The sequence below is a fragment of the Rosa chinensis genome, chromosome 2 (genome assembly GCF_002994745.2).
Source record: "Rosa chinensis cultivar Old Blush chromosome 2, RchiOBHm-V2, whole genome shotgun sequence".
NCBI classification, from domain to species: domain Eukaryota; kingdom Viridiplantae; phylum Streptophyta; class Magnoliopsida; order Rosales; family Rosaceae; genus Rosa; species Rosa chinensis.
In genome coordinates this window covers 36,998,181-37,070,269 of record NC_037089.1, presented here as the reverse complement: position 1 = coordinate 37,070,269, position 72,089 = coordinate 36,998,181, and the positions used below count along the sequence as shown (strand labels likewise).

Here is a 72,089-nt window from a genome sequence, read left to right as displayed (position 1 = left end):
CCGGGCTAGGGCCGGCCCTACCCTAAATTTTAGGACTTAGGGTCGGGTCGGGCGCGGCCAGTCAAAGTCAACAAAATTTAGGGCCGGGTAGGGTCGGGTCAGGGCTTAAATATGCTAACCCTTACCCGCCCGAAAAGCCCGATCCGTTAGGGCCGGGTCGGGCCGGCCCTCAAATAGGGCCGAAATGGGCCAAAAAAGGGCCTTATTTTGTTTAACAAAAAAAAAACATTATTTTTTTCTTCTCAAAATATTGCTTAATGGTATATATTGGTAATAAAAGACTCAGTGTTTTTTATTGAACATATTTAATACACACACACACACTTGTAACTTATAACATTTATTAATATTAGTTAAGGTGGTTATATTCAATTAACTATCTATATAAATCTCTCAATATTAATTGTTGTGTAACAAAGAAAATAGAAATTAAAGAAAACAAAACTTATGAAATCAATTACAAAGAAATAGATAAATTGCATACTATAGAAAAAAGAGAAACATAATTAAAAAATAAAAAAAATTTAGGGCTTATTCGGGCGGGCCAAAAATTTCGAAATGGAAATTGATCAATCTGACAATGGTCATATGCATATACAACAGTAGTAGGTATTGTGTAAAAAAATTATGTCAATCTGCATTAAATAAGGCACCAAACGAAGCGGTCAACACTTTGTATAAGCAAACTTCCGTAAGGGGAGCGGCACCTTTTGCGGACAAACATCCCCGTATTTTGACAGCAGGTGATAGACCCCCTCCCCATGAGAGTGTGGGAGCTGATAGATCAAAAAAAAAATATTGCAAATTCTTGGTTATGAGCATATTTGTGTTAGGTTTTATTTAGGGTATGGAGTTGACCGCGTCGATAGAGACCCAACCGAAGGTGGAAGTCACTGAAATTTTTACCACTACCATATATTCATATACGGACGACATCCAACGGTGCATTTTAAAAAATTCCATTTCGTCCCCCATTTTGCTCATGGAGGATAACAAGCCTAATAAACGAGTTATACTACATTAATAGGCATATAAGGATTATATGTGATCCAAACATTCTGAAATGGAAATCGACCAATCTGAAAATTCTCATATGTTTATACAACATTGATAGGTATTGTGTAAAAAAATTAGGCCGATCTGCCATGAATAAGGCGCCCAATGTAGCGGTCAACGCTTTACACAAGCAAACTTCCCTAAGGGGAGCGGCACCATACGAGGAAAAACGTTGCGGAATTTTGACATCCATAAGTAGACCCCCTGCCCATGAGAGTGTGGGAGCTGAAAGATCGAAAAAAGTGAATTGCCAAGGACCGGTTAAGAGCATATTTGTTTTATGTTCTATTTAGGGTATTGAGTTGACCGGGTAGATCGAGGTCCAACCGAATGCGGAAATTGTTGAAATTTCTACCACTAACATATATTCATATGCAAACAACATCCAGCGGTTCATTTTAAAAAATTCCATTTCGTCCCCTATTTTGCTCATGGAGGGTAACAAGCCTAATAAACTAGTTATACTACATTACAAGACATATAAGGATTATGTGCGATCCAAAAATTTTGAAATGAAAATCGATCAATCAGAAAATTCTTATATGTTTATACAATAGTGATAGGTATTGTGTAAAGAAATTAGGCTGATCCGCCGTGAATAAGGCACCTAACGGAGCGGTCAACGCTTTGCACAAGCAAACTTCCCTAAGGGGAGTGGTACCATGCGCGGAAAAACGTTGCGGAATTTTGACATCCATAAGTAGACCCCCTACCCATGAGAGTGTGGGAGCTGAAAGATCGAAAAAAGTGAATTGTCAAGGACCGGTTAAGAGCATATTTGTTTTATGTTCTATTTAGGGTATTGAGTTGACCGGGTAGATCGAGGTCCAACCGAATGCGGAAATTGTTGAAATTTCTACCACTAACATATATTCATATGCAAACAACATCCAGCGGTTCATTTTAAAAAATTCCATTTCGTCCCCTATTTTGCTCATGGAGGGTAACAAGCCTAATAAACTAGTTATACTACATTACAAGACATATAAGGATTATGTGTGATCCAAAAATTTTGAAATGAAAATCGATCAATCGGAAAATTCTTATATGTTTATACAATAGTGATAGGTATTGTGCAAAGAAATTAGGCTGATCCGCCGTGAATAAGGCACCTAACGGAGCGGTCAACGCTTTGCACAAGCAAACTTCCGTAAGGGGAGCGGCACCGTGCGCGGACAAACGTTGCAGAATTTTGACATCCATAAGTAGACCCCCTACCCATGAGAGTGTGGGAGCTGAAAGATCGAAAAAAGTGAATTGCCAAGGACCGGTTAAGAGCATATTTGTTTTATGTTCTATTTAGGGTATTGAGTTGAACGGGTAGATCGAGGTCCAAACGAAGGCGGAAATTGTTGAAATTTCTACCACTAACATATACTCATATGCAAATAACATCCAGCGGTGCATTTTAAAAAATTCCATTTCGTCCCCCATTTTGCTCATTAAGAAGTTAACATTACATTGGTAAACTGGTTTCAACTCGACCAATTGATTATTTTTAGTTATGTTGATTACTTGATTTATTTCAAAATTAGTATTACATGAATATATTGTCCAATTTGAAATAATAGCTTTGTAATTATTACAGTTAATTAGTTAACAGTAATTATTGGTAAATATTAAAATACCCATAAGATTATATTAAAACGGCGGCGTTTTTGCCGAATTAACCGTTATTTAAAAAAAATTATTTTTTTCTTCTCAAAATATGGCTCAATTTAAAAGACTCATTTCCTAATATGGCATATTGAAATAATTTTCTACACTTCCATAGTTTTATACATATAACACATGTAATAGAAAATAACAAAAATAAAATATAAATTTTAGGGCTGGGTTAGGGCCGGGCTTTTAGGGCCGGGCCGGGCCTAGCCCTTACGGGCTCAATCGGGCCGGGCTTTATTTGTGTGACCCATACCCTACCCTAAATAAAAAAGGGTCGGGCCGGCCCGACCTAATGGAAGGGCCGGGCCGGGCGGGCTTAGGGCCCAAGGGCCATATGATGAGGCCTAGTTGTTAGTAGTCTTTAATTATATATATATATATATATATATATATATATATATATATATATCCTATCCAGCGCGAGGTTGGAGTTGAGGGTCATTTTTCTGTCTCATATCCACATCTCGACCATTCAGTTTTTATGAACTAATATATAGACCATCTCTGCAAAATTTCAGCCAAATTAATGATCTTTAAGGTATCTAACTCGCTTAAACAAATGGACGAACTGAATCTGTCCAACCTGAACCGTATTAGCTTTAAGGCAGTTGTTATCAATGTCTTAACGTCCATCAATTTGGTTGAAATTTTACAGAGATGATCTATACATTAGTACCTAAAAGCTGAACGGTCGAGATGTGGACATGAGACCGAAAAGTGATCCTAAACTCCAACCTCGCACTTTAATTTCAGAGCGAGGTCTCGCTCTGGATAGGATCTGATATATACATCCTATCCAGAGTGAAGCCTGCTTCTGTCCAATTTCATGTATTATCCCTGGCTGCTTTGACCAGGCAAAGAATATATACAATGACAACGTGTAACTAGTTAAGTACACAATGTTTCATGTATATGTTGAAACTTCTGGTCAATTGCAATAACCAGTTGACTATATCAACTTGGTTACTTAATACATCTACATCATCTACGCAGAGTTATATACTACTAGCCTGCCTAATTAACCATGCTATGCAGATGTTACTGAAATGAAAGAGTTTTTTTTTATGGCGGAGAAATATAGTAAAATAATACAGGTGTACGTAAATCGATTTGCCGAATGAGGGAAATCTATGGGGTCATTTTGGGTACCTTGGTGTTTGCCATACTTTTTTTATTTTATTTTTTTTACTTTTAGTAAATTAATATAGTGGAAACCTACTGAACTGGTCAACAGGTTACCCAATTAAATATCAACATGTGTCATTTTAAAAAATAAAATTTAGCATATTAACAACACACTCTTTCTTGATATGTAACATTATTAAAAATCATGTAACAAGTATTGTCAAAATAATAAATGACACATAGTTGAACTACAATTACGACTTATAACAACAATTGTTGTGGTTATTGTAATTGAGTGGTCAAGATGTAAATATCATATTTGGACAACTTTTATCAAATTTAGAACCTTGATTATCAAGTGGAGAAGCTCTTACAATACTGAGTTGTTACATGTCTTTTGGTCTAATTTTAATTTTACCATGTTCACAACACAAATGTTGTCGGAATTGTAAAATGGTTGGTAATCTTGTAAATGGTATAGTTTTTGAAGTAATTACTACAATCAGAACAAAAGTTACCGCTTTTACACCAATAGTTGCTAGTTATGGTAAAATATGTAGTCATTGAGTAATTATTCCATTAATGATAAAAATATAAAGATTTACCACTTTGACAACAAATTTGTTGTTGCACTTGTTAAATTGTCTATAAATTAGTACATTAGTTTAGGTTGGGTAATTACTATAAATAGGACAAAAGTTACTGCTATTACATCAATTGTTGTGATTGTGGTAAAATGTGTAGTCATTGTAGTAATCATTTCATTAATGATAAAAACATAAAAATTTATCGCTCTGACAACAAATTTGTTGTCATACTTGTTAAATTGTCTATAAATTAGTACATTAGTTTAGGTGGAGTAATTACTACAAATAGAACAAAAGTTACCGTTTTTACATCAAGTGTTGTGGGTTGTGATAAAATGTGTAGTCATTGTAGTAATAATTTCACTAATGATAAAAACATAAAGATTCATACATGTTCTATTTTATATAATATTTACCACTTTGAGGACTCATGTAACCACTTTGAGGACACATGTGGTAATTAGAAAAAAATCCGCATTAAAGTAAATAAGGTCTTCGTTAGAGAAAAATAGGTTCTCATTTGACTAATTAAATCCTAAAAGTGGTCATTGTAATAGGTTCTCATTAGAGTAAAGTAGATTCTCATTTGAGTAAATAAGTCCTAAAGTAGGTTCTCATTTGACTACATTTAAAACAAATATTATTTATTTTTACACTAATTGTTGTCGTTGTCGTAAAATGCATGTAAAAAGAATTATATTTGGTTAAGAAAACTACTAATGATATAATTAATTGGTAATAAAGATTACTTAACTAATACTAAACTTGCGAACTTAGGTTAGAAAGTTTTTGTTTTTAATAATGAAAAAACGTAATTTTCAATTGTGTAATTGTCCATTAATAACAAGCATTAATCAAGCATTAATCCACTAATAATAAAATTAATTAATAATATAGACTATTTAACTAAAAGTAATTCGGTGAACTTAGGATAGAAGGTTCTTTTAATTTTTTTTTTGAAAAAGGAAAAATCATAATTGTCAATTGTTAATTGATAATCAAACATTAATTGGCTTTATTGTTTTCACTTTATTGTTTTCAATTCAATTAGTAGTTTGTGTTACCAAAAAAATTAGAAAGGCTAACGGCTAAACAAGTTACTAATTTGTTAAATCTTTTGAACCATTGGATATATTACTAATCCATGGTCCAAAATATTTAAGAAAATGAGGGTATGGCAAACACCAAGGTACCTAAGAATTCTCCCGTATCTACACACACACACACACGGATATATATATATATATGTTCTAGAGAGGTTCTCCTTACTTTAAGAATTTGAGAAATTTTACCATCTTCCACTAATATATAACTTAATTTAATGACTAATGTTTTTATTTTATATCTTTCGTTACAATTAACTTTGTAATACATGGCTATGTAAAGCTAATAAGCAAAGAAAGGGAAAAGAAAGAACAAAAGACACTAATTGAAAAAAGTTCATATATACTGACACATACCGAAGCTTGCAAATCTACTTTAAATGACACATATCACACATAATGCCGGTGTAAATTGATCCAGTAATCTCTACGGCATTAGTTATTCAGTTCTTTCTATAGCATCAATCACAGGCGAGAGATGCATGAGTTATGGGGGAAATGAGAAACTACTATGGGAGCTCTCGATGAGGACGATTTCAAAGATTTAATTTTTCTGGAATCCTTTGAGGAAGCAGCTTTCGCAATACTAGCATTTCCAGCACCATCGGAAACCCGTGAGGATGATGAAGGGATGAAGCAACTGAGAAGAGCTGAAAAAATGGCCATTAGTTGGTAATTTGCAGTACGTGGTTTTAGCTGATCGAGCAACTGAGCAACTAGCTAGTTTTGAATGAGCAGAAGATCGATATAACGGAAGACAATATATTTCTGAGAGGTTGATATTGATTTGATTGATGATGATCAGGCTGAAATATTTAGTTGGTAGCTAGCTAGCGATGTGGTTCATTTATCTATAGAGATGGATCCAGGGATTACCTGCTTGTTGATTACCTTGCAGGGCAAGTAAATCGAATTGAGCGCCATGTGTTGTCGATCATTAGCCTTTGATTATATATCTGATGCTTCTTTCCACTTTCATATAGCTATCCATGTCTACTTTGACCAGGCAAAGAATTTATATTTTGACAACGTGTAACTACACAATGTTTCGTATATCTGTTGAAGTTTCTTGTCAATTAATTGGGATAATCAGTTTGACCATATTAACTTAGTTAGTGAATACATCATCTACGCAGAGTTATGTACCACTAGCCTGCAAAATTAACCATGCTAGCTATGCACCTGCTACTGAAATGAAAGAGTTTGTTAAATGGCGGAGAAATAGAGTAAGATTATATATACTAGTGTAAATCGATTTGGATTGAATAAGGGAATCTGTTTCAGTTTTTATTTTACCAAATATTATATGTTTCTGCTGGTTTCTCCAGTGTAGCCTGATAGAATACGGTACCCTCTGGCGGATAAGAAGATAACCCCGGGACCCTGTCAAAGGAAATACACAGTGTCAAAGCTATAGGCCGAACTGGTCGGTCTATGCCTCTCCGATGCTTAAGTAAGGCTATGTATGTAATTTGACAGAGTAACGATAAAGATGAGAATTATTACTCTGAGTAAGGGGGAGGAGTTTCCCATTCCTTCGATGTGGGATGCAATTCCATAATTTGCAACCAAATCTGCAATAAACATTTCGCCATAGGAAATTTTTGACTTTCTCTGTTGTGATAGCCAACAGGGGTTTTGCTTCTACCCATTTGGCCTAGTAGTCAACTGCCATGATAGCATACTTGAACTGCCCAATTGCCTTAGGAGATTACCGATGAGGTCCAGTCCCCATTGGCAGAAGGCCAAGGTGCAAGCAGAATGGAAAGGGCTATGGGTGGTACTAGGGGAATATTGGCATACATCTGACATTTGTGGCAAGAGCTGGAGATCGCTTTAGCCAATGCCAACATTGTTGGCCAGAAATATCCAGCCTGGAGGGCCTTGTGTGCTAGGGACTGAGCACTATCGTGATTACCCCCACCGTGAATGTCCTTCAGGATCTGGTGGCCTTCTGCCTCCATGACACACTATAGATGGGGGAAAGAGTGACCTCTTTTATACAGCTTCTCGATCAAGAGAGTGTACCAGCCAGATCTTAGTTGTAACCTTCGTGCTTCCACCTTGTCCTCAGGGATGAGACCATCGACCATGTACTTGAGTATTGGATCCATCCATGATGGGTCGGTTACTGTGGCAAATATCTCAGATATTGTCTTGGAAGTGCTTGGCTTGTCCAGTATTTCCACTTTTGTGGCACTGTAGGATGTACTCGTTGGAGTTGCTGCTAGCTTGGCTAAAGCATCAGCCATGTTATTCTTGGGCCTTAGTATTTGAGTGATTGTCACGTTGGAAAAGCGTTGCACTATTGGCTTCGCGAGGGCCTGATAAGATGACATTTGTGGCTCCTTAGCCTTAAAATCCCTGTTGACCTAATTCATAACTAGATGAGAATCACTGAAGATGTGAAGGTGCTTAACACCTACCTCTAGAAAAATTTGTAGCCCGGCGATGAGGGCCTCGTACTCAGCGACATTGTTAGATGCCTTGAATGCAAATTTCAGAGCATACTGATAAATTTAATCATCAGGACTAACAAGCAAAATACCTGCCCCGCTAGTCTTTCTGTTGGATGCCCTATCAATATAGAGTTGCCAAGTGCTCGGTCTGTGTGGGCTTGGGGCCGGTGGTTCTATGTCATGAGCGGGTGTGTCTTGTTGAGGAATGATCTCATAAATAAAATTTACCGCTGCCTAGCCCTTGATGGTCGTCCGGGGCTTGTAATGAATATCAAACTCTCCCAGTTTGATGGCCCATTTCACAAGTCTACCTGAAGTTTCCGGTTTTCGCAGTACCTTTCTCAATGGATGATTGGTGAAAACCATGATAATGTGCTTGGAAATAGTGCCAGAGCTTCCTGGCAGAAACCAGGAGGGCCAAAGTTACCTTTCAATGTCCGGGTACCTTGACTCTGCACCTGTATAGCCCTCACCTACGTAGTACACCGGGTACTCTCAGTCAGTGTCCCGTCTGATGAGTGTTGAGCTAACGGTCATCCCCGATGTGGCTAAAGAGACGTACAACATCTCCCTCGGGACAAGCTTTAACAGCAGTGGTATTGCTGCCAAGTATGCTTTTATGCCTAGAAATGTTGTTTCATGCTTAGCAATCCAGGCAATGTATTCAATGTGTTGTGTCTTCAGTAATTTAAAGAAACATACACACTTATCGGTGAGTCGCGATGCAAATCATGAAAAGGCAGCGATCCTACCCGTAAGGGACTTGACCTCGTTGGTGGAGGATGGGTGAGGTTAGATTCAGGATTGTCTGTACCTTCTCCGGGTTTGCCTCTATACCCACGTGGCTGATGATGTATCCAAGGAATTTCCCAACCTCGACTCCAAAGATGTATTTCTGCGAGTTCAAGCACATACCATTCGACAGTATAATAGTGAACACGATTTCTAGGTTCTTGACATGGTCATCTGCTATGAGACTTTTGACAAACATATCATCTACGTATACCTCTATAATCACACCAATGACATTGGCAAACATGGAATTCACGAGCCTTTGATAAGTGGCTTCGGCGTTCTTCAATCCAAAAGTATGACTTGATAGTAATAGTCCTTTACCTATTGTGAAAGCAGTGTGCTCTTCATCTGCAGCATTTATTATTATCTAGTTGTACCCACTGAAAGCTTCCATGAAACTCAATAGTCTGTACTCGGCCGTGAAGTCAATCAGTTGATCAATCATTGGGAGAGGGAAGCTATCCTTAGGACAAGCTCGGTTGAGGTTTGTGTAATTAACACACGTACGCCAAGCCCCCATTGACTTCTTGGGTACTATGACCACATTGACCAGCCAACATGCGTATGTTACCTCCCATATGAATTTAATGGCCTTTAGCTTCTTCACTTCCGCCTGTATAGCTTTGTATTTGTCTTAATTGAAAGCTCTGCTTTTTTGTCTGACCGGGTCCGAGAAAGGGACGATGCTGAGATTGTGCAAGGCCACATCAGTGAGGATCCCAGGCATATCCTCATACAACCAAGCGATATATTGTAAATGAGTTAGACTATCCTGGACAGTCATAGTTAACTTGGTATCGATTCGAGCCGTCCTGTCCAGGTACTCTTCTGATAGTAGGACCTCCTTAATATCTTCTACGGCACCGGGCAGTTCTTCGTCAAAATCAGTGTCATCTCTGGGGTTCTCTTATCTATCAGATAGCAAGAGGTCTGTTGCTACTGATAGTATCTCGATCTTTGCCATGCCAAGGAAATTGTTAGTACGCAGCAATGCCTGGCGATAGCATAGTCCCCTCATATCATTACTACTCCCACCGAGGTTGGAAATTTCATCATAAGCATGTGCCCGAAGACAAAAATTTTTAGGTGCCATAGCACTAGGCAACTAAGTATGGCGTTGTATAATGAAACACAGTCGACCACGATGAACTCTGTTTTGATTGACAAGAAGTTTGAGCTTTCTCCCACAATAATTGACAGATTTTCGGAACTGAGTGGCTAGACTATGTCACCGGAAAACTGATACAAGGCTCGTTGTTCTGAGACAGGTTTGATCGTCTGCGCTTCAATGCCTTATACACATCTCGAAATCACACGCTGATAGAAGCACTGAGGTCTATCAACACTCGTGATGTAATGTAATGATCAACTAGAACGTGATGAGGAAGGGATTGTTGTGAGGCATCCGAAGGTTTCCCTCTTCCTCCTCGAGGAACGTGATTAACTTCTATCAGGTAAAGTAAGCCTGATGAGCTGGTTTGTGGAAGTCTTCGCTTCTTCTTGTAAGGTTGTTGGTCCTTTGGTCCTCCACCATGAATTGTTAGGATTCAGACCATATACGTCGATGGCGCTCACTTGTTTGGCCGGTAGATACCTTGTAAGCTTGTCATTCTGAATCAGCGACTCGATGGTGTTCTTCAAAGCCATTCAGAGATTGGTATTGTTCCGTTGTCCTTGTGATAGGTTCAATATTTGCCTGTGTAGCTGGGTAAGCTGTCTTTAGTAATTTCCAGGGTGGAGGTTTGGGTATTTCATCCCTGTTCTTGATCTAGATTATTTTTACAGGCATCCAGATTATTTCCAGTGAAGACCTCGTACCTTGGCGGGGGTGTGGTTTTCGGATACTGCCGTTGTGACTTCTCCTCTCGGTGATAACTTTTGTTGGAGTACTTGCTGGCCTTACTAGATGATTCTTTACTACACTTGCTTGCGGGATAAGGAGATCTGTTACCGTCCGGGTTCTATTCTCATTTCTTGGGCTCCTTCCTGTCCTGACTTACTCAAACTCTACCTTGATTGTGGTGGCCATCAACTCGTCATAACTGGCCGGGGGTGGTGTGGTTGATCTCACAAAGAAAGTTGCATGGTCTGCAGTCCTGCCTAAATGCCATTTCAGCCAATTCTTTGTTGAGGTTCTGACAATAGGTTGTGGCCAATTGCCACCTATTGACAAATGACTTCAGTGTTTCACTTTGTTCTTGCTGTATTTTAAATAACCCCGTGGGTGTGTGGAATCGATGGATATGCAGAATAAACCAAGCTACGAACCTATCCGCCACCTCTTTGAAAGATCCTATTGAGCCAACCGGTAGTTCGTAGAACCAACTCAGAGCCTCCCGATAGAATGTTTCTTGAAACATGTGGTAGTATACTTCATCCGTATATCTCTTATTGCTCGTTTGCGTGCGAAAAGCCTGCAAGTGTTGATAAAGGTCACTGGTTTCAGTATAGTCAATTTTCAGCATTTGGTGGCATTCGAACGGACTGCATTATGAATTGATGGCGTGAAAGGTCCCGGTCTATCCTCAAAAGTGGTTAGAGGACACCAGGCCTCTCAATTCTCGTTGGCTTAAGCTCTTGCTTAGAGGGCCGACCATGACTGGCTCATTTGTATGAGAAGGGCAATGTTGGGATTAGTTACCGGTGACTCGACTTCCGCCAATCTGGGTAGGGGTGGGGGTGGCAACTCTCTTAGGCTCTCCGGGCAGAGATCAATATGCACATGTATCATCCACCGGCCGGTTGAGTTTATGTGTGGCAGCCTTGCTCCGAGGGTCTTGGTGACTGCAGTTGTTGTCGGCACCTCTGCCTCTGATACAATTGGCTATAATGCCTTGTGAGGGTTTGGGTAAGGGCCTCATTATGTTGGTGTCGCCTGTCTAGTGTGCGAGCTAGGGCCATATTTTCGTCTACTAATTCTTGCAATCTTTGCTGCGAGATGAGGTTTGCCTCTCGGTTGATCTGCTGTTACTCTCGGTCAAGCCGACTCAGTTCTTGAAAAGCTGCTATCTCAGCTCGCATAGCCTCCATTTCTGAGACTAGACCGAGCAGGTGACGAGTTGTTACCTTCCTCCTGGTTTAGAACTCCCCACCTGTGGGTCTCGATGGTAGCATTGAGAACCTCTACACTGGAAGCTCCCGGTGTGACGATAAGTTCCCAAGCGACACCTCTGGTGACGTTCGTTGCCTCATCCTGCTCAGCCATGGTACAGAGCATGTGGAGTTACACGAGTTTCCATAGACAACGCCAATATTTCTGCTGGTTTCTCCGGTGTAGCCTAGCTGAATGCGGTACCTGCTGGCCGATAAGAAGATAACATTGGGACCCTGTCAAAAGAAATACACAGCATCAGAGGTATAGACCGAACTGGTCGGTCTATGCCTCTCTGATGCTTAAGTAAGGCTATGTATGTAATTTAACAGAGTAACAATAAAGATGAGAAGTAAATTTAGTGAAACATTCTTCTTTTCTTTTTTTCAAAGAAATAGCAAGTTCTTTGTCTGCTGACTACCACACCATCATCACTTGCCAGTAATGATCCTTCTACAAAAAACTTCTATCGGTCTGATCTGGGAAGCCCTAAACTTCATTGAGAATCATGGTCGAGCAACCCATCTCGAGCCCCACCACTACACCATCTTAAAGGTGATCCCGCTGTAGCCTCGCCGGACCACCCCACACATTGCGGCCATCGAGAATAGAAAAGTAATCCTTCCCAGCACTGACCGAAACGGTAAGCCACAAAATTTCAACCTGTTGTGCAGACTTGCGATGCGCCCCCATCGACCATCTTCCCCTTCAAACACACATGTTTGGGTATGATCCCACCTCGATCACTTGACAACTTTGAAAAATGATTTTGATCCTAAAGATGGTTTCAGAAAGGTAACCCATCGAAGATGGACGAAAATACTGGAGCTGCCAAGGCAAAGCCGATGGACTCCCAACCCTAGCTAAGCTTTATTAGGTTTCAACATAATTTAGTGAAGCCTATATATAATATCAAATTTATGCCATTGGTTTATCTATACTAGCATTATACCCGTGCAATACCCGAAGTAATAACAAAAACTTTGATATGTTTTGGTCTCAAATTTCAGCCAGTAAAGAGAATAAAAGTTAAGAAACTACCTGCAACAATTTGTGGATTGAAATTGTGTTTCTAACCCACTCTTTTCTTCTATTTTGATATTCTTTTATTTGATTTTGATATTTTACCTAATCAAGGATGGTATTTTAAGTCTATTTCTCACTATCAAAGGCAAAATTACATTACTTATCCCTCTAAAAAATTTATATTCCCCCACCAATATTCTTTATAATTAAGTTGATGTCATATCTGTGCTTTAATTAGTAAAAGGGCGTTATTGAAAATTATAATTTTATATTGCATTCTTATGACTTACCAAACACTACAATAGGAATGGAAAATTAATTTCAGAATTTAATTTCCAGTAATGTTTCAAACACCCACATGAAAATATCAAAACATATTCCATTTGATATCGATCTGGAAAGGAAATAAATCATTTTTCTATTTTGACATTCCTACCAACCAAATGGAGCCTTATAGTAGTAGAGATATATATATTGGAGAATACAATTCAAACTTCACATTTTACAATCCACACTCTTTTTTATTTTTTTATTTTTTTTAGTTAGTTAAATTTTTGTTTAAGGAAAACTGAATTGGGAGAGAATTGAGTCGTACTTTCATTGATAATAAGGGGCCTCTTTATATAGAGGATTACAAGCATAGAGATAGAGTTGTACACGGAAACATAATCGTACATTGATTGGATATCTCCTAAGATTCTCCGAGAATATCTCTAATATAAACCCTATTTCAACTAGAGCAAGTAACCTCGAGTTTGGGTCAGACACATATTCTGGATTTACTTGAACACTCCCCCTTGTGTCGCCCAAACGTGGTGCTCCTCTCGTTGCCTCATTAAAAACCTTGCCGAGTAACAAAAACCATGTGGGACAAAAATAACATCGGTCGAAGGGGAAAAAGAGCACAACACACCCTTCACGTTTCGAGACCATACATGTAGGCATCTCCCCCTAATGACAACGGTCATGGGAGTTCGGATAACTTCAGCAAAAGGTGCTACCAACATATTTCTCGAAAGTGGAATTTAGGCAATGACTTAGTGAGCAAGTCTGCCACACTGTCCTCAGATCGAACCTAGTTCACTTTGATCTTGAGGAGAGTCTGTTGTTGCTGATTATGCTTGGTGTTGTCGCTTTTGATGTAGCCTTTGCTTCTTTATTCAAAACAAGCAGCATTATTTTAAATGCTCGTAGGCTCATATGTGGTAGACTTCAAACCACAATTGTTCGAACATGCGTAATTATGGATCCAATCCATATACATTCACAAACCACTTTGTGAAGAGCAATAATCTCTGCATTGTTCAAAGATATAACCACTAGGGTCTATTTCTGTAGACCTCCAAGATATCACAGTCTTTACCCATGGTGAACACTTAACCATTTTGGGAATGACCTTTGTGTGGGTAAGAGAGATACCCAACATCAGCAAAACCTTCAAAAATAAATGTCGTTTTAGGATAGGGATAGTGGACGCAGGCCAGTGTTGGCGGCGTTCTTGGTGTGTGATGGGTCTGAATCCATCATCTCTCTATAGGGATAGAATGAGCCCATATTAATCGTACATCTCATGTACCGAAAGATATTTTTTATACCAATTAAATGGTGTCGCGTTGACTCAGAGTTATACCTTAGTTAACAAGTTCACTGCAAATGAGATGTCCAGTTTTGTGCATTGAGCTAAGTACAATAATGCGCCTATTATACTCAAGTAAGTCGCTTCTGCCTCTAGCACATCTTCGTCATCATCCTTCAGACGAAGAGGATCCTTTTCAGGATCAAGACTACGGACGATCATGGGGGTGCTTGAAGGTTTGACCTTGTCAAAATGCCTCTAAGCATCTATCGACATGATGCTCAAGTTCCAAACCGAGACATAATCGTGTTCTCCTATAATCCTTCATCTGAAAATCGGATTTCAAGTGTTCAGTGGTTTCCCTTAACTCTTTAAGGGCTTCTAATGAAGATCATGTCCAACATGAACCGCGATGGAATCCCAAACTTGTTATGGAAACGTGTGGGCATATCCCTTCCCAATCAAGTAGTCATTTTAGCGAGCGTTTCAACTACTTTGTAAACGCACACCGTGGTTTAGAGCCACTTGACTTGAGTAAATGAAGTTCATCATGAACCTTCATGTATATTCTGTATCTAGATCCCTATAGAGATACATAGTTACCACATTTGTAAGCTGCAAGTTCAGTTATTCAGAAACTACCAAACTAACAGGGTAGTGGAGTGCAATGACATCTATTACGAGAGAATATGTCTCATCGTAGTCAATTCCAGGGCATTTTATGAGAAGCCTTGCGCCATAAGGCGAGATTACCATATCTTTTTCTCACTACATTTTCTAACGAAGACCCATTAGTCAACAAGTTTTATATTAGGAGGTGTTGGCATCACTAGCTCGAAAACCTTCCTCTTCGTTAGAGGATCCATCTTAACCTGGATCGCATCTTTCCATTTCGGCCAAATCTCTCTACGTTGGCATTCATTCATCAATGGAGTGTGGTTCGATATCATCGGACTCAACAAACTCATGTGCAACGAAGTGCGTAACTACATCATCAATTATGATAGAGTTTCTATCCCACGTCTCATGTACACTGTTGTAATTTTCATAGAGCTCTATATTCTCAGGAATAGGTTCTGACGTTGAGGCATCCCCCAATGATAACCATAACCCGGAAGATTCTCATGAGACTGATTTTGAGTGTCGATGATCAAAGGATTGGAGTGTGCCAAAGCATCCTTCGAACCTACGGGCCTCCCACGCATCCTAGCTGGGGCCATGGCCTGTAACGCCAGAGTGCCACTCTCTTTGGCGTTGGCACCATGCCTACCTCCGTGTAGGGTAGTGCTACGTCTTCTCGTAGGGACGTCCTTCCTTACAGGCATATTTGCAGCATATTTGTGTGATCTCATCACTTTAGTAGGGATTGAGATGAGACATAGTGGGGACAGGCCACGACAATTCCTGTCGTTCCTGCTGAACATCCGTGTTCTTATCTCCCCCTAACGACGGGAAGACTGTCTCATCAAAGTGACAACCCTCAAATCTAGCGGTAAGGAGATCGCCTTGCAAGGGCATTAAGTGCCGGACGATTGTTGGAGTCTCAAATCCAACGTAGTTGCCCATTCGTCTGAACGAACCCATCTTAGACCACTGTGGTGGCGTAATTGGCACATTAATGGCACACTCAAAGATGCGTAAGTACGATACTTGTGCCCAGTCACTAGCTGTAATGCAGAGGTAGATTGAGTGGGGGTAGGTCTTAGACGAATTAGCATAGCTGCATGCGATATTGCATCACCCCAAGCGGATATAAGGAGATTGGTGCGCATTACCAATGTCTGGACTACCATCGTAGACATTTCCGCTAGACCATTTAGGTTTGTTCATGGGAATGTGATGTCCAACATCAGTCCCAATGCAATAACCATCGAAAGTCTTCGATGTAAACTCGCTAGCATCGTCAAGTCCAATTGACAGAATACAATGATCCGGGGAGTGAGCCCGTTGTCATATGATATATATTTGCTAGAAGTGTAGCATAAGCAGTATTACAAGTGGACAATGGCAAAACACGTGACCAGCGTGTTTGCGTATCAACCAATATCATGAGATATTTAAACGTCCGCGAGTTGGTTGAACTAATCCACATAATCCCCACGGATTCTATGTAAGAACATAATGATTATTTTTATATCCTTTCCATAGGACGGTCTCAGTCCTAATTTCCCTAAGGAAAGGGGTTTGTAAAACGAGCGAGAGGCTTTAGAAGCAGCCAATGAGAATTTTGGTTGGGCCTGAGCGTCTGAAACGCTATTTGAAGCAAGTTGGTGATTGCAGCATCACCGAGGGCGCCATCTATGGCATCATGGATAGAGACTGCGCTAGCCCTAGCCTGGTGGTGGATACAGGCGGTGCCCTAGGCAGCTGCGTCGGTCACACTTAGTCCAGAAATCAACTTTTGATTCATGCTTCATTTCGCTCGAAAGAAATGAGGTCCATGTGAAGTCTTTAGTAAACGGATCATCATATCATGACTAGGATGATCTATCCTGTCGTGACAAAGACAATATGTGTCTAAATCCAAGAGATCTTCTCTCATAACTTTATTGGATTAATAGCTCGAATAGTGACATAGAATCCACTAGAGAGACACATAAACTTCTCTAAGATGCGCCTTTGTTCGCAATCATTAGAGGTAATGCAAAGGAACTCATTTCCGTTATCTACATGCATTTTTCACATGGAATACGTTGGCTATTCATAGGTGCGATTGGCCCTTAGAGCGTAGAGAGTTTCTGTGACAGTAATTAAGGTGTCATTTAGCAAGTGGAACTTGGGCTATTCTATGTCCTTGAACTAATACTGATGGCCCAGCCATCATAGTCACAAAAGTCATATGATCAGAATCAAAATAGAGTCATAATGAAAAGAACTCAAAATTTTGTTCATAAGCCAACAAAGTTACATCATTGTCTCTTTGACCAAAGAAAATCTAATCCAAAATGATAGCTAATGCAAAACAATGGTAGTCGTCTAACTTCTTTAGGTAATTCCAAAATTAATGTGACCAGATGAGTAGAGAGATGTCGGTGGAGCAAGGCTCGCTTAAGTACCACTAATCTCAGAACCTTCCTAGACATCACACTTACTTTGAGTGAGCCGACTTTGAAGAAAAACTAAACCATTGGCATTTACTACAAAAATATATGGCAATTGCTTATTACATCTCTTGGAAAAATAAAGACTTAAACAGAATTGGCGATCTATTGATTTCAGCCAGATTTGTAGTCTTCAACCCTTCACTCTAGATCATCTTCTTGATCTTCTTGTTCCACATAGTGAGCTTCTCTTGCTTCACAATATGCTTTGTAGGCGGTGACAATTTCTTCACGAGCTCTACAAATGTGTGCCCAATGATCAAACACTCCACAACGAGAACATACATCTCTTTGCTCAAACTCCATTGATTGAAGCACTTTGAAAGCGTCATTTAGATGGCTCTTAGTGTTGGTGGCGCCACCAACATGGCCAGAGGCGTTGCCTCCCTCTCTCTTTCTACATTGACCTCTTCGGTTTCGTATTCGCCTATTCTGACTATTACCTTCCCAAGTAGAGCGATTATATGGACCAGAACACCCAAATGTATTCCTAAGATTAGGGTTTCGCTCTTGGCGCCCTCTCTTTGGAGCGCGACTATAATTGGATTCCTGAATATGCTATGTTCCCATGGATCTCGAATTATAGTTCTTCACAAGGATGTTGTCATGCTTTTCAGCGACATTCATAGCTCTAATGAGCTCATTAAACCTTGTGATTCGTCTTGCTCTAACATCGATTCGATAGTTCTTAGCAACCATCAATGTAGAGACGAGGAAGGTAGAGAGAGTCTTCTCAATCAGTATCGCATTTGTGATCTCTTTACCACCGAATTCTATTAAGGATTTAATGCGAAGTGCTTCCGAGTTGTAGTCAAGAACTGACTTGAAATCACAGAAGCGGAGGCTATGCCATCTTACTTCTAGGTCAGGAAGCAGGGAGTCGCGAATGTTGCCAAATCTTTCATCGAGTAAGATCCATAGCCTTCTGGGGTCTTCTTCATTCATACACTCGTATTGGAGCGGATCATCCATATGACTAGTCATTAGGATGATGGCTTTCGCCTTATTGCCTCTAAGGTTGCTCTATTGCCTTCCAAAGCTTGAGCTTGCTCAACAGTTAGCACGTCCTAGCTAGGCTCGAGAATCGTATCTTGGATTTCATCTGCCTTGAGATGCTGGCGGACATCACGAACCCACCTGTGATATCCAGAGCCAGTTGTTCCCAATGGAGCAAAGTTCAATTTGTTCAGGTTACTCATCCTGAAAGATAACAAGAAATTAGGGTTAGTTTCGAAGCCTAAACGGCTACCACGAAAACATATAAAATTTCTGAGCGTAGTCGCTTCCAAGAAATTAGGAATTTCTGAGCGTAATTGCTTCCAAGAAATTCAATTCCAAGAGGTATTGGATTAGATCGAAACAATGACGTAAGTGGTCGATCATAAATTCTCCGCAAACTCTAAGTTTGGAGATCTCAACAAGCTCTAAGCTTGGAGTGAGCATGAACCCCTATAGTTCGGGTTAATTAGGTCCCCCGTATGATGAACAAAGGGGGGTAGAAGCAGGGATGTTGCAAGTCCCTGAAAAAGAAGAGAAATTGAATTTAAAAACTAAAAAAAAACGGGAACGTTTAGTAAAAACACCTCGAAATAGGCAGTCGGAAAATTTGACCTAAAAAGTGGTCTGAAAAAGTCGCCGGAAAGTGGCCGGAAAAATCTTTGACCGGGGGGCTGACGTGGCAGTAGGTCAGGTGTGTCAGTGGACCGAGTCAGGTCAGTGGGCTTCTGGGCTTTTCTTCTTTAGGTTGGGCTCCTTCTTCTTTCTTTCTAGGCCAAGCTTCTTCTCCCCTTTTTTTTTTTTCCCTTCTTTTCTTTCTCTTTTGCTGGGTTTTCTGAAAGCCGGTTCAGCAACATTTAGACCGGTTTTTTTTGTTCTGCTTCAGGTTCCTGAATTCTAAGGTCAAGATGCTACTATGGGCAAAATTTGGTAGTAATCAGAGGTTCAAAAGGTGGTAAACCGGTAGAATATATGCTGCGAGTTGTATGGAGCTTCCGGTGGCCGATTAGGTAGGTTTTTGGCCTGTTCTTGGGGTGGGGCCGCCGGTTCTGGGCTCCTGAGATCATGTTCTTCAAGGTGTAAGGTGGAGGCAGATAAGGCTTCAAGATTTTCTATTCTGATTTAAGGTTTTTAGCTTCTTGAATCAGGGTTTGGCTATTTGTTTCAGGATTAGGGCTTCGTGCTGATAACATGTTTAAGGAAAATTGAATTGGGAGAGAATTGAGTCGTACTTTCATTGATAATAGGGGCCCTCTTTATATAGAGGATTACAAGCATAGAGATAGAGTTGTACATAGAAACATAATCGTACATTGATTAGATATCTCCTAAGATTCTCTAAGAATATCTCTAATATAAATCCTATTTCATCTAGAGCAAGTAACCTAGAGTTTGGGCTAGACACATATTCTCACTATGCCAATAAAGCCTTCAGACGACAGATGAGATCTGTCGTCTGATATGTAAATTATTTGTTGTCTATCCAGCTGTCGTCTCTTACGGCATCAGACGACAGATATCCTCTGTCGTCTCTTCTCACTCAGACAACAGAAGTTTCACAAGGCTCTGTCGTCTGAACAACCCAACACTAAAGGATTTGGGACTTTCTGTCGTTAATAATCATATACAACGACAGATTAATGTTGTTCAAATGAACTATAAACAACAGTTTTAATAAAACTGCTGTTGTCTGACATGTAATAAGAACACATTTATATGTCGTCTAAAGTTACCAAAATAAAGGCTTGTTTAACAATCTGTTGTCTGAATGCATTTTCAAAGACATTTAATTGTTGTTTGAAAATCACTTATAACTGGGTAAATTATGCTCATCTGTCGTCTAAATAGTTTTAAGACTTTATTTTTATGTCTTTTATCTTGTATTCCAACCACAGCTTTAAGTATTTATGTTGTCTGATAGACAATATAACTATATGTAATCTTGTAGTTCTGTAGTTTGATTGAGGTCGAAAACACACTCTTCTGTTGTGTGATAATTAAATGAACTACGCGTTTCTGTTGTTTGATAATGAATTGAACTTCAGTTTTATGTTGTATGTTAGAAGTATTTCTATTGTTTGCTAGTGAATTGAACTTCATTTTTCTGTTGTCTGGTAAAAGTATTCTGTTGTTTGATAATGAATTAAACTTCAGTTTTCTGTTATTTGATAGTGAAATAAACTTTAGTTTTCTGTTGTTACAAGTATGAAGGAACAACAGAGAGATATTCTTTTATGTTGTTACTGTATTTGTGATACAACATATCAAAAACCTGCATTTTGTTGGATTTGAAGCATATAGCAAACATCATTCTGTACACTAGTCATCAAAAAAGCATATTATAAGATCTGAAATCTGCAAATTCCTCATTCCATCAATTAACACACCAAAATACATTCCCATTAGTAGCTTAATACTAATTAAACTAGCTAGCATGCCAGCCTTTAATTACATTAACCCCTGCCATTGTTGCATGGATCCTAATCTAACTAAGACAAAAACCTAGTAGCATCCATATAGTAGTTACAGCAACTGCATGCATTATATTGTTCAACACTTTCCATTAGTTCTGTCAAAATGCACAAAAGTAGTTCCTAGACACTACTACTGCAAGTTATCAAGCTACCAGAAATAAAAGCAGATATATAGGTTGATACTTAATTTTCTGGGAACTTCAAAACATGCTTAGCCCATTCCGCTCGAATCTCATCAATATCCTTGTGTGTGTAAACCAAATTTGACCTTGTTCCCCATTGCAATAAGGAAATGCAGCAAATTAAATATGAAAGTTATATGCACAGAGCATGCACTATATCATTAAAGAATAAAGTCCATAGGTAAGCAGTTGATCAATTTTACCTTAACACTAAAATCCAAGTTCTTGTCCTCCACAATTTCTTTCATGTAACGCATAATGAAATATCCACAAGTCTTGTCATTTTTTTGCTCCGGAATACCCTGAAAATAAAGAATTAAGGTAATCGAAGGTGAAATATACAATGAAGTACATAAAACTAACCACTACAAAAAGTTCAACCGACTCACAACAAGATTCTTCCATTGAATTACTTTCCTTCCTTTCCGATTCTTGTGAGCATTATAGATTTTAATGGAGCTTCAAACAGAAAATGATAATTAGTAAACAAGTCCAGTACATGAACCAGTAACACCAACTGATCAATACTATAGTACAATATCAGACACTTGTTGACAATAGCTTTGTTGTCTTTGTACAACCGGGGTACAAAGGTTTATCTCCATCTTCCACAAACCTTAGAAACTCATTCGAGTCACTAGATATCTCCTCATCTTCACTTTCCCCCATATCTTGGTTACAATTCATATCTACTGTTTCAGATTCACCTACTCTATCGGTATTCTTGACAGAAGGTTCTCCATGCCATTTCCAATTCTTATAACTAGTCACAATGCCATTAAAAAATACATGGTCCTTAATAACTCCAATGGAAAATCCATTAGTGTTACAACACTTCAAACAAGGACAACAGATATTTGATTTGTCAGCAGCATTCGCTGAAGCAAACTTAAGAAAATCCTCAAACCCTATTTGAAACCTCAACGATCTCCTATCAGCATGCATCCATCCTTTTTCCATCTTATACATACACAAAAACAACAATTAGGAACTAAACTACGACCTAGGATCATAGAGCACTGAACTCATACATCTATATATAATGTATATGTATATAGGTACATAGAACCAACTTCATGCATAAACATACCAATTGGTTAAACTATCACTTAGGATCAGCATAATTCAATTCTATACCATCCATCATTTTTCCATATATATACACATATTCAACAGCTAGGAGCTAAATTTAGCATCATCATAGCATCTTCAAACTAGGTCACCACATGCATATAAATAGATACAAAAAACTGACCAACATACCAATTAGCTAATTTAACAAACCAACTATGCTATTCACGTAAAACATACCAGAAGATTACTGCTTACCTTAATTTGCTCAAGTCACAGTGCGTTTTTAATCGATGTCCCAGACAACAACCAACATCGATTCTAAAAAACAAATCGATGTATAATCATTATAATCATCATAATCTTATATGTTAACTATATTTAATTCTTCATATTTTCACATTTTATGCTTAATAAAGTATATCTCAAACAATACCTAAGTGAACATTTAAATCGATTACAATTTCAGAAATGATGTCTAATACACTCATAGACATCAGTCTCCAAAAAATACTGGATGTTCGTGTCCATTTTTACGTGCATCTTGCCGCCTTATTCTCCTCAGAACGATGTACGTACCTTTTCATTAGTTGAAACGATGTCTAGTAGTTTTGTAGACATCATTTCTATTTTACAAAACCGATGTTCTGTATTTCAGGGTAAATCGGTTTACTTTATAACAGCTGATTTGTACGTTGACAATAGATAACGGTTTGGTGTTTAGATATCGATGTGCATTGGTTTTGTGTACATCGATTTTTGGGAGACATTTCAATATGTTCATAATCATGAGACATCAGTCCAGTTTTAGGTACTGATTTGTAATCTTTGAATTGACATCGTTTTCTTTGACATTTGTGTTTTGTACCCATTTATATACATCAGTTCATATATATAAGAATAATGTGCAAATAATCATCTATCTGCTGGTGGTTGGAAAAGATCTAGAAATACATTTCTCATATATCATCCAAAAATTGGGGCTTTCCATTCATTTTCTCATCTTCATTCATGATTCTACATAATTCACAAACCAAAACCCCAAAACCTACAAAGGCTAGCCCCTAAACATAATAGCAACCAACTATATCAGTTCTACATATATACACTAAACTTTCCTTCAAAGCAAAAACTAGCTAGCCTTACTCAAAAAATTGTTCGTAGCCACAAGTCCTACACCCAACTCTGTATAATCAGCCACTTCAACGCCCACCTTGTTAATTTGAGCTTGGCTATATGATTTGCGCGTCTTTTCCACCCACTAGAAATGTATTAAAAAACATATAAGTCACAATGGGGCTAAACAAGCTAATACTTAATTAAACCAAAATGTTCTTTATAATAATGCATATACGTACCTTGGTTGGAAATGAAAGTGTCTCATCCTCTATAATGTCCTTCATGTATCGCATAACATAATAGCCACACTCAACCCCACCCGGTTGTTTAGGTGCGCCCTATTTTTTCAAAATATTGAATTAGGAAGGCATATATCGACATACTAGGTGTAATGTATTATCTCAGTCAGTCCCTCGATATAAATATGAACAAAATTGTATATGAATTTTCATAAATTATAACTGCATAGACCCCCTTCCATCAAACTGCCCTTAATATACAAATTCCACAAAACAATATGTTTTATTGTACAAATTGCCTGCAATAAACTTACACCTACAGTAGCTTGGCAGACTATAGATTATAATAGATAGTTCTCAACTCACAGAACATAGGATTATATAATCATGTTTATTATAATGATGAAGGTTTGGATCACAAAGATGATTAAAATAGATAGTTCTTAAATCACAGAACAATAAAAAAAAGGGAGAACCTAGTGAAAAATTCTTTCTTTCTCGCCAAAAGAAAAATCGTCCCTTCTCTCTGTTTACCGAGAGTTAGGGTTTTATCTTCCAAGGTGCCGGTTGTGTCTCCTTGACGCATGTATTGGTTGGCTAGTTTTGCTGTGAAAGGCTATCTTGTGCTATATAATATTCTTTGTTCAATGGAAGAGGTTGTGGGGAATTTTGCCAAGAAACTTGCGTTGACTGAGACGGAGGTGGAGGTGGTTCTTCCGCAGGAAGTGTTGGAGGCTGATCCTCGACGCTGGTTCTTGGTTTGTAAGCTACTTACGGTAAAAAACTATAGGGTTGAATCCCTGATCAGTACAATGAAGGGTCTTTGGACCCCAAAGTCAGATCCGCCGGATAGATCGAGGATTACGGCGTGCCAACTTGGGGGTAGCAACAGGGTGTTATTCTCTTTCAAACAGGAGACAGATCTGAAGTGGGCGATTAAGGGTTGCCCATGGTCTTTCGATAAGGCACTGTTAGCGGTGGCTGTCACTAATGGCCGCGAGGATCCACTGGATGTGTCCCTCGATACACAGTTCTTCTGGATTCGTATTCGAGGGTTGCCGCCGGTGTATATGGAGGAAAGGTCAATACACAACACGGGTAGGTGTATTGGACAGGCGATTGGGGATTCTGTGAGAGCTCAGAAAGGGTGTAGTGTGAGCTCCTTGGGTGTGTTCTTAAGAATTAGGGTTGGGGTGGATGTGTCTGCACCGCTGAAAAGATGGGTGAACTTCAAGCCGGCGGGGTGTTTGGAAAGTAGGCGTTTCGATCTCGAGTATGAACGCCTCCCTCACTTTTGCTTTTTTTGTGGCCTCTTATCTCATACCGGAGGTAGGTGTCCACGGAGGGAAGCGGGGGAGTTGACGGTGCCGGCTTATGATGCACTCCTTAATGCTGATAAGAAGGAAGAATGGCTCTTGCAGCAACTCCGTCTGCAGGAACAGAGCGCAGGTGAAGGTGGTAGTGGTCGGGGATGCAGATTTGGGTTGCATCCTCAGAAGAAAGCTGGGTGGATCATGACTGCTCCAGAGCTTACTGTCTCAGGTTTCATTCGGACGAGGGAGGAAAGGGATGTTGGAGTCGCGGTGCAGCCGGTTAGGAATGCAGAGGCAATGGAGGAGGATATGGTGCAGTCTTTGGAGGAGCCTGTTGACGTTCGTTCAAGAAAGAAGAGGAAAACAGATAATCGCGGTAGCCGGAACTTTGATCAGGCGGAGGAGTTAGCTGGAGAACTTAATCTTCGGGAGGTGACAATTTCGATTGCGCCGGATTTGGAGACTGCATTAATGGAGACTTCAATGGAGGAAGTGGATTTTGGAAGGAAAGAGAAATCAGTGGGTACGTCGATTCCGGAGTCACAATGTGTTCTGGATTCTATGCAGTTACCTGTTAAGATTGGGAATCGTCCAAATTTAACTTTACAAAACAATGAGCTGGAATCTCTCTCTTTATTTCCAGTGGAGCCGGTATGGGTGGATGGGCCTGCTAAGGGGTTGAAGGTTTCTCGGCTCAGGACGGGAAAAGAAATTGGTAAAGAGTTGGGCTCAAGTAGGAGCAGTAGTGCTGGGCGGGAGCTGGATGCAGGTAGAAATAGGAAGTGTGAGGGGAAGGGCGCTTCTTGTAGCAGCAAGGCAGTTAGAACTGGTTACGTGTTGCGCAAGGCTGTGGTTACTCATGTTTATCCAAAGAAGAGTCAAGGGCGTACTCCTGATCGTCCCTCCTTGATGGGTCCGGCTTCGACCCACCACGAGCCATGAATGTCTTGTGCTGGAACTGTCAAGGGATCAGGAACCCTTGGACAGTGCATGGACTTAAAGGGTTGGTAACCCTCAACTTTCCCGACGTGGTTTTTCTCAGTGAAACAAAGTGCAAGACTCAGGAGATGGATAAGATTAGATTTCATTTGGGTTATCGGAATGCTTTTGCGGTAGATTGTAAGGTTGTCAAGAATCCTAATGGGAGAGTCTCTAGAGCTGGGGGTTTGTGTTTATTATGGAAGGAGGGTATTGATGTCGCTCTAAGCACCTTTTCTGATAACCATATAGATGTCTTAATTGGTGGTGTGGGGGACAGGACTAGATGGAGGTTTACTGGTGTATATGGACATTCGAAAGTAGAGCTCCGGCATTTGACCTGGGCTCTCATCACTAAACTTGGGTATAATAATCAATGGCCGTGGTTGATTGGTGGCGACTTCAACGAGATACTGAAGGCTTGTGAGAAAGAAGGGGGTCCTCCTAGGTGTAATAGACAAATGGAAGCCTTTAGAATATGTGTGGAAGGGTGTAGTCTTCACGACCTAAATTTTGTAGGTCCTTGCTTTACTTGGAGAGGTAAGCGGGGGGGGGGGGGGGGGGGGGGGTGACGAAATCAAGGTGAGGTTGGATAGGTTCATGGCTACAAAAAGTTGGAGTGATCTTTTTCCTACCTCACGTGTCACTCATCTTAAACCCTCAAAGTCAGACCACTTACCAATTCTTGTGGAGGTGCGTTCTACTATACAGAGGAAGCGGCGGAGGAAGAGATGCTTCCGGTTCGAAGAACATTGGCTGCATGATGCGGAATGTGCAAATGTGGTAAAGGATGGTTGGGAGAGTGTTGTAGGCAACGACCCCTTTCAAACTGTTTGTATGAAGATTGAGCAGACAAGGAAAGCTTTATGGGGTTGGAGTGATTAGAAGTTTGGCCACCTCAAAGCAGAGATTGAGCGGATCAGAGCCAAGCTTGCTGTTTTCTATGATAAGTCGTTGTCAGCATATCCTGAGGAGGAGCGGTTGGAGTTGGAGACTAAACTAAATGACTTGCTGTATCATGAACATAATTATTGGCAACAAAGGTCAAGGGTTATGTGGTTGACTGATGGAGATTTAAATACGAGATTCTTTCATCATAGAGCTAGCAACAGAAAGAAAAGAAATGCTATTTCTGGGTTGTTCAACAATGACGGAGTGTGGTGTACTGAAGACTCTGATTTGGAGAATATTGTGCTTGACTATTTCGGTACCTTATTCTCTACTAGCTCTCCTAAGAATATGGACTTGTTTACTAACCTCTTCCCACAAGTGGTTACAGGCGAGATGAACTCCGAGTTAGTTAGGGAGTTTGGGGAAGAGGAAATTCTGCAGGCATTGAATCAAATGCATCCTCTGAAGGCACCAGGGCCAGACGAGTTTTCACCAATTTTTTACCAACGTTATTGGTCTGTGGTTGGTAGAGACGTCATAGCTGCTGTACGTTGTTTCATGAATTCGGAGGATTTGCTTCGAGAAGTTAACGACACCTATGTTACTCTAATACCTAAAGTGAAGGAGGTAGAAAACATGCAACAACTCCGTCCAATAAGCCTATGCAACGTGCTCTATAAATTGGGTTCCAAAGTGCTCGCAAACAGACTTAAACCTCTCCTCCAAGATATTATTGCTCCGACCCAAAGCGCATTTGTCCCGGGACGACAGATATCAGACAATTCGTTGCTGGCTTTTGAGTTATCTCACTTTTTGAAGAGACGGACTGGGGGATCACACGGTTATGGTGCATTGAAACTCGACATGAGCAAGGCATATGACAAAGTCGAGTGGGAATTTATTGAGGCTGTAATGCGAAGTATGGGGTTCGACCAAATTTGGATTAAAAGGATTATGGGGTGTGTAACAACAGTGTCATACTCCTTCTTATTAAATGGGGAACCTAGAGGCCACCTAATTCCTACTCAGGGATTGAGACAAGGGGACTCCATATCCCCGTATTTATTCTTGCTTTGCGCGGAAGGTTTGTCAAGAATGCTGTCGTATGAAGAAGAGCAGCAACGTTTACATGGAATAGCCATTGCCATGGGGGCTCCCTCAATAAATCACTTATTCTTCATGGATGATTCCTTTGTCTTTATGAAGGCAGAGAGGGAGGAATGTGAAAGAGTGAAAGAGATTTTGAAATGGTATGAAGATGCATCGGGTCAGCAGGTTAATTTTCAAAAGAGTAAAATTTCTTTTTCAAAGAATGTTGATATTGGTTGTCAGGAGGAGCTAGCGGATGTGTTTGGGGTAGAAAGGGTTGATAAACATGACAAATATCTTGGCCTCCCTACTGAAGTAAGTTATTCAAAAACAGAGGCTTTTCAATTCATTTTGGAAAAAACTAGGAACAAAATGAAGAACTGGAAAGACAAGACTCTGAGTGTGGTAGGGAAGGAAGTAATGATCAAGTCTGTGGTTCAATCGGTGCCCACATATGTTATGAGTTGTTTTGAGTTGCCAAAGCATCTTTGTCAGGAGATGCATCGTTGCATGGCAAAGTTTTGGTGGGGTGACTCAGAGAAAGGACGGAAAATTCATTGGCTTGCATGGGATAAGATGTGCATTCCGAAAGAGGAGGGAGGATTAGGTTTTAGAAACATAGAGTATTTCAATCAAGCTCTTCTAGCGAAACAAAGTTGGAGGATACTTCGACACCCTGGCTCGTTGCTTGGTAAGACTTTGAAGGCTAAATTTTTCCCCAATACTGATTTTATGCATGCTTCTGTGACTCAGGGTGACTCCTATACCTGGAGGAGTTTAATGAAGGGGAAAGTGCTGTTGGAAAAAGGGTTGCGCTATCAAGTTGGTTCGGCTACACGGATTTCTGTTTGGTTTGATCCTTGGATCCCCAGACCTTATTCTTTTCGGCCTTACTCGAACGTGATGGAAGGACTGGAGGAATTGACGGTGGCAGATTTGATTGATCTGGACTCAAAGGACTGGATGGTAGATTGGCTGGAAGAATTATTCTTCGCTGATGAGGTTGATCTGATTAGTAAAATCCCTCTCAGCTTGCGAAATCCAGAAGACCGGTTGATTTGGAACTTTGACAAACGTGGTTTGTACTCAGTGAAGAGTGGGTATCATGTAGCGAGATGTGTTGCCTCATTATCCTCTCATGTCTCTACGTCTAGTTCACAGGGGGATAAGGACTTGTGGAGGAGAGTTTGGCACGCTAGAGTTCAACCAAAGGTGCGAAATTTTGTGTGGAGACTTGTCAAGAATATTGTGCCTACCAAGGTTAATTTGTGTAGGAGGGTGAACTTGGATGAGCGTATATGTCCTTTCTGCAGGTGTGAAAGTGAGACTACGTTGCATGTGTTTATGGAATGCAATGTGATTGCATGCATGTGGCTTTTCAGCTCCCCTTGGGTTGCGAGCTAAGAACCATATCACTAATTCCATGAAACAATGGGTATTGGATATGCTGGATGAGCTAAATAAAAGCCAGGTTGACATTTTCTTCATGCTACTATGGGCTATATGGTCTGAAAGAAACAAATTGGTCTGGAATGGAGGTACTTTCAATCCCATGCACAACGTTACGTGGTCTATGCATTTACTATCGGAGTATCAGCGTTGTCATCCTGAGAAAAGCACACATAAGAGCCCTAGAGGAGCTGCAGCTACATGGATGTTTCCTCCACGTGGGAGACTTTAAATAAACGTTGATGGTGCCTACAAGAGTAATGAAGGGTATGGAGGCATAGGAGTAGTAGTCCGGGACGAAATGGGCATTTTTCGAGGTGCTTGGTCCAGAAAGATACCTTATATGTGCTCGGCATTCCATGGCGAAGCGGAGGCCTGTAGGGTGGGCTTGCTTATGGCATTACATCACGGTTGGAAGCAGGTAGAGCTGGAAACCGACTGCGCTATCCTAGCTACTGCCCTTAACCAACAAATGGAGGATAACTCTGAGGTTAGTCGGATTCTAGATGATTGTAAGAATTATTTACATGGTTTTGAATGGATTAGAGTTCGACATATTTATCGTGAAGCAAATAGTGTGGCGAATAGGTTGGCACACTTTGCTAGTCTAGATCATGTTGTGGATCTTTGTTTAGATGAGGCTCCTGTTTTTATACAGGACGTTCTCTATGAGGATAATTGTAACGCAACTATGCTGGCCCGGGGTTCAGGTTTTACGTCCCCCCCGATGCAGCAAAATTTATTTAATAATATAAATAACGGGCGTGGGGCTGAGCCTCCCAGTTAGGCTGGGTTCCAAACCCCAATTCAAAAAAAAAAAAAAAAAAAAAAAGGGGAGAACAGTAGAAACATAATGCATTTATTTGAATTTTGTGCTAAAATTTCAACCTGCAATGCAAAAATCATCACACTAACCAACAAAGATGTATGAAAGTGATGGTAAAACAAACCATAAGGGAAAAATCGAATTAACCAATAACTTTTTCAAGAGAAAAGACCAAAATAGCTGGTTGCTAGGACATAGAATCCAGCAATAAGAGGAAGCTTCCCAAGTTCATATTTTCTATATACTAATATCTAATACTTAATACTAGAGTATATGAACATTTAATTCTTTAAAATTCTTTCGATCCTTCATGAGATCGGAAATTCAGAATACATAGTACTATATATTATGCCTACGTTCATCTGGGTTTTTAAATTCAGAATGCATGTATGTAAATGTAATAGAAACCTTGGCCCCAACATCCCCCAGGAATAATATCACTCCTTGATTTTGTTTGGTTGGCAGGGAAAGTACTTCCAGAAAAATATAATCAGTTGGAGCTCAGCTTTAATGAAAACCTGCTAACTCCATTGCAACAAAGAAGTTAAGAAATTCATTGCTAAGTTGCTAACTCTCCCAGTGATCTTTAAGCTGTCAAGCACTCAGTCTTGCATGGCTTGCAGAGGCTATGTAGATCATGAAGCCTTATCTCAAAATTAAACCTCCAAACATCCAAAATAGATATAACCCAGAAGCAAGCAATGACCATTTGACTTGAAAACAGACAATCCCATAGTTTATCTTGGTTATTACTTGCACTTTCTATGTTACTTTTCTACATTACAGTGATAAAATTATGATATGAACCAATGAAGGGTTCAGTATCATTTACTAAACATGAGTCCAAAAGCAACAGATAATCCCAGATTAAGATAATGGATAGAATAGGACAGAATAATACGAAACCCCAAAAATGCATAAAGAGGTAAAATATGTTCTACCTCAGAGAGTGCAGAAGTGAAAGAAGTCGAAATATTCCAAAAATGCAACTATAAACCCTCAATTTTAGTAGAAATTGAACAATTCGATAAGCCATATACTCATTAAACAATAGAGCTTCAATATGGTGAGAATCTGTGAGCTTAAGAAACTACTAGTTAATTAGTATTGAGTTGTATTACTACAAATGAGCTCGAGGAGTTTGAGCTTAGAGAGAGAGAGGGTACCAGGGAGATAAACTGAATAAAACAACAATGGAAATTCATTATACTGAATAGCTAAAAATGAGTATCATGCAACTAACATACCAATTTTCTCCGCTTGCCACCGCCATTTGACGCAAGTCTGTCCACATGAGGATGATGATATATATGATCATTTCTGTATCATTGTTTTGTATCTTATCTTTGTTTCAGTAGTTAATTACTGAATGATACATGAGCTACTTTAACACCAAATACCAACACTAAAGATTGAAACGAAATTGGGAGGTGGCTAATAAACCCTCTGTCTATACAAGACATGGATGAGATAAGTAGATATATTAAGTATTTTGCCTTTTTTGCTTGTGGTTGTCACTGCCATCTTTTCTTTCCTTTCTTCCTTTCTTGCGTCCCTGGCATTAGACTATAAAAAATCAATTAGCAACTTCTAGTCTTTGCCTACTGAATGAAGTATGATCATGAAGAAATAAGTACAAAAAGGAAGGTAAAGTATACCTGAGCACTGAGAGACTTAAGGGGGTCCTTATCTTTCTTGAATTTTTTCTTCAATCCGCGGCGACCAAGGTTGTTGTTACCCATTGCAGCTCTCGCAAGCTTAACTCTCTTGCTGGCTTGTTTAGTTGTTGCATCCAACAGATAATCAGGCACAACTCGCAGGTGAGGAGCAGGGGGCTTCTTGCTCAGAACGTTGTCATGTTTCAACAGATCTGCGGAAAAAAAAATTAAAATTAATAATGCTCATGTCTTGCAACTTGAAATGATACAGCGAGTATAATATAAGACTCAAATACATCCAACCACAGAAGTTTGGTAACTAGATCCTTTTGGTTGGCTTCAAAATGAGCTTTAATCTAAACAGATAGAAGCAGATCATTAGAAAACTAACACTACAAATATTGTGGTACAGAGGTAATGCAGAGAAACCAAATATTGAAACCTGAAATTGAAAGCACTGAATGTGATGATATTGGCATAACACACCTGAAGTCTAATTTTGCAAGAAATACGGCTCAAAAGAATTCATATTGATAAAGAAAGCAATGATTGTCGATACTCACTTTTCAGAATTGAAAATTTCATTCCTCAAATCCTGAGCTCGGGATTCTCTCACGGCAAGTTTAGTCATACTCTTTTCGACATCGTGCATAATTCACATTTTAGCATTAATGACTGTCCACCCTATCTTTCTATCATCAAATGCAATATCAGAATTAGGAATCACAGCAGTGCAACTTAAACAAGGTGATTAAGACAATTAAAAAATAGTATAGGGGTTCAGAGCCAGCAGAAAAGCATAAAAATTTACATCAAGGCCTCAACTTTCGGACACCAAAACACACCAAGTCACCAGATGTCAAACAAAACACACAGAACTCATCAACCCAACTACAAATCCATCCTTCACTCCCTACCCAAAACCTAATTAAGCAAAATTCCATCAATTTTCTTCCACACAATATTCTGAATAAACCAACAAAACGACATCAAAATCGCACCTTGATGAGGATTGTGTCGCCCCTAAAGAGCTGGAGCTTCTCCATGGTTTCAAGGTGGAGCGCGATGACAAAGTTGACATCGTTGATGGCCTCATCGACGACAAGGCTATTAGCTGCCTTCTTCCGCTCGAGAATCGCAGAGCTGAAATCCCTCTTGGTCCCCTTACTGCAACAGTTTTCAAAGCAATCGCATCAGAAATCAAAATCCCTAAAAATTTCAGAAAAATCAAAAAAGTTAGCTTAAAATCGAAAAGAAGAGGAATTGGATATGAGGGATTACGGGTCGGACGATTCAGCTTTATCGGTCATGGTGGAAGAAGAGCAGGAAACTGACTCACCCATAACTCATTCTCCTTATATGTGAGGCCGGGCTATAGCCCACAAATCCATAGAATAAAAGCAACTAGAAGAAAACATCGAAGAGCGAAAAAGAAAAGGGGGGCTGGGTTTAGAAATTCATACACCGATCTGGAGAGAGAAGCTGAGATGAGATGAGAAGCTAATTGATCTCGGTCAGAGGTGAAGAAAGGTCGAGAGGGAGCCCGGGTTTCTTCAACATTGTCGGGATCTATGTTTCTTCGACTCTCTTGGCATTTCAGATTCCGTCGGAAATGGAGGAGGAAGGATTGTGATGGTGAGGAGGAGGAAGAGCTCGAGTTTTGGATCGAGGAGCTCAAGCTCGAGGGTTTCTATCTGTTTCAGTTTTGGGGTCGAGCGCAATTTTTTTCTAAGTGTGAAAGTTTTGAGTTTTAGTACCCGCTTCTTCATTTCACTTAAAAGACTTGGCGCTTTTTGCAAAAATAGGTTCCCGCAAATTTTCAAACAAAACTTTTAACACCAGTCATTTTAAGAACCGATGTTAATGATATACATTTAAATCGGTATTTTCGTAAAACGATGTTAGATTACTTTTTTACATCCTGGACAAGTCTGACCGATTTAAATGATGTGATGTAAATGAACAGATTTCTAGTAGTGTCAGTAACGATAAAAAGAAATTTGTAGTAGGTTTCCAAAAGTCAAATGTATAAGGGTACCAATACTCAAAACTCCAAAACTCCTAACTGTTCGTAGTTGTAGTATCTCAATCCAATGCCTGTTGCCATATTCTAAAGACTCAATAATGGATTAATTAAGATAAATTAATTAATTAAAAATAAAAACAGAAAGAACGCTGGACACAATGTTTAAAAACAGGATAATACTTTTGAAAAGCCAATGAATATCTATGTTATACATAAAATTATCAGACAAAAGAATTTTATCAAGAATACTAGCTAAGTTTACAGACATAGTTATATTCAACAGTTTTAAGTTTTAACTGATTAATTTTGTTCCATCCACTACATATGTATTGTACCTTGAAGAAGCAATACTACTAACGTTGTAAATCAAATCAATTCCATTCAATAATGCAAGAAACTGGATGAGCCTGAAACTGTAACATTTTCACACAAATGTTACATTAAAATATTATGTGTAATTGAATAGTTTATATTCCTCAGGTATTACCTTGTAGTCTCGTGGATTTAGATACCACCAAAAGAATTTTCCTATAGGGATCACTCCAGAGCTTCAAGGTACTGCAGAAACCTTTTCGCAGCCTAAAATCACCAACAAACAGCAAACCAAAAGCAAGTGAAATTAAAGGTTTGAAGGGGAAAAAAAAAGGCTAAAAGATAACAAGTACCGTAAAAGGAGGCATTTTTTATATCAATGTCTTTTGTAGATGTCTCATTGAACACAATCCATTAACAGAGATTAATGGACAAAATAACTCAAAAGCAAAACCAACGCAGTAATAACTCTTCCTCGGATCTTCAAAATCAAGAGTCTATTTTAGAAAAAAGAAATTGATATTTCTGGCCTCAATCTTAGGTGTCATGCCATGTCATCTACACAAATCACCTATTTGTCAAATCATGCCACGTAATTTTTGAGAAAAAGACCATCTTATCCTTCCAAAATCTAATGACTCTAAATTATTTTGGTTTTCTACCTCAAAAATTATTTTGGCTTTCTTCTAAAAAAAAATGGCTTTCTTTCATTTCTTTTTCATTACACTCATGCTTAGATTTAAATAACAATTTTTTTTTCTTCAATCAAGAGTAGAAAAAATTTCATGAAATTTAGTCAATAGATTTGCACGTACATTTGATTAACATATTTGTATAACACATGTATATGAATTCAACCTTTGTTGGATTCCTGCAAATTTTGAAAATATAATGTGAAAAATACATATTCATATAATTGTATTTATTATTTTGTTCATTGTTTTCTCTTTATGTAGCTAGGGTTTAAAAGTTAGATATGAATTTATTATTTTTTGTTTGTCTTTCCCTTATATTTAGATTGTAGATGTTAATTAATGGTTGCTAACGTGTTTTTTCTTACCTCTTAATTTAGACAGAAGTATTTCCCAAATTCAATTTACTAATGCTATATTTTTGTTGATGAAATTAATCAATATTTGGAAAGAAAAGTTAACGTCTATTTTTTGACGCATAATTCAATATATTAATGCCATTTGGGAAGAAAATTTAAAGGAAAAAATTTAATTAAATGAAGAAAAATATTGATCAAAGAATCTGTAAACATATCCCTTAAATTAATATATAATTAATAGCTGATATTTTTTTTTCACCTAATTAAATTCATTAATGTAATTGATTCACCTCCTAACATCTAAAAGGAAATGTAAAAGGGTAAAGTTGGTGTTGAAATAGTATGATGTGGCAAGATATATTATATGGAATTGAAAATAAGTTTTTATTTACTTACATGGCATGACACCTAGGATTTGAGGCCACAAATCTTAGGCCTCATTGAGGCCCTATATCATTGCCCTTCCAGAAAATGAAGTCAGGACTGAGACCTTGATGCCATATTTGACACTCCATGAAATAGTCCAAATCACTCATTAATGTATGTTGAACTAACAACACAGATGAAGAAGTCTATATATAGTTTGATACCTTCAAAATTTGCCACCACCAATTGCATATCAAACAAACAAACAATAATAAACAAATTAACACCCTTATCACCGAAAGCATGAACAATGAAGCAAAAAAGCAAACCCATATTCTCAATTTCCGCAACGGAAGATCAAACAAACCAAATCCAAAAACCCAATGTCACCAAAAAGCAAAACAACTAAAACCCCCAATTTCCATCCAAAGACTGCAACTTCAAACAAAATCCACAATAATCAAACCCATAAGAACTCAAATGGAGACAATATTCAGATCCAGATGCAATTAAAAACAAAGAACCTATCATATCAGAGAACCCATCAAGACTTGATGAAATTAAAATCAAAGAAGAACTTACAAGGCAAGAGGGATAAAAAGATAAGCCGAAAATTGCAAAGTGCGACCGACTGAGCAATAACCCGAACTTGTATACTCAAGAGGTGCTTGGAGATGGTTCTTGCGTTACATGAAAGCTCTGTCAGTCATGCGTTTGTCAAAAAACATAAAGAATCAAAGTGTTGGCAGAAGCCAACAGAATAAGTTGAAAGGCTTGGAAGATTAAAGAAATAAATTTGGCGGTGGCTTTCTAGTCTTAATCAAACCTAATCAAGGTGAACAAGACAAAAGGTTCAACCTTGTGGTCTGGAGGGTTCCAACAAAAGAAAATAAATAAAATTAATGAAAGCAAGCTTTGTTTCTTTGTAAATGAAAAGAAGAAGCTTTTACTTGCCTTCAGTCCAAAAGTATCAAATTGAAAACAACATCGGAGTTTAGAGGCAATAATTATCAAGCCACAATGAAAGGCTAGGTGCTTTGTCTCTCCAGAACATCAACAATCAAAAGAGTGAACTGACAATAAGAGTTCATATGATTCAAACCTTAAAACTGGGCAAGTGAAGCAAATTTGGTAACACTGTGTTCTTGTTGAGAGACGGGTTTCAGAAAACTTGTATACCCAAAGCTAATTTGCCGAAATCGCTTACCCAAAACTTCCATACCCAAACTTGCTTTGCCGGAATTACAGGAGGATGAGAGTGTCTTTGAGCTTGAGAGGGTGAAAGGGATTGAGGTTCATGAGAGTGAGAGCGTGCGAGGGAGAGATTGACTAAGAGTGAGAGGCGTCGCAATTGTGTTTTTAGATCTAGGGTCGGTTTTTTTTTTTTTTTTTTTTTTTTTTTTCAGCTAAGGGAAAGGTCCTAGCTAGCAAAATGAGTGGGAAAGCCCGAGTTATAGCCAAGAGGGAGCGAGGGAATACTTTAGATTAATTAGGGTTTGTTTCCCGTTTACTCAAACAACATATGAATGTTGTCCTAATTTTCCACTTGTTTCCCGCTTACTCAGACAACGTATGAATGTTGTCCTAATTTTCCACTTTTTCATGCGAATTTATCAGTTCTTTCAGACGACAGATATCTATCGTCTTAATTTTCTAACTTACTAAAAAAATGAAAAAACGGAAATAGTATGGATTCTCATGCTATTCAGACAACAGAATTAATTTATATGTCGTCTAAAGAAGTTTAAAAGATTCAGACAACAGAAAACAAAAATTCTGTCGTCTGAAATGTGTCATCTGAAGACATTATTGGCATAGTGTCTGGATTTACTTGAACAATTTTGTCTTTTTATAAATATTTCAACCAAAAGATGAGAGAAGTAGTGTGGATTGCAACTTGGACAGTGTGAATTTCATTTTCCAATATCTTTTATTACAATTAACTTAGTAATACATGGCTATGTATAGGTAATATGCAAAGAAAAGGAAAGGAATATCAACAAAGAAGGAAAATCTCTAATTGAAAAAAGTTCATTTATGCTGACACATACCCAAGGTAGCATATCAACTTTAATTGACACATCCACCCTAGAAAACTCATAGGAGTCCTGACCATTTACCCTATTTGAGCCCAATAAATGCTCACTTACTCCATTAAAAGATTTGTGTGCCCACTTACCCAATTTAAATATAAAAATACAAGTTTGCCCTTTAAATAATTAAAAATTTATTTGAGACTTCGCCGGACTCCGATCACCGGCTACCGGAATCGAGTCGCCTACCGCAGGAATCCGGTGATGGTAGTCGGAATCTAGTCACGGTCACTAGCCGCTGGAATCCGATCACCGGTCGCCGGAGGTTTCCAAAGTGGTCGCGGAGACTTTTATTACCCCCCCCCCCCCCAAATAAATTTTTGTAAAGTTTATTTTGGGGGGGGAGGGGGCAAAATGTTTATTGGGTATTATTGGAGGGCAATAAAATTTATTGGGGGCAATAAGATGTTTATTGGGGGGCAATAAAATAGGACGCTGGACTCTAGTCACCGGTCCGAAGGTTGCTGAAAGTTCACAAAGAGGTCGTCGGAGACTTTTATTACCCCTCAATAAATTTTTATTGGGGGACAATAAAAAGTTTATTATGGGACAATAAAGTTTATTGGGGGGCAGTAAAAAATTTATTAGGGGCCACTAAAGTTTATTGAGGGGTAATAAAAAGTTTATTGTGGGCAATAAAATCGGTCACCGGTCGTCGGATTCTGGCAGCCGGTCACCGGAGTCCAGTGAAGTATCTTTCTCTAAGTGACAAAAGGAGAGAGGGCAAAATTGTCCCAAAAAAAAACAAAAGTTAATAAAAAATAACTTAATTGGGTATTAGGGCAAAAAAATATGTATTTTGTTGGATAAGTGGACAATTTTATAAGATGTTTGGGTAAATGAAATTAGTGTAGCTCAAATTTGGGTAAATGGACATTTTCCGAAACTCATAATGGTAGCTAAGTGCCTAAATTGATCCCTAATCTCCATGATATTAGTTAAATTTAACCAATTTGTCAAAATATAGGCTAACACTATTAAACACGTGAAAGTTAAGATTTGTATTTGCCACTAAACTTCAGGTGCCAAGTTGTCACGCCCCTGATTTTTAACAAAAATAAAAATAGATATATAATCTCATGATTATACATGCGTGAATGTTCAGCCATCAATACAAAAATACCTAGAACTTTTTCCCCTTAACTACACACAAATTGATGCCCTGAACCTATTATGTCAATATTGACCCGCTCCATGGAGTCATATATTACAAAAGCTTACGAATTAAATTGTCAACAACAAGATCAAACGTAAATGCTCCTCAGAGTTTACTACAACGGAAGTCCTTATCAACGGTAAAGTTACAAAAATGGGTTCCTTCCGTAAAGCTGCAAAGGCGCTACTTCAGCTTCAGCCCCGATTATCCTAACCTGCAGGATTAACCCCTACACCGTTTGAATAGTGTACCGGGTTGTCACACAACAAACCCGGTAAGCTTTTGCAAGCCCGTATGAGTAACTCAAAACAGTTAACACAACTCACACCAGAAATAGGGAAAACAACTCACGCTTTGATTTCTTAAAACACGAAATAAAGGAGAATAACTCACACTTTAATTTCCTTTCAAATCAAAATAAAAGAAATCATCTCACACCTTGTTTCCTTTTAAAACGAAACATAGAAAACAACTCACTCCATGGTTCCTATCAATTGTACCAAAATCGTACCATAGAAAACAAACCATACTTGAATTCTATCAATATAACATAGAAAGCAACTCACTCCTTGATTTCTATCAAATGTACTAAAATCGTACCATAGAAAACAAACCACACTTGAATTCTATCAATAAAACATAGAAAGCAACTCACTCCTTGATTTCTATCAATTGTACCAAAATCGTACCATAGAAAGCAACTCACACCTTGATTTCTATCAATAAAACATAGAAAGCAACTCACACCTTGATTTCTATCAATTGTACCAAAGTCGTACCATAGAAAGCAACCACCTTGATTTCTATCAAATCGTTAATAAGGAAAACAACTTGCACCTTGTCCCCTGAAAAACTGTTAATAAGGAAGCAACTCATGCCTTGTTCCCTAAAAACACGTAATGTCATGAGTTATCAATAACCAGTTCTCGTTACCCCATAAATCACCTATATGGCAGACAGATTAGAGCTCTAACTGAAACGTAACCACTCGTCCGGCCAAAGATGTGATTTCCTGATATTCTGCCCAAGGTCATAGACCTTCGTTCCTCGGGCCACACAGTCCTTTGGAGCAAAACATTAAAGGAGCCGTACTGGACCCAAAATGTTACAAAATCTCAACGCTTTTCAAAACAATCGAAATCAACATTTCCATAATCATTGTTTTCCAAAAAGCCATAACACAAAACAATAAAAAGCATCATTCCATGCATATTGTTTTCATACACAAATCTCAACGCTTTTCCCAAATCTCAATACTTTTCAAAACAAATCGAATCGACAATTCCACAATCATTTGTTTTCATAAATCCACAACCCACCAAAACATATATATTTCACATAAATATATATATATATATATATGTAGTCATCTGCTCAGGAATGCCTACTAATACCAACTATAGTTTACAGTTACTAAATAACTCTCAAAACAATAAAGGTATTCCATTCATTAATGAACCTTGTGAGATTACTCACCTCGAAACTCCCGCTACATCTTCAATACAGAACAAAGCAGTTCAACCACAATTTAACCTTCCAAGGATACTTTGTCAAGTACCTAATCACATACGGTTTCAACTTAGTAACAATTCACAAACGATTTAAGTCCGAAACCCCTGTTTTGAACTAAACTCCCAAAAGTGGCTCCAATCGAGGCAAAACCACATCCGAGACCTCCCAAGGTCTCCGGAATACTTCCACGATCGATATGTCCAAACCACAAGTCGATCGGAAGCTCGAATCCTCACGGATCAAATAAATCAACCGGTTATATATATATATATATATATAATACCAAAAACAGTTCCCTGCTTGGCCGGAAAGCATCCAGAACGCCGCCAACTCATTATTTCCCAAAACTCCCAACATCAAAAATGTTCATGTAAGCATGCTTGTGAATTCTCATAACTAGCTCGAAGTCAGAAAACAAGCATACAGGGTCAAAAACTACCTCACAAGTTTTGAATTTTTTTGCTCAAACCAAGTTGAACCGATTCCCACGTAAATCGATCCAAACAAACACCATAGATCGATTCAGAGGACTCCCACAAAGCCAAGGAAGGAAACTTAAAGCCGTGTCGCCGCCAGAGCTATGTTTTCCGGTCTGGTCCAAAAACACCAAACTGCGCCGCCTTGTTGCGCCGTACACGGTGGATATCGCCGCTAGAGGATGCCACAGAGACGACCAGAAGGAGGAGATGAACCAGCTGACCAAGTTTCACGGCCAGAGATCGCCGGAGTTGTGAGTTATGACCGGGTCGGATCGTTTGGATCAGGGTCGGGTCAGCCGAATATTTTTGATTCTGAAGGTGCAGTCGAGAGAGAAGAGAGAGAGAAATATCAGTTTCCGGAAATGGAAACCAAATGGAAATAGTAAATTTGCAACTTGGGAAACTTCTATTTATACCAAAATGGAAACTTCTTCCAATGGCCATAACTTTCTCATATGAGTTCCGATTTCTGCGTTCTGCATGTTCACAAACTCGACGCACTCTACAACTTTCGTGAAGGAAGTTTTTAGATAATCCCAACGAACCAAAAGTCAACCTTGAACCCCCCCCTAAATCCACACTTTACGAAGAAAATTCATCTGAAACACTTCCCGTCCACGAGCCACGAAACCATCCAATAACCATAAAATTAATTCCAGAAAATCCTCAGAAAATAATTACGAATTTCCGGGGTATCACACAAGTGCCCCTCACATTCTTGATTCATCTATTCGTTAATGTTGAGAGATGACATGCATGGATTAGCTACATCATCTATCCTGCCCTCATATCTGATGTACAATCCAATTCGTGAAAATCAAATGACATGTACATGTGAGCCTAATAAAACATTACTCTTGTGAAATTGGTCATTTTTCATTTCCATGCCTGCAGAACTTAGGACTACGCACGCAGTTAAGTACTAATATCCTCAAAAACTTGCTGATTAGACTTAGGCAGGTGGCAGCATTCGCTGCTGTAATATCTGCAGTGGATGAGAAGAAGGCTGCTTGGCTACTCTACGTGAATAAATTTTTCATTAATCAAGATACATGACATATTCTAACCCAAAAAGCTAATTCAAAAAGAATTATCGACACTTCCGTAATATTCTTTTTTCCGAAATAAGTTACAGCAATATAGAACTACATTTAAACAACACAACCCAGAATTTAAGCAATAAAAAAAAAAGAATATTACATTTTTGCATAGTCAAGGTACCCTATATCAACCATGCGTGCTACTTGTACATATAATTTTACAGATTCCATTAAGCTATTATTCGATTAATTCTTGGCTGCAGGCGGCTGAGCAGACCAGCTTGAGCTCCGGTTGAGGCGTGAAATGAACTCCATACGGCCTTAAATCATGTTCATCATAGTACGGTCGGAATATGAGAAAACTCAGAGAAAGATTCTCTTCTGTCTGATAATTGGCCGGTATTCACTTTCTTTGTTGTAGTAAAACATGCAATCGCAACTCACAAGCGAGAAATATATGAATTATGGGGAAAGTGAGAAACTACAATGGGAGCTCCTGACAAGGACGACTTTGAAGATTTGCTTTTGAAATTTGATTCCTTTGATGAATGAGGTTCTTTTGCATCATCGGATACCTGTGATGATGATGATGATGGAGCACACATGAAGCAATTGAGAAAAGCTGAGAAAATGGCCATATTGCTACTGCTCGAAATGAAGGGTTTGATGTGGAAGGCTGGAAGCTATAGCTGAGGAAAGGTATAGAAATGGATGAGAGAAAGAAGAAAGTGATGAAAGCAAAAAGGCTGAGTTGCTATTGCCATGGCTATGCGGCTCTCATCAATATATAGAGAAGACAGAATTGTTGATTGCTTTACTTAAAGACCAAGGAAGATTTGAAAGACCATGTCCACATTCATATATACGATAGATGAATTAATGTTCTCTGTCAACCTTCTTAGAACTACACGGTTCCTTTTGACCACAAATAAAATACGGGCAATGACAAAACTGTGACGAAATTCATCCAATACATTTCGTGTTGGACCAGAAAAAATAGATGGAGCTTATTGATCAAAGTAAAAGAAATGCATCACTTTCAAGTAGACGTACTAGACATACGAATATTCACCAAATAAATGCAAGGGATAATTATATGTTTATTATTTCATGTTGTAGGTCAGTTTTTATTCATCTGTACATTAATTTCTTGTTTCGTCATACTTAAGCTGCAACATACTGTTTTATAGTACTAATACATTTACGCTGGACAATTTATTTTAATAATCAACCGATAACATATAAACGACACAACGTGCACAATGATATTGTACTGCTCATTAACTAGACACTTTGACCCTGATTAAAATTAAACTCCTGAAAGAGTTTTAAATGGTCGTAAACATGCTCAAGCAACTCTTAGGTGTAGTCACCTAAAAGTGGGTAGTATTTAATTGGGCCAATTATTTAATCCCGAAAAATTACACATGTAACACTTTTTTTTTTTGGCAAGTGACGTTAATTATCCATTATTTAGAGAAGCCACCTATTCTGACGACATGTTAGATAGTATGAATGTCCCACTTCGATCCATCAGTTTAGTAACTTAAGGACACTTAATTTAATTGGTTTAAGTGGTCTCTACCTGTTGGTGATGAAAAATTTTGAAGAGAATTTTGACTCGCTGATGAATGCGAACTGAAGTAGGAGCTGACTAGGAACAATCGAGAATTTCCTTGGGGCGTCGACTCGGAAGTTTGACCGTTGGCTAGAAGATTTAGGGGGGGGGGGGGGGTACCTGCAAAAAACCATATGATGCCTAAATCAGTACGTTTCTTAGTCGAGTGGAGTAGAAAGAGTCGGAATTGGATGGTTTACCTTGACGTCGAGCCGCTTTTATATAGGCAATGACTTACTTGGGGGACAAGCCAATTCCCGCTTTTATGGTCGCATTTGCTTACTTACTCATGATGATATTCATTGCTGCATTAACGACGGTTAATCATGACTCATTACGACAGTCATTCATCGCGCATTCATAACTGTGATCATTGCGCGTAGTTATTATTGTAGTTAAAGACATAATAATCGCCGCTTTTATGACTAACATTTATAGCTATACTAACTACGAAGTTAATTGCCTTAATTGCAGGTCTAGTGGTAGTTGACCACTCCCACAATGCCCCAAATTTTCTCCTTGAGAAGTCATCCCAAGAAAAAAATTTCCAAAGCTCAAATTTCCTCTCTGGGCTCTAAGTACCCTTCTTTGAATTTTATTTAGGCCTTCCTCACGTTGAAAGCATAGATGTGCTCCTATAAGAAGATCCTCGTTCCTTTTTCATGCATCTCATCTCGTCCATGCCAATGCCGATGCACCCAAACTAGGACTTAGATCTGCCTTTGTCTTGTAGCCAGTCCAGTGTCGGGTCTTCGCATCCCAGAGTCCTCTACTCGTAGCATCTCCAGCTGCGCATCGGGCCCCTAGTGCCTCCCTCGTCGCACCAGAGCCTAGTGTCCAGTCTCGCCTGCACGCGATGCCCTTGGTAAGTTGCCTCGTTCCTAAGTCGTGCCCCCAGCACAGCTCAAGCCAGACCTGAGCCTGAGGTACCGTGCTGTGAAACTCTCCCTCTTCTCCCTGTGGTTTTTTTTCTTTTTTGGCTTCTGACGCTGTCACCTAGTACTACCAATGCATGATACTGAATTTCCATGGGATCTGCGAGTCTCTCTTGCCATACTATGTGGGTTCCAACGGCGCCCCCCGAGTTTGAAGCTTCTTGGCCTCGAATGTTTTATTTTTCCTTTTTTTTTTAATGTTATATCCATGTAACAAGGTTGCGTGGGAGACGATTGCTTTGATTTCTTTCAATTTCCAGCATTGAATGTTCTCCTTATGCTCAAATAATATAAGTTCTTTAATTCAAGTACAATAAAATTATGGGCTGACCTTCTGAACTGCTTAATCCCTTGAACGTTTGGTTTTTTTAGCCATGATTGTTAGTCCTGTCATCCATGGTGCTTATGCCGATGACGATGATGCTAATCTCGATGGTAACGTTGGCCCTGACGTCAATGACGCCTTTCTCGATGACGGCGTTGTCGATTCTAGTGTTGGTGACGCCTTGTTCAATGACCGCAACGTCGACTCTAACGTCGGTGACACCTTTCACTATGATCGTGATGCCGATCCATACATCGATGACTCATTTCTTAATGACCACGACGCAGTCCCCAAAGTCGGTGACTCCTCTCTTAATATGGCGACGCTTTCTTTGAAGTTGATGACGGCGGCCTCGATGACCTCATCAGTGTTTTCATGGTTGCAACGTATATTTCACTTCCCTACATGCCCCCTTGTTTTTCTTTTCTGTGCTCGTAGTCGCTCAGAAATAAAACAAAACAAAAGCATAATGCAATAGGCTATTCGAAATTGAGAACCCGATATCCTGAGCGATAAGCCGTTAAAAAACAATGTATTGGAGAATTTGAAACCAAACCGTATAGGACGATTGTCTCTCCACAGATTATACTTATCATCTTCTAAGGATGGGATTGCCCCAATTCCCTAAGGGGCTCGACTTCATTACCAATTTCGTAACCTCCACGTCTTGCAAGAATAAAATCCATCACCGCGTCCCACCCTTGCTTGCAGCTAGGGCGAGGTCCATCATCTCATCCTCGCCTGAAGCGAGGGTGAGGCACCTCCGTCCCACCCCCGCCTGCAACGAGGGTGTGGTCTATCATCCCACCCCCACCACAGGCGAGGGTGAGGCACGCCATCCCACCCACGCCTGCAGTGAGGGTGTGGTCCATCATTCCACCCCCGCTGCCAGCGAGGGTGTGGTCCATCATCCCACCCCTGCTTGTAGCAAGGGTGAGGGCCGTGAGGCACACTATCCCACCCCCACCTGCAGCGAAGGTGTGATCCATCATCCCACCCCCACTGCTGGCGAGGGTGAGGCACGCCATGCCACCCTCTCCTGCAGTGAGGGGGTGGTCCATCATCCCACCCCGCCTGCAGCGAGGGTGAGGTGCAAAAGGTCGCACAAGTTAAGCGAACAATATTTTAGTCATTCCGGCCACCGGCCTCAATTGCATTTTGAGATCAATTGTAAACGAAAATCACAGGAGTAATTGCTAAATGTTAATCGTTGTTACCTGGGTTTATGCCCATTTGCTAATTGGAATGGAGGCTTACCGACGTCCCTTTAGATTTCAGCTGCGAGCCCACGAGGACCGGCTCGGTTACATTCATTGATCACTTTCTTTAGTGTCTGTCTTCTTGGATTGGCCTGTATCGGTTCCTCCAGTTATTCATCCAGTGAGTGTGTCGCATGCCCCATCGGCGTGAGGTTCACCAAAGCCCTCGCTGCTGGCGCTTTCTGCATCTGCGTTTTGTTACCTTGTTGGTTTAGAAAGTGCCGCCGCTGGCCTCACCGTGGCCTTAGCGAGGCAGGTTTGTTCAAGGGTTGGATTTCATTACTGCCTGTCCTCAATGACAGAAATAGGATTCCTCAAGGTACAGCTCCAGCCATCACTTTTTTCTAAAAAGTGCTTCCCATAGACGGTGCCACTTGTTGGTGACAAAAAATTTTGAAGAGGATTTTGACTCACCAATGAATGCGGACTGGAGCAGGAGCTGACCAGAAACAATCGAGAAGCTTTCTTGGGGCGTTGACTCAGAAGTTTGACTGTCGGCTAGAAGAGGAGGGGGGGTACCTGCAGAAAACCCTCTGATGCCTAAGTCAGTACATTTCTTAGTCGAGTGGAGTAGAAAGTGTTGGAATGGGATGGTTTACCTTGACGTCGGGCCGCCTTTATATAGGCAATGACTTACGTAGGGGACAAGCCGCCATTATTCCCGCTTTTCTTGTCGCTCATGATGATAATCATAGTTGCATTAACGACAGTTAATCATGACTCATTTACGACGGTCATTCTTCGCGCATTCATAACGGTAATCATTGCGAGTAGTTATTATCGTAGTTAAAGCCGTAATAATCGCCGCTTCTATGACCGACATTTATCGTCATACTAATTGCGGAGTTAATTGCCTTAATTGCAGGTCTAGTGGTAGTTGACCACTCCCACACTCTATGGCGGATCCAAAAAAGTTTCAAAGGTAAGGCAAAATTCAAGGCAAACAAGAAAAACCCAGCCTAGGTAAGGCAAGCAGATTCATCTGGTTTGGCCCTTTTCTACTATGTTTTAGGTAGCTTCCTTTAGCCAATATATATAAATAAAAGTAAACAAGAAAAACTCAGTCTAGGCAAGTGCCCAAGCTGGCTTTTATGTGGCTCCGCCCCTGGGCCCACACTACCCAAGTTTGCTAATTGCAGGTTGGCCTCCCATACCCGAAACTGAAAATCATTGAGTAACGGAACATGAAAATGAGATAACTAATTGAAGTCAAGATGCTAAGTTAATTAGATACAAAATATAAAGTGACGTGCGAAATGTTTGGTGGTTCTCAATATACGACTTAATTAATACTGGCCACAACTCACAACAATCATAATTGTCCAAAACCAAATGGGTGATTCAGAAATTTGGTCCTTTATTTCAAGGAATATAGTACTCATGCAACTTGATGTAGAACATTCTTAATTTATTGGCTTGAAAATATCATGAAACAACAATATCGCTACATTAAAGAATCTGATAACAGAACAATTAAATAAAATTAAGCTATAATCCTCAATCTGTGATTCTTGTCTTCTGGCTTCATGCCTAGCTACAGGCTTTAGTTCCAGCCATAAACTCTGTAATTACCAAGTTACAACCGGCGACCGAACAAGGCCAGCAGCTCGTGATTGAGAGAGCTGCCTCGAGCTGCTGGCCTTGTGAAGTAAACTATTCCATACATAAATCGCGATACAAAACGATCGACAGTCTCAGACAACTCAGAGAAACATACTCTTCAGGTATTCAGTTCTTTCACTAGCATCATTCACAGGCGAGAGATGTATGAGTTTTGGGGAAAGTGAGAAACTACTAGGGGAGGTTTCGACGAAGATTTGCTTTTGCTGGAATGCTTTGAGGAATCAGGAGCTTTGGCAATACTAGCATTTCCTGCATCATCGGAAACCTGTGACGATGATGAAGGGATGAAGCACTCGAGAAGAGCTGAAAAAATGGCCATCAATAATTGGTACTGTGTACTGCGTGGTTTCTTAATATTTTGGCTGATTGATCGAGCAGGTGCTATTGAAATGAATAGGCCGAAGATATAGCAGAAGAGAAAAGTACTGATGAAAGCGGAGAGGTAGATCGATGTGAATTTGATTAATGATTAGGCCGGGCTTCACTAATTTATAGAGGTGGAGAGAGATACCTGCTTGTTGATTAACTTGCGGGGCAGACAAGCTAGAAATTGAGGACCATAATATCATATAAGATCGATGCTTCTGTCCACTTTCATGTGTAACTATATCCATGGCTGCTTTGACCAGGCATAGAATATAGGACCGATGCTTCTGTCCACTTTCATGTGTAACTATCCATGGCTGCTTTGACCAGGCATATAATATATACAACGACTAAGTCGCGTATGTACATGTTTCATCTATATGTGGAAAGGGAATGAGGGATCCCACGTTGAAGTTTGGTGTGTCATCAATCGCTAACACCAAATTTGTAAAGATAATTTGACTACATTAACTAATTAAACTAAATAATTGACATCGATCATCTATGTAAAGAGTTATATATTACTAGCGTGTATTACCATGCATTGCACGTGTTTCAATAATAAAGAATGGTATTATAGGATGTCTATAATTTGGTGAAGTCTATTATATTAAATTTCGTTTGCTACACTTCAGTTTGTGATAGCTTGTTAGCAAAGAAAACAAAAGGAAATTGCAGAAAAATCTTACAAAGAAGAAGAAAAACATTAAAGCGTATCTTTTGAAATTAACTTCCATTGTAACGGGAACGACTAGCATATGTTGAGGTACACCGCAGAGAGATCAAACTTTGGAAATGGAACTTGGATGATATTGGAGTTACATATCCATGTTAATAATGTTTCTTCAGAGCTCTAATCCTAAAATTTATCAATTGTGTTCCCTGAAAGGTGAATTTGGCCAGTTTCGAAATACAAGCTTTGCAAAAGCATTACAAATTAGTGTTGGACAAAATTTGTGTAGAATGTTTTAGTGCAGTACACTCGTGTGCAAAAGTGAAAACATCATACTCGGCGTTACTTTGCCCCAATATGACAATTTCCAGGTTATTCGCTATCGATTTTTTTCTTATTTCCGACCATATGGAAAGATCAATAAGCTTGCTAAATATTCTTGCAACGTTAACTCAACTTACTCATTTTGTTTCTTTAATGATTGGCTTGAGCTTCAGAACGTCTCTAGTTAACTAGCAAATTTTTCTCCACCACTTGATGCTTCTAGCTAGGGACTTGTTATTTCATCGTAATTGCTTGACTCTAGCTAGTGAAGGTACAAATGCAGAATTGGCTGTACGTCGAGCTTCCCATTACAAAGCCAAGCCAAACAGGAGCGATCCGATTATAATTGATTGCACAAAAATGGGAGTTGAACCCAATATCATGTCGTTACAAATTTTCCTATTTATAAGCTCTCATCTAACTCTCTTTCTCACTCGCTATGGGGTTTACAAAAACTGCTTCTACAAATAAGCAATGTGTATAGACAACTGAATCAGCCGATATATATGGGGCAAGAAGATCAGCTAAAAATAAGTGGAAGAAAATTGAAAAGGAGAACAAAAATTTGAATGTGAAATCAAGCAAGCTGGAGAGCCATCTGCTGGAGAAGTGTTTTCTTCTGAGATGCGTTAATGATGCCTTTACACTCAGCGTCTAATAAAACCTCCGTCATGATTGCAGCTGCATGCCCTCTCGGCTCCTCTGAAGCCCTCCTCAACATAAACACCTGAAAAAAAAAAAAAAAAAACAATACCCACAACTTTAGGTCTCCTTGAACATTTACTTTCGGTTTTCAGGTTTTGCTCATCCTATTTTTCAATCAAAAGCTAGAGAGGGTAGCTAGATTTGGCAGAAAGAATGGGTGAATTAATATCTGATCAGCAAGAAATAAGAGAGTACACCTAAAGTTTAAGTTCTTTAAAGCTATTAAAAAAACCTATTAGTTTTGCTCAAGATATATCTTTTATAGTTATTATCTCGTTTCCTTCGCATCTATCATCTCCCTTCATAGAATATCAAAGAATATATTAAAATTAATGCTATAAGAATACTCAGAAGACCATATGTACACCAGTACGTGCAGGGTCCAACCGCAGATAATCCAACAATTGTGTTTTCCCAACTCAAACCCACTAAAGACTGATTCTTAGCTCCAAACATGGAAGATAAGAACATCAATATAGCGAAACAAGCTCAAGATAAACCCAAACACTACAACCGAAATAGAATATCTTAGGGATAAAGATTATGGGAATAGTACGGAGTTTTGAATAGATATAGAATAAAAGTGGTGTAACATAAGATAGCAAAACCCAGATTGACTGATGGTTTTGGCTCATTTACATTAGGAGGATGACATGGGGTATTGTGGTGGATATGCTCAGAACAATGCGATAACTCTAAAACTATATTACACATATTTGTAGGCCCTTCTTAAATTACACCTACATTTTTATCATGGGACTACATTGGGGGTGAGCCCCAACAATGTGATTCTTACTTTACTCAAAAAGCAGTCATAAGATGAATTCTATATACTGCTAACAGGTCTGTGTTCTGATATGGTAAATCATTGAAAAGCAAGTATTCCAAGCATGCTAAATTTACACAACTTTCTACCACATCCATAAAGAGTTATTGTATTACATTATCAGGCATATGAGTTTGACTTGAATTTAATAGATTGCATAGGGGGATTCAAATCATACCTGCCCATGATGTGTTATCTCTATACAGCCAGGTTGTTGTATATATGGCTCCCCATCTATTTGGACTGGAAAAGGACTAGATGCATGTATTCTTATGATATTCCCCTGGGCTAGTCTCCTAGCTTGTGATAGTCCAACCTGTACAGAAAATTACAAATTTGATTATTAAAGAACAGTTCCCCAGAGAAAGATGATAATTGTTTTTTCCTAAGATGCTAAATTGTCTTAACAATTAAAACATCAAAACATTCTGTTAATAACTTAACATCCACTTTGTATGTAGATTTTGTACATAAATATTTTTTCTTCTTCAGATAATAGTAATAGATAAGGCGTCCTGTTAATAACATATTGAGGAGCATGGCTACACAATCCACTAGTGACAGCTACTACAGTTTTTCCAGACACAGACCAAAAACCATATCTGATAAAACTTGCTTTTTTTTTTTTTTTTCACTTAATCTAGTTCTAAGAAGTCAGGATACCACATGATTATGGGGCTAAGGCCAAGTTTAGAAAAACAACGAATGCCTACAGCAGATCCAATGATGACAGATAAATAGTAAAATACTGGTTTCAAATTAAGTTAAGATCCACCCTTCCTGTTGTTAATTCTGCCAGCAGTGGCAGGGTGCTAAGTAACAGAGATGCAGGTTCTACATAAAGATTCCAACACAGTTAAATGAAGAAATAGAAGTTGTTTAAATGTCACAGACCTGTAGTTTGCCAAGGTGCCACGATCCACATATGCATACAACTTCAAGCATTTTATCATGCATTGACTGAAGACTAAAGTCATCATCATGATCAATATCATTTTGCCAAAGATCCACTCCACCCATGTAGCTGCCAATGTTGAGCACGATTAGACCCTCAGAATCCTGGGAGGCAGAAAAAGAGAAAACATAAGGAAAAGGCATCCCTTGATACATGAAAGAATTACCTTAAATCATCAAAAAGAATCAGTGACTGATGTATTACCTTTGGAATATCTATGTCTTTCCCATCAACTTCAAGCCAAACTTGCCATGGTAAGTCGGCACAAGTTCGGTCCATTATATCTCTAGCACCTTCTTTGGCATATCGCAGTTTATTCACAAACTGTTAATATAGCAATCATCAGAAAAGCGAAAATCAGAGAAAGGAAAACACAAGATTATTTCTCTCTCTGTAACATTTTAATTACAACTTCTGCAAATTAGAAATTGTAATGTTTAACCAAAAGCATTTTGACAACTGTAACTACATAGCATTTAGCTCTAACAGAAGAATTTCTTAATTTGGGTTTCTCTTGCACATCTATCATCCCCTTCCTGCTTAATTCTTCTTTATCTTCAATCAAAGTCAACATGAGGCCCCTTAATAATTCCAATTCTACTCCTGTTATTCTCCAAATAAACAAGGTCTGTGGATTTAAAACTATTCTTTCATGATCCAAGATGTTGATGCTGTTCTTCTTTCTTTTGGGTGGGGGAACAAATAGAATTGAAGGCTTTAGCTCCCATACAATACCACTCAAAAATCCACACATAAAATTAAGTAGACCATGTACATATTACTAAACAATTGAAAAAGGACCCGTGCCACAAATATAATTATAAAACAATAAGACAGTGCCACCCGAATATAAATGCAGGTACCTGACTACTGAACTTCTCAGGATTTATTTCTCGCATCACATGAAATTCATAAGCAACCTTCGCGTCACATCCAATACCTTTCAAAGTGCAATATTGAAATGTCAGACAGATCCTACAATCTATAACCAGAAAATTGAAGCTTCAGAGATATACCTAAATAGTTCATCATAAACTTGGATTGCACTTTATTTGGATCATCTTCTGATTTGATGTTTACCTTCCAGCGATCTAACATTGTAACTGCCGCATGGTTAATGTCATGTAAAAGCGTGGTTAAGCCACCTTGTCCATCAACGATAGAGAAGCCTCTTCCCCATTGCAGAACCCTTGACAAATCATTTCCTGTGCCAAGGGGGATAATAGCAACAGGTGGCGGTGATTCAAATTTATGCTTCTCAATGGCATCAAGGACCCATGCAACAGTGCCATCTCCACCACATACCAAAACTCTAAAGTATTGCACATCGTTGAACAATTCCAAACCAACCTCAGGCCCTTGAGAAGAACTCAATTCAAAAACCTGCATTTTAAAGAAGAACTCTGCTGATTAAGAACATAATATGCAAAATGGAAAGCCATATATAGCATACCAATATCAATGACTGCTAATTATCAGTTCTTGATGATGTAATATCCAGTAAATACTTATCACTTAAATACTAACCTAAACAGCTAACTAATTGAAGAAAAATATTAACTGACAACTACAATAATTTGAAAGCCAACTTTAGACTCCAGCAAGGAGAGCAATTTTATCATTCCCCATACTTCTCCTTGATGAGTTTTGTTTTATTTGTTTGATAGGATCTTTTATGACTTTTAGAAATTAAATAATGACTTTGAACAGTTCTAATTGCCCAAGATTAATGGTGCTAAAGCTAAAGGAATATTACCTGTGCAGGATTCAATAGCATGTTCAACCTCCTTCTTAGAGAAGCCCCATTTTGGCCTCCACTCCTGGCATTTATAAAAACCAAAAGAGGCCTTGCATCCTTTGGTAAATTAACCACTTTATATTTCTTATATTGACCATAGGTGACAATTCCACCCTTTTTCTGCATAAAGCCATTATGGTTACCCTTAACGCTCAGTGCCCTGCCATCCTTCAAGTGGTCAAAACTCTTCTCACTACGGGATTTCTTCATACCAGTAAACCCATTGAACAGATACTCCAGAGCATCATTGGATGAGTTATGACCACTACCATGTTTAGGACGATGACGCTTTCTTCTAAACTGGCCACGAACAGATGAAGTTATAAACTCATCTGTTATTGAACGCAGCACTCCACCTCCATTTAAGTGACCGATTTCTTTTACACATAAAGGAGAGAGAATGACCCTCCTAAGAGTACCAAGATCACAAACATCACCAGACTCTTTTGCCATTTTATTGTGACATCTGACATGTATGAGGTTCTGACACCATAGACAATGCCATGTTGGAGAAGCATCAAGGAAAGGAACACCACATGGCTCATCGCAATAGAAGCAGCAGGCAGAAATCTCAGGATTATCATCCATATTAACCCATTTTTCTGACCAGTGGTGTCGAACATGGGTAGAACCAGCTTGTGCCACACACTTGCAATCTTTTACTGCAAAATCAGAACAATAAGAATGAGCTGCCACACCACAAACTACACAACGATGGACAGAAGTGCGCGATGAAGCTTTAGTGCTTAGGTTCTGAAGAAACACCAAGGAAGTCAAGCAAACACAGCATGTAGATGGCTGTTCACCATTAGTAATATCTTCTATCCATGTATGGGTTGACAGAGGAGCTCTTAGCTTCTTCCAGACTTTCTTCTTTTCTCTAGCCGCAGCTTTAACCCAATTCAGAGATGTCCTTCTCTCCCATTTAAGAAATGCAAAGATGATAGCTAGAAGACCAAATGATCCGGTGACCAGCCATCCCAGAAGCAATGGACCATAACTGTCCGAGCTGGTCACAAATCTTGCAAGTGAGATGCCTAAATCGACCATCATGGTCTTAATTTTTTTTTTACTTCAAATATAATACTTCTCCCAGATTACAGACTTGGAATTGCTCGGCAACATCTAGATTATGCATAGGAAACCTGGTTGTCAAAAGAAATCATAAAAAAGAAACTAAATGATTAAAACGTAGAGACGAGATCGAGCAGATAGAAGGAAATAATTACACAGTGAAGACAAAATAATAGTGACCACTACTTCAGAGTGATAGAATGATGCAGGACTGTAACGTAAAGGCTACAATCTACAATTCTAGGTCCAGAATCCAGATAAAAAGAAAAACAGAAAATGTCAAACCAAAAATCATACGGTCAATGTTTATGCTAAACTAAACTTTACAGTAAGCACTTCAAGTCAAACTTATCAATCAAATACCGAAACACTTCAAGTCCTTCGATTCACAAACTAGGTGAACGAACACGGTAATGTGCACGGGAATTTCATGTGTTTTAGTTTAGCTCTACCAAATTGAATGAAAATTATCAATACATGAGTTTCTACCTTTTTCCAAAAACAATAACAACACATAATTCAACCCACAAATCTATAAGAAAAAAAGAAAAGAAAAAAAAACACAGCACAAACGAAAACATAGAACGATCAATTCAAACCACAAATCTAGAAGATAAAATTCCGACTATTCAGAAATCAAACGATCCTAGGCTGAATTAGCTCCGGAGATATGCGATCTGGAAATAGAAGATGCAATTGAATAGATCCAGAGAAACATACCTGAAGAGAGCGAAGGTGGAGATGAGAGAAACCCTAGAAATGGAGGAATGGGAGAACAAGGAGAGAGGATTTTTTTTTTTTTTTTTTTTTGGGGGTGGAGAGAAAAGGAATTGAATTGGAGACTGGAGAGGAGGTTTCAATAAAAAAGTAATATATAAGGGAGGGGGCTTTTTTCACTATCATGTTACGGGTAAAAGGAAGAGAGAGAGAGAGAAAGAAAAGCGCGGGATTTTCATTTTTTCCACTAAACAACCAACGAGCGAACCAACACGGCTTGGATGCTTTTGCCTTTCGGAATGTCCGTAGCAAATGCGCGTTGCCAAACTCACTAATAAGATCTTGGAATTACCATCCACAATTTGGATTCTTTTACAACTAAAAATTAATGTGCAACAAAAATTCCGACTTCATTACAATTTACATATATTTTTCCTTTTCTTTTTGACATTACTGTTTATTCAATCATAATCGTTCGTTACTTCGCTACTTTCAATATACTTTCTACCTTATACCGCGACTTTTACTCTCCTCTCTCTCTGCTCTGCTAGGGTTAGGGTTTCGAGTATACAACGTTGTGCGGCGTTTTACTTTCATGGCTGCAGCGATCGCATCCATGACTGCCAGACTTGCGACTAAACTGTCGCTCAAGGAGGGAGAAGAACCAGTTGATTTGGGGAATCTCCGAGTTCAGGGGAAAGAGTTTTTGGCTCGGAATTTCTATTTGGTAGGAAGGCTCAATACTTGCAGGGGGCTGATGCTGGATTCATTCCGGAGCGCGGTAAGATCTATGTGGAGGTTGACTGGAACCGTGGAGGTACAACCAAGGGGTGACCGTTTTCTGTTTACATTCACCCATGACAAGGATGTAGCTAGAGTAAAGAAGGGAGGACCGTGGGGTTTCCAACGTGCTATGATTCTCTTGAATGACTACGATGGGTTTTCGGAGCTCTCTGCAGTGAAGTTGGATTTTGTTTGGATCTGGGTTACACTTGATGGTATACCTCCGGGTATTTTGACATAACCTACCGTCCGGTTGGTTGGTGGGACAATTGGCGAGGTGCTGGAGGTGGATCGTCCGGCGCTGCGTAGGGGCGATGCTCGAGTTAGGCTTGTTCTATCCATCCATGATCCGGTGCGTCTCAACCGTAGGGTTAGGGTTTCTCCCTCTGACGTCCTAACCCTAAGATTCAGGTATGAAAGGCTCCTTGGGCGCTGCCACTCCTGTGCTATGCTGAATCATGGTGGCCAACGATGCCCTAGGGTGGACGAGTTGGCAGCTAATGCTGGGGCGGAGCAGGGATCACAAACGGCTGGTGGACCGATCGTTCCAGCCCTTGTCTTTAGGGCAAACGTTCAGCCCTCCATCTCTTCTCCATTGATCTCTACTTTCAAGGTCCCTGGCTTGTCGAAGAAGAAACCGGTACAAATTCGTGAGCTTCCTGCGCTTGTGTTGTCTGGTACTGAGGGTACCTCCACCCAAACTCAAGTGGTGGGGATGCGCCGGCCCAGGGCTGAGGATGCTCCTGCGGATGGTAAGCGAGCCAAGCATGGCTTGGCTTTGGCGCCGGTAACCCTGCAACCGGAAAATCTTGGGTTCGAGTTTTCTGATGCAGGTTTGGTAGGTGGGAAGCTGTCTCAAGGCCCTAAGGTCTACAAGAAGAAGGGCAGGCCTCGGGGTTCGCGAAACAAAGTCAAAGCGGCATCGGTGTCAGCCACCGTGGATGACTCCGGGTCTATGGAGTCGGGGCCCTTTGATGGTGGTTCTGTTGGCATGCCTGAGAGGCCTAATGGGCTGGCTAAGCCTGTTTCCCAGTCCGGGTAGGAGATGAGCCCTTCCATCTTCGGGCGAGTGACGTGTCTTGCTTGATGGCGGCGATGTACACCAAGTAGGGTCTTAGGCGTCAAAGTGGTTAAGGAAGTGTCTCGTGCTCGTTGATGTCGGATCTCGCAGTTTTGTTTTGTTTCTTTATTTGCTTTGGCTAGTAGTTTTCTTTTGAATTTTAGTTTTTTTGGATTTCCTTTTGGTTTCAGAACTCTTAGGAGCTCGCATTGTAATATGGGGGGTGTTTGTACCCCTCATGCTTGACCGAGTGAGGTCGTCATGATTTCGATCAATGGATTAGTCTTCCGTTGCCCTCAAAAAAAAAAAAATCATAATCGTTCGTTAACTCATCCATCAATATTACTTTTGTGAAGTGTTAACGTGGCTTTTGAGAAAAATATAGGAGTGAGAGTTATGCTCCGTGTACCATCCTTCTGTGAGATGGTACACGGAACGAGAGTTATGCTAGCGTGCTAGGATTAGCAATAGGAGGTTAAACGTTGGCTGTCTCCAAGTACTGTAGTGTGCAAGAGAGGGGCAAGAGTACATGTGAGTACCTACCTGGTTTGGAAGAAATACGAGTGAGAGCGATCGGTGAGCCTCGAGTATGTCATGTGTGATGTGGTTGACCCTTTGACCAAGAAGAAAAAAAAAACATAGGCCTTAAAGTACTTGACAACTCAACAACTTTTCATAGCCTTGATTAGAAACCACTAGATTAGCTCCCCCACTTTGGCCCCCAAGCTATTAAGCATGCATGTCGACCGCGCATCGACTGGTAGAAAACTTTGCGGTAAGATTTAAAGTAATAAACACCAAAGTCTGAGTAACAACAATAAATTTATTTTCAAATATCACGATCGATCAAACCACTTGTGAGTGCTTTAAAGAAAAACAAAAGTCTTGCAAACCAATCAAAGCTATAATCATTCCATTACGAATCGAACCACTCACCTAGGCATGCAATTGTGGTTGCTTGGAAAAGAAACATAATGAAACTTATCAGACAGTAGAGCAATCACCAGCATCCTACAGTATTGCTAGTAGAATTCATGTCGACAAAGAATGACCTCACAAAACTAAGCTCCTCTCTTGAATCCCAAACACGGGACCCTAAGAAGTAGAGGCCAAACTGAGGACTAACGTTTAGCATATCGATAACCAGTCAATAATGGAGGAGATCAAAGAAGGCTCTTCCTCTATTCAAACTGAGAACCGAGTAAATGACAATGCAGCTCTAGTTACATTATGAGTAGCTCTATAACAGACCCGTGAAGTGTAGATCCAACTACAGTACACAAGACTTGGCTAACTCTCTGATTTCGTCTAGGATCAAGCATTCATGCCTGAGGATGACTTCTGATTTGCCAATCACTTCAATTACTGCTTTAGCGTCTCTACTTAACATGATTTAAGATACTCAAAAGTAGAAATCAAAATTGGCAGTTTGGCACCAGACCACCACAAAAACAAAGAAAGATTTGACCAGAAAATATTGACATCAACTTAGAGGAATCTCATTTAAGTATAGCATTGTGGCCGTCTCTATTACTATAGAAAAGATACAATGTATGAAAAACAGACACTCTCAGAGTCAATGGTGAATGGTGGATCCTTTTAATCATAGTGGACAGTAACAGTATCAAGAAATTCTGAAGTATCAGGTACTTGTACACAAGTAAACACAAAGTCAGCATTGATATTCCAAAGAATGATTATGTACACATACAGATTAATCTATACACTAGCATCATTTGCAGCACCAGCCCTCATCTTCATCAGCTAAAGTTTTTCCAAAATGGATAGGCAGTACGCATAAATCTGAAACAGCTTTTTCAGGACATGACCCCAGAAACAATCTCTCTCTCATTCATGCCAAGGGGAATCACAGCTGACAGTCTATAGAGGCTTTCCCCCAGCATCTGATTGTATTTTCAATTTGAGAACAGGAGTTGCAACATCTCTGGACAGAACAAAGTTTCCTTCCAGATCTGATCTTCCATGATCCAGTAAACCAGGACCCGTCACAATTTTGCACGGTCTCCATGTCTCATCCATTAATTTGACACCATAATAAACTAAATGGTCTGAAATGCTGTCCCCTATCACTGACCTGCACAGACGTCTCAAAAATTGTAACATCGAAACTGACAATAAGATTGTATTTTCCAACTTTTGTATTATGTTACTCATCTAAGATTGTTCAAGGGAGCTATAATGTAGCAGAACATTTAAAAAAAAAAAAAAAAAACTGAGACGACAAATCTCCATGTTATCGCTGCACAAGAGGGGTTACCTGCTGCAGGTTGGGTCCTCACCAGAGGCATCACATATTTTCTCAACCTGATAAACAAGACTTCGCAATCCAATGTTATAAAGCCACACCTACAATAAGAATAAGGCTCTCTCAATGGTATAAAAAAGAAAGACACTTGCTACAACACGATCATCAACACACATGTCAAAATTGAGCTCTCAAGGGGTACAGGTAAGAGAAGGATTTGATTACATGGGTAATCCCTCCCTCCCCCCCCCCCCCCCCAAAAAAAAAAATAATAATAAATATTGTCAAAAAATTTACAGAAATAAAAAATTGAAACACTGAGATTGTGCATTTCATTTCATCACTACAGAAGACAATGTAGGGTTAGAACTCATAAACCATTCTAGTATTCTGTAAAACCAGAACTATTTATTCTCTTAGATTGGAGAGCACCATATACAATATGTCAACATTGCATGCATCAGGCGTGTACAACAGTCAATCAATAAACATACTAAATTCATCTTAAAGTGTCAACCCGACTCAGATCAGGTATAATGTCACCCCTGTGGATTTCTAGAGTGCACATGCGAAACTAAAAAGTGCCGTGTGACAAGTATTCTTGAAAAAGATCAGGGACAAAGCATAAATATTCTTTTACATGTAATGTAAATTTATTTAGAAATCACTGATTACATATGATTAAGGAGCACAAAAACATTAACAGCTTGACCACAAAGAGAGATCAAAGGTTTAAAAGTAAATAAACATGTAATCCACCTCTGTGGGCTAAAAAATACCTCTGTTGGGAAGTGGTGGTATGTCTTCTGAGGAAAATAAGTGTAGTATGGAGGCATATGAGGCACAACATCATTTCCATTTGTTACTCGTATAGTCTGTGGCAGAATTTCGCTATAGTAAGTAGCAAAAATTGCATTACCGATTCGAGGTTGTCCAAATGTCATAACTTGAACATTATTCTCCTTTTGATTAACCTGGGAATTCGGAAAACAAAAAGAAAAGAGAAAAAGGATCCTTCGTTACAATGTCACTGGCTTGAAGAATATGCTTCCGGTGAAAACTACAATAAACATATAAAGAAATAACATGTACGCATCAGGCACAACAAAACCAACAAGCAGCGAAATGCAAATTACATTCAAAACTTCAAGTCAGGTAGGCTTCTGACATAAGTTTACACTCTTTTACACCATTCAAGAAATTTCATTTGACCCATGGAAGTATCTTGATCAGTAAAACTTCAAAAGCAACTAATTATATTTTCATCGAGTTCTATATCACTAGTGTGACATAAGATATGACTGGCTTTGGCAGGATAAGATAACCATACCACTCAAGTGCTACTACGGCTAATGCATACTACCACTGACAGGACTTCTATTTCCCTGCCTACTGGAATATTATACGTAACTTTTGTCCTGAAGAACTGTTACAAGTTATCATTTTATATACCATGTGGACATTTATGCCTTAGGCCATCATGTTCTGCCCACAAACTACTCCAGCAAAGACACATGACACTAGTCACCCAGTACACTCCCCTCCAGAAAGCTAACACAAATTGAGCCCCATTACTCATCAATTCAAGATTATATGAAGTATGAAACAAAAATGATGGACTGAAACTAAGAAAGTTTGTATGATGAAACGTGCGTAATGGAGACTGGCTTAGTTATGATTACCCTTAAATCAAGAGCACAAAATGAAGCCATTGCCCCTCCCATTGAATGCCCTGTCACTATGATGCCAATATCTCCATAAAACTCTTTGGCTCTTGCAACAGCATTTAGAATTCCAGGTCGTATGGTTGTGTTGTGGTAAGCATTATAAAAACCATGGTGCACCTGAAACAACCAAAAAAGCATGAAAATCAAAACTTCACTGCAAGCAAACAAGTGGAGAAACTTCACTGCAGTAAGTACCATTGCATCAGGCATGCCAGGGTAATCTATATCAAGTTGTTTCCAAAATAAGTCTTCGATCCAATTCTGTATACTGTACACAAAAAATCAATATTAATCAACAAACAACTCTGGTAAAAGAACAGATCAGATAGATTGCCGGTGGAGATGCATATAATTCGAGAAAACCCACAACAAATACAACTGTTAGTTTGTCGCTAAGTTCTATAGAAGGCACCAAATATGTAATTGCCCACAATGGACCAGCACACAACCAATCAGCATGCTCCCTTCTACTGGTCAGTCAATAATTTGGGCTTAATAATAATGAAATTAGAAAAGAAAAGAAAAATCAAGCAGGAAGGATATAAGCAGTCAAGTATTCTACCTGTTTCCCTGAGTCCCTTTAAATGCAATTATAATAGCATTTGGATCTGTTGCCACCCCAACAAATGCCTGGTTAAGTAATGACAATGTGAAAATGAGGCAGCTAAGAGAAAAACAACAACAGTATAAAACCAGAGAGAAGTAAGAAATTGCACCTGTAAGCAATGCTGGACGTCCACAATTATCTCTATCATTTGAAAATCCTGTTTCCATCGAACAAAGGAATAAGGCCCACAACTTTTAGATAAAAGAAGTTTTATCATCTAAATGTTAGTACCTTAATCAAGCCATCACATCTGTCGCATGTCCAAGAAAACAGCTCTGTCAAATCTGACAAATACACCTATGATAGCAGAAGTATAATTACAATTGCTACAGAACGTATAGCGGCTATGTACTAGTGATTGAAATCTTGACATCTAATCCAGCAAATGTCATAAGCTTTGTTTCCCATTTAAGAAAAAAGATTGAATACTCCACTAAATCAACCTCCCTCAGTCACATTTACAGCACTCCAGGAACCAATTATATCATGTAAATTATGCTTAGAAACATATATTCCATGAAACTTACTGTAGAGGCATAGCGAACCAATATTGTGGCAAGCGTATGATTGTAGACAGGGCTCTGGCTATGAACCTTGTGCTTGAACTTCCATTCTGCGTTTGGAAGAAACAAAGCTTCACTATTAAACATGGGCCTAGAAGTTCAACAATAACAAAGATTTGGGATATAAATTCCAACACCCACAAAATACCCTCAATCTATATTCTGCCAATTTACATTGGGTATAATTCTCAACCTTTCACACCTCTCTTCTCCTAATTAAATTTTATGACCTTTCAAGTATCTATCACACTAAAATCACCAACATCCTTGAAGCAAATTCTAGTTAGGTAAACCCAACAACAACATTTTGTAGTGTACCAAATCAATCAATTACAGTATTACATTAGTGAACCTTGTCCATTGTAACTCTTGAACCAATTCTTCTCCAACCAATTACAGTTTCAATGTGAAGTGTCCCTAATTTGAGCTTAACTATACTTAATGCAATAGAAAAGCAAGAAACTTTTAGTGGGTAAATTGAAATTTCACCTCTCCCAGCAGAAGAAGCAAAGAGGCAAGTAAGTAGTGCCAACAACAGCAACCATCTCCTTCTTCTCTCCATGATCATCTGCCCCAACTACAAAAATCAAATCTTTGTGGCAAAGATTCTAACTTTCGGGCACAATTCACCAATAATCACAGGGGGCGGATTTGAGGTGGGCAACTGCGCCAATTTTCAATTTTTCTACAAGAGCTCTCCGTGCAAAAATGGTCAACAAGCTGATGCTTGAGCAAGAAGAAGACCAAAAGAGTGAAAAGACGTCGTTTTGGCGTTAAACTCGTCAGCTCGTCCGCAAACGCCGTCGTTTTTGTCGAAGAAAAATAGTGGCAGCAAATAGAAAACAACAATCCCAATTCCCAAATAACAAACAAAAATCATTATAGCAATTCAGCAACTCTCTCTCACATCCATTACCGGTTTCAGTCGTAGTTTGTTTGGTTATTTGAGATAACTAATATCTTGGAGGTTACGGTTTAAAATTTGAATAATATTATGGAATGAGTGGGGTAAAAGAAAAAAAATTATGGATTCTACACACTAAAAATAAGCGTTTGAACCCAAAATAAAATTTTGGAGGCCAAGATGGCACAATGTTCCCGGCAGCCTAAGTAATACGTAACCCAATGAACCTAACTCTTAGTTGAGGCTATGTCGTGAGCAACCCGGAATGTTTCAGAGGCTAAATGAAGCCTACGTACCTACTTGGAAATCAAGTAAGAATAAGGCAATTATGGCTATATAATCAAGACAATTATTAAGCACGAGGCTTATTAGATTTTTGGGTGTGTATATATGCAGCCATGGCTTGGGAAATTTTCTCTTGTGTACAACAATTTTAAAAATTACTAGAGTGTGAAATTTAGAGGCAGGAAATATATACTTTTGTTTTTGTTTCTACAATTACACAAGAATAAAATAGGTCTCAACTCTCAAGTGGTCTCCTGGAACTCTGGAGTCTGGAAGTACTTCTATGCTTGTACCAGTAGGATGATTAGGCCAATCTGGCCAAGTTATCACACACACACCTCATAGAAGGTCTTCTTTCAGGGGCTCTAGCAACACAAGCAAGAGCAACATTCATTACTGTAACAATTTCCTCTTCCATGTCTACATCCGGAGCTAAGAAACGGTCTAATACATCAATGATTGGCTTCCTTTCCTCAATGCTGATCTGGAACCATTCAACTAAATCAATTTCCTCAGAACCAACTCTGCTGAATGGCATTTTTGCAGAAATCATCTCCAGCATAATCACCCCAAATGAGTAAACATCGCTTTTTTGGGATGGCCTGGCAACTTTGGAGGCCTCAGGAGCTTTATAGCAAGGCGCTGCTGCAGCTATCGAGCTTGCAGCCCTCTGCACATATGGAGAATTCTGAAGGGATGATGTGTCAGTTGTGATTTGTTCAAGTTGAAAGGATGAGGATTCTTCAGTTACTTTGGCGAGGCGGCCTAGTCCAAAATTGGTGATATGGGGTTCCATGTTTTGTCCAAGAAGTACATTGCTAGGCCTCAAGTCACCGTGGACATATTTTCTTGGACTATATTCATGAATATAAGCCAAACCTTTTGCCAAGCCTATCATGATTCTGAGACGTACAGGCCAAGAAAGAGGTGTGAAAGATATCATGCCTGCTTTTCCTAGCAAAATCATATATTACATGTGTCAGAATAAGCATATATTGATAATCACAAAGATAATTTTTAGTCTGTTAAGTTTGATTTTAGTAGGGCTTGGTTAATTACCAACTTACCATGAATTGCAGTAGCAAGGTCACCGTTCGGAATGTAATCATATATGAGCAGCTTCTCATCTATGGACCAGCAATATGCCAGAAGAGTGGTGATATTTGGATGCTTCATCTTTCCAATTGCTTCAATTTCAGTTTGAAATTCCTTAAATCTTTGGGAACCTTCATCTCCAAGTCTTCTCACTGCCAAGGTGTTGGGAAATTAATCCCCCGTCACGCAAGTACTACTAGTAGAGATGGAAATAAGAAATAAGCAAACCAATAAGACAACAAGATTTTAACGAGGTTCGGCCAATTTCCTTGCCTACGTCCTCAGAGAGTTTTCATCTTCACTAATGAGAGAATTACACAAGTACAAGATTACACCGCTCAAATTTATACACAACTTGAGCACTCGTGTTTATACCCAACCCGAGCCTTGTATCCAATCGGATACCCATTGTACACCCTCTCTCAATCCTAGAAGATTACTCTACCCCAAGAGCTATACACGCCCTTGAACACACTCCCCCTATCTTCTACATCTTGAAGACTCCTGGAGTTGTATATGAACCTCTCTCTCTGGAGTTTGGGCTCTCTGCCCTCTCTCACCCTCCTTCTGCCGATATGGGATATATATATATTCCACTCTCCAGCACACTCTCTCTCCAGCACACTCTCTCTCTAGCTCTCTCTTCAAAGCCGGTTCATGCTTTCTCCTTTTCTTCTTTTCCCTTGCATGCCTTTTCCTTTTCTTCTTTTCCCTTGTCTCCTGCATGTCTCCTGCATGCCTTGTCTTCCACTTTCTTTACTTCTTTATTGCATACAAGACAAATGTCTCTAACATAAGGAGGGATCCCAACAATCTCCCCCTCCCGACTTTGGTGGAGAGCTCCGCATCACCACTTCAATCCTTGAAGTCATCTCAATCCGAGACACAACTTGTTATACCCACAAGTATTCCATTGGCCTTCTAGTTGCGCAATTACACATAATCAGAGTCAATTGCATTTGGTCCTAGCTCCCCCTGATTCAATCGGCCAATACCATGTGTAACTACCCCGAGACAACGATCACCTGTTGACTCTGAAGAGGAACCTTGACTCGACCTCTTCCCTAGCAGGATTTACCTTCTCACCATCATCTGGACTCGGAAACTTGTCAACGACGTCTCTGCTGTACCCGCAAACGAGACTCGCCTATGCGCACTCCTGTTTCCCATTATCCATCAAGGTCTGACATACCAGATGATACCTACCACACTGTTCTCCCTTCATTAGGACCATGCCGCCACGTGTGATTTTCATAACTCCCCCTGCTGACGAAACCCTGCAGCCTTTGGAGTCTAACTGGCTCAAGGATATTAAATTTCTCTGTAACTTTGGGACATCGTCACACCACCCAAAGTACGCCAATCCCAAATCTAATATCCAGTCAAAGAACATGTGTCACCTATGGAGATTGTGAGAGCATCTCCATATGAAAATCGGTTTCTGCTACAGCAACGCCATCCAAGCCTTTCGCTTCATGTGACCCTAGTCACGACGCTTGTAGCAACCCTGCCTCTGGATTTAGACCTGCTATGATCACTAAATCCCCGACAGTTTTCCTTGCATTTTCCGCTGTCTTCTCCGGTTTCACATCCTTCCCCTTCAACACTTTACTTAGCCCTGTTGAACTAGGATGTCTTTCACTCTCCTTTTGCCATAGAGTGAAATTTCCTTTTTCCATCAAACTGCTCCACCTCAAACTATGAGGCAATACTTGAAGTCATGATGAGCAATCACGATCAACATGCAAACCTTCGGCGAACGAAAACCACGAACGACGAACAAGCACGATCGCTGACACCACGAACCACCGTAGTGAGATATACACTCTCACCAACCATCATTCCCTTGAGTCATATCTTGGTCTCTTGCAACTCCACTTTTAATTAGGATTTTTTTTTCTTCTGAGTCTGGCTCGCACCACCTAGCCTCCGAGTCACTCCACCTATCAACTGCCTTTGATTAGGACTTTCTTGAGTTTTTGACCCGCTCCACGTTGCTAGGAATTTTCCTCGAGTTGGCTCCACCTAATGCACTTTTGAGTTAACACCTTAACCATTTAACTGACTCCACCTTGAATGATGAGGTGCTAGAACTTGCCATGACAAACAACCTCACCAGCCATCATCCCCTTGAGTCATATCATGATCCCTTGCAGCTCCACTTTTGAATAGGATTTTCCCGAGTCCACCTTGCTCCCCTTAGCTCACGAATCACTCCACCTATCGATACACCATCGATGAGGATTTCTTTGAGTCTCCGACCCGCTCTTCTTGCTAAGAACTTTTCCGAGCTGACTCCACCTATTGCACCTTCGGGCTGCCACCTTGACCATTTGCTTGACTACACCATGGATGCATGACTTGTCCCAGCCAAACCATCGGCTCTGATACCACTGTTGGGAAATTAATCCCCCGTCACGCAAGTACTACTAGTAGAGATGGAAATAAGAAATAAGCAAACCAATAAGACAACAAGATTTTAACGAGGTTCGGCCAATTTCCTTGCCTACGTCCTCAGAGAGTTTTCATCTTCACTAATGAGAGAATTACACAAGTACAAGATTACACCGCTCAAATTTATACACAACTTGAGCACTCGTGTTTATACCCAACCCGAGCCTTGTATCCAATCGGATACCCATTGTACACCCTCTCTCAATCCTAGAAGATTACTCTACCCCAAGAGCTATACACGCCCTTGAACACACTCCCCCTATCTTCTACATCTTGAAGACTCCTGGAGTTGTATATGAACCTCTCTCTCTGGAGTTTGGGCTCTCTGCCCTCTCTCACCCTCCTTCTGCCGATATGGGATATATATATATTCCACTCTCCAGCACACTCTCTCTCCAGCACACTCTCTCTCTAGCTCTCTCTTCAAAGCCGGTTCATGCTTTCTCCTTTTCTTCTTTTCCCTTGCATGCCTTTTCCTTTTCTTCTTTTCCCTTGTCTCCTGCATGTCTCCTGCATGCCTTGTCTTCCACTTTCTTTACTTCTTTATTGCATACAAGACAAATGTCTCTAACATAAGGAGGGATCCCAACACAAGGTTCGTCCATCTTCAAGGACAACTTTATACACAATCCCAGTTTTACTCTTACCAAGGAAGAAAGCAGAGGCTTTCAGCAGTTTGTCAAGATCTAAACTGACATGCAGGTCCAATTGCACAAATTGGTAATGCTCCGGATAATCTGAACCGTGTTTAGCAATGTAGAGAAAGTCCTTCGTGGGCATGAGTGTCTGTTCAAAATGTCGACTGACTTTACAAGCACAGATCTTCTTATACCATTTGGAGAACAATAGACCAGAAAGACAAATCCCAATAATGATACCTGCAATGACAAAGACCACAGCACATGTACTAGAGTTGCTGCTCCGACCTGAATTACGAGGCGGATTGTGAAACAAGGATTGACAATTTGAGTCTTGAGTGCTTGAACAACATGAGGTCTTCAATGGCGGTCCACAGAGAAAAAGATTGCCTGCAAAAGCTGTTGGTCCTAGATTGATAAGAGATCCAATCTGTGGAATTGGTCCACTTAGATTGTTGTAACTGAGATCAATATAAACTCTCTGAGGAAGGTTTCCTAGGCTTGCTGGTATAGAACCATTAAACAAGTTGTGAGACATGTCGAGAGTTGCTCTCAAAGTCGACAAGTTGCTAATGCCCTTGGGGATGGAACCGCTGAGCCTGTTGAAGGAAATGTTGAGCTTTTGAAGACTTGCCAAGCTGGTGATACCATCTGGAAGGGAACCAGAGAAATGGTTTTGAGCAAGGACAATACTCTTTAGTCTCCTGCACCGAGCTATAGATAAAGGTATGGAGTTATTGAATGAATTTTGTGAGAGATCTAGTGTATGTAGGGAACTGAGCATCTGTATCTCAGCTGGAACAGACCCGGATAATGAGTTTGATGATAGTACCACACTCTGGAGCTCCTTTGCATGGAACAAATCTAATGGCAGTCTTCCCAAAAGCCTGTTGTTCCTGAGATTCAGACGGCAGAGGGCAGAGAGGTTCCCAAGAGCAGAAGGGAAAATCCCGGAAAGATTTTTGTTTGGAAGACTGAGAGATACAACTTTCTCTTGTTTACATGTGACTCCATCCCATGAACATGGGCTCTGGTCTGAAGAGTTCCAGTTATTCATAGAGCCTTCGGCATACTCAGTTAAGGATCCTTTGAACGAAAGTAGTGCTAAACCTTCCTCATTTACACAGCTTACAAATGCAAGAGAGTTGAATACAAGCAAAACCAGGAGAAGCACTCGCAAAACCATGGTACAAATAGGCAAACTTGACACAAAGTTCAAAATGGGGTTTGGTATGGAAAGCAGAAGATGGTGGAGGGAGAGACTCACAATATACGACAGGTCTGTACTCGCTGCTGGTTCTTCAATGACATGTAACCAAAACTACTAATGAAGCTGAGTTACACCTTTTGGATAAATGGATTTCTTTTAGATAAGCCTGAATGTATGATCAACTGGATTCATAAGTAGGCATGTAGTAAGTCAATTATGTAAAACTAGGGCACTTTAATTGATTGTTTAGCCATGAATAGGTCTTATTAAAGGTGTCAAATCTGGTCTTGACCATCCTTATCACTTGAACGCAATTGGAGGCGATGTATATGTCTTGATTGGCGGTGAAAGTGCAATTAGATTATATTTGGTATGATCTGTTTGACCAACAAATTGAGTCACGCAAATGCCAGTTTTACTTGTGGAATACTCAGCAAGAGCTTCTTTTTTTTTTTTTTTTGTGGGTATGGTTGCGGAAATTCGTGTATCACAATACATTGGAGCAAACCTTTCTTATGACTCATGTTTTGGAAGAGGAAAAGTTCTATCGTACATCAAAATATAGAGCAATTTTCTATGGTCATAGAGCAGCTCGAAATCAAGCTGAGTACTACTACTAATGTATAAAGTCAGTTTATTTTTATATCAATTTAAGCTAAGTTAGAGCATTTTTAACAGACTCTCTATTTTGTCTCCTAAGCTATTTTGAAGAGCATGTTTAGCTTTTTATCTATTTTAACAGCTACACCAGACTCCTAAGTGGCTCTCCATTATAACTTTTAGCTATCTCGCTCCTAAATATAGAGAGAGCGAAATGAGGCTCTCTAGAATTTAAAACATTCCTTTTAAGCTATTTAATGTAATTTATAAATACATTTCAACTATTTATTATTCATTTAAAAAATAATATAAATTCAAAATTAGTCAGAATATAAAACACTGATGCAGACGTATTTCTAAAGTGACTAGTTAAAATGACTTTTTAGCTACTTTAGCTAAAATTTAACTCAAAAATAACTAACATTGCTAAAACTACTGTTAGTCTATTAATGTATAGAATCAGTTTATTTTTATATCAATCTAGTCAAATTAATATACTGGACGAACAACAAGTATGATGGTATCATCAATCTTCTACTCTGGTGGTATTCGATTAGACAGGACAAAATTTGTTAGGCATGGGAAACTTATATAAATATGTCTATAAATAATGTTATATGATTAAAGTATATATGTGTTACTTTGTCCTTCTAACACAACCAACACGTAAACAATCAATGTGAAAAACAATCATCGCACTTACAGGACGAGAATGGACCCAATTGGAGACCTCACGATGATGTCTGGTAGCTGTCACTATATACATCCGCCACGAAGTTGGCTTCATGTTCACTTAAAGAAACTGTTGTGCAGCACAAAACAGGATTAATTCGACCAAAAATTTAGTCCTCCCGAGGAACTTGAATATGACCATTGGGATACGTCTCCTTTAAAGTGAGGAGGATGTGAAGTTATGTCAAGTTCATAAAATCTTGATTCTCTATATAATCTAATGGTCTTAACGTTACATTGAACACATCACTCTTATCACTAATCCTTAAAAATTTTGTGTAAACACCGCTAACTTGCCGTTAAGTCTAAATAAATAAAAAAAAATCGACTCTTAACGGGTCAATCTTTCTCCAGCCAGTGCGTCCAAAGCACTGCTGCGTTCATAACATCCTTCGGTAGAAAGGTCGTCATGCGCCATAATTTGGCTTTGACCTCCAATCCTCATGAGGATTGTTTGTAGTGTAACAGACCAAGCTTCAAAAAGGGATCTTCAATGAGGACTGATAGTCTTGAACCATGACTGGAAATTCAATCTATTAGGGACAACGTGCAGCTAGGGAAAACCAGTCTTGCCAAATTCAACACACACCAGTTTTCGTCTTCATGCTTTTCCTATTCAAATATATTGATTCCTATGTTTAATTTGGGTATCTTCAGATCAAAATTTTCAGGAGCCCTAAACTTATGTTGTACGGAATACATCGAATTTGTACTTATGAAAACAAATTAAATAGCATAGGATCATTATTTCTTGATGAATTTTCCAATTAATAGAATTGCAAGAAGTCAGTTTCATGGTTAATGCAGCCCTGGATGCCAAGAGAAATAGCAAATGAAGCACAAAGAAGGAATTGGAGGCAGAGGAGAAATAAAAATGACTAGAAATCCCTAACTTCATTCGATCTGAATTCAGTTAGAAGACTAGACTTCTTCTTCTTCTTCTTGAGGTATTTTAATGACGTTAAGATTGATTTGAGAAAAACAAAAATCAAAGAAATTTTTTTAGCTTATGTGGCACAGTTAAACTCATTAGATTAGAAGGAGGATTAGGATTTTATGAAATTTATGTAAATTAACTTTAGAGGATCCAAATTCTGAGTTTCTGACCATTGACACTATCTAGAAGGGTATTTGAGTCTCCTTCAACTTGAATACTACGATACCCTTTTTTTTTTTGGAATGAATACTACGATACCCTTGAAAGATAGCTTGACGAAAACCTTCCCGAAGAACCCAGCCTTTATCAACTTGGTTCTAGACTGGCAAATCATTAGTATGCCACAGAGAGGCTGATAAATTTAATAGAAAACCTGCCATTTTCCAGCAGGACCCCAAACTAATTCATCTTGCAGTGCCAAGTAAAAGGCGGTAGTAAAGCTATAGAAAAAAATCTTATGAACAAAATATCATTAGGTAAATAGATAGGAAGTTTAGGAACACTCCAGGCACCACTCTATATAATCACAAACACTATCATTCGGATCAATTTGTGATCAGTAGTAGGAGACCCAATTAAAGTTCCACACTACCCACAATCCATCTTATAACTTTAGTTAGCAAAGTTCTAGACTACTAGCTTCTAGAATACACATTTCAAAGCAGAAGAAGCAGCATGTTTTCTTTAGTCAAGACTCAAGAGAAAAGAGCTATGCCTAAGGTATTTAGCAGTGATAACTTTAACCCACTAATTATCAGGTTCAGTAAGGAGTTTCCAACCATGTTTAGCTATGCTGCCTTATAAATCTATCTGTAGACCTTAGACCAAGTCCTCCTTTAGTTTAGGTGAGCAAATGGTAGACCATGCAAGATAGGAGGGTTTTTGGATCGTTGACACCAAGGAACTTCTTCAACAGTATGAATCTCATGAAGTTGACAAGAAATATATCTCTCTAATGGTAACAAGTCAAACCCCTTAGTAATGGTGTGCGTAGTCATATTGAACCTGCTGTAAATGCTCATGAAAAGAATTTTTTTCCTTTGAAACAAGTTACCAAAGAATGTAAAGTTCCAGGTCTTAGCTAAATATATATGTGTTTAATTAAAGGGTTATTATCACAAATGAT

General features: G+C 39.4%; 4 protein-coding genes and 1 long non-coding RNA gene across 5 annotated transcripts; all 5 read right to left on the bottom strand.

Annotated features, from left to right (window-relative positions):
* Positions 1-5,859: 5,859 nt before the first annotated feature.
* On the bottom strand, positions 5,860-6,344 carry LOC112183422. The gene has a single exon (XM_024321802.2). It carries the CDS (start codon positions 6,200-6,202, stop codon positions 6,002-6,004), a length of 201 nt encoding a protein of 66 aa, XP_024177570.1. The 5' UTR covers positions 6,203-6,344; the 3' UTR covers positions 5,860-6,001.
* A 15,101-nt stretch (positions 6,345-21,445) lies between these two features.
* On the bottom strand, positions 21,446-22,586 carry LOC112186108. Its single transcript, XR_002930637.1, has 3 exons — positions 22,566-22,586; positions 22,156-22,196; positions 21,446-21,601 (listed from the first exon to the last, which is right to left on the bottom strand). It is a non-coding gene; the product is annotated as an uncharacterized LOC112186108 (long non-coding RNA).
* Positions 22,587-49,305: 26,719 nt separating this feature from the next.
* LOC112187494 (diacylglycerol kinase 2) lies at positions 49,306-55,268 on the bottom strand. Its single transcript, XM_024326316.2, has 8 exons — positions 55,106-55,268; positions 53,270-54,456; positions 52,530-52,896; positions 52,377-52,453; positions 51,718-51,837; positions 51,453-51,617; positions 50,737-50,874; positions 49,306-49,754 (listed from the first exon to the last, which is right to left on the bottom strand). The coding sequence occupies exons 2-8, from the start codon at positions 54,362-54,364 to the stop codon at positions 49,605-49,607; spliced, it is 2,112 nt and encodes a 703-aa protein (XP_024182084.1). The 5' UTR covers positions 54,365-54,456; positions 55,106-55,268; the 3' UTR covers positions 49,306-49,604.
* A 3,179-nt stretch (positions 55,269-58,447) lies between these two features.
* On the bottom strand, positions 58,448-62,889 carry LOC112188020 (lipase). The gene is made up of 10 exons (XM_024327036.2): positions 62,598-62,889; positions 62,073-62,158; positions 61,777-61,842; positions 61,655-61,702; positions 61,501-61,568; positions 61,134-61,206; positions 60,894-61,055; positions 59,991-60,185; positions 59,224-59,312; positions 58,448-59,040 (listed from the first exon to the last, which is right to left on the bottom strand). Exons 1-10 carry the CDS (start codon positions 62,674-62,676, stop codon positions 58,827-58,829), a joined length of 1,080 nt encoding a protein of 359 aa, XP_024182804.1. The 5' UTR covers positions 62,677-62,889; the 3' UTR covers positions 58,448-58,826.
* Positions 62,890-63,566: 677 nt separating this feature from the next.
* On the bottom strand, positions 63,567-68,910 carry LOC112188022 (receptor protein kinase-like protein ZAR1). Its single transcript, XM_040514311.1, has 3 exons — positions 67,444-68,910; positions 64,365-64,554; positions 63,567-64,251 (listed from the first exon to the last, which is right to left on the bottom strand). Exons 1-3 carry the CDS (start codon positions 68,668-68,670, stop codon positions 63,602-63,604), a joined length of 2,067 nt encoding a protein of 688 aa, XP_040370245.1. The 5' UTR covers positions 68,671-68,910; the 3' UTR covers positions 63,567-63,601.
* Between the last annotated feature and the right edge of the window lie 3,179 nt (positions 68,911-72,089).

Coding starts and splice junctions, on each gene's coding strand:
- LOC112188022 (XM_040514311.1), bottom strand. CDS start 68,670: ATGGTTTTGCGAGTGCTTCTCCTGGTTTTGCTTGTATTCAACTCTCTT. Junction 64,555..67,443: donor TTGTCCTTGAAGATGGACGA/ACCTTGTGTTGG, acceptor TAATTTCCCAAC/ACCTTGGCAGTGAGAAGACT. Junction 64,252..64,364: donor CCTTGCTACTGCAATTCATG/GTAAGTTGGTAA, acceptor TGATTTTGCTAG/GAAAAGCAGGCATGATATCT.
- LOC112187494 (XM_024326316.2), bottom strand. CDS start 54,364: ATGATGGTCGATTTAGGCATCTCACTTGCAAGATTTGTGACCAGCTCG. Junction 52,897..53,269: donor TGCTATTGAATCCTGCACAG/GTAATATTCCTT, acceptor TTTAAAATGCAG/GTTTTTGAATTGAGTTCTTC. Junction 51,838..52,376: donor CTGAGAAGTTCAGTAGTCAG/GTACCTGCATTT, acceptor CTATATTAACAG/TTTGTGAATAAACTGCGATA.
- LOC112188020 (XM_024327036.2), bottom strand. CDS start 62,676: ATGATCATGGAGAGAAGAAGGAGATGGTTGCTGTTGTTGGCACTACTT. Junction 61,207..61,500: donor AAAGGGACTCAGGGAAACAG/GTAGAATACTTG, acceptor TTTTGTGTACAG/TATACAGAATTGGATCGAAG. Junction 59,041..59,223: donor GAGGACCCAACCTGCAGCAG/GTAACCCCTCTT, acceptor ACGTCTGTGCAG/GTCAGTGATAGGGGACAGCA.
- LOC112183422 (XM_024321802.2), bottom strand. CDS start 6,202: ATGGCCATTTTTTCAGCTCTTCTCAGTTGCTTCATCCCTTCATCATCC.